This window comes from Syzygium oleosum, unplaced genomic scaffold, assembly GCF_021117445.2.
Source record: "Syzygium oleosum isolate NSW1041296 unplaced genomic scaffold, Sole_v2.1 Sole_v2.02, whole genome shotgun sequence".
NCBI classification, from domain to species: domain Eukaryota; kingdom Viridiplantae; phylum Streptophyta; class Magnoliopsida; order Myrtales; family Myrtaceae; genus Syzygium; species Syzygium oleosum.
Window position 1 is genome coordinate 18,398,824 of NW_026607486.1, and position 63,184 is coordinate 18,462,007.

General features: G+C 43.2%; 5 protein-coding genes and 1 pseudogene across 6 annotated transcripts; 5 read left to right on the forward strand and 1 right to left on the reverse strand.

Moving 5' to 3' along the window:
• The first annotated feature begins 28,795 nt into the window (after positions 1-28,795).
• LOC130135548 (uncharacterized) lies at positions 28,796-31,265 on the forward strand. Its single transcript, XM_056305011.1, has 4 exons — positions 28,796-28,855; positions 28,992-29,192; positions 29,645-29,812; positions 30,533-31,265. The coding sequence occupies exons 1-4, from the start codon at positions 28,811-28,813 to the stop codon at positions 30,878-30,880; spliced, it is 762 nt and encodes a 253-aa protein (XP_056160986.1). The 5' UTR covers positions 28,796-28,810; the 3' UTR covers positions 30,881-31,265.
• Positions 31,266-32,383: 1,118 nt separating this feature from the next.
• LOC130137330 (protein RBL-like) lies at positions 32,384-34,603 on the forward strand (annotated as a pseudogene).
• Positions 34,604-35,630: 1,027 nt separating this feature from the next.
• Positions 35,631-36,320, forward strand: LOC130137331 (stellacyanin-like). Its single transcript, XM_056308118.1, has 2 exons — positions 35,631-35,811; positions 36,115-36,320. The coding sequence occupies exons 1-2, from the start codon at positions 35,631-35,633 to the stop codon at positions 36,318-36,320; spliced, it is 387 nt and encodes a 128-aa protein (XP_056164093.1).
• Positions 36,321-39,083: 2,763 nt separating this feature from the next.
• Positions 39,084-45,028, forward strand: LOC115668149 (endoglucanase 6-like). 2 transcript variants are annotated; one of them, XM_056305036.1, is made up of 8 exons: positions 39,084-39,787; positions 39,924-40,136; positions 40,461-40,661; positions 42,782-42,871; positions 43,169-43,333; positions 43,859-44,143; positions 44,306-44,654; positions 44,754-44,806. In XM_056305036.1, the coding sequence occupies exons 1-8, from the start codon at positions 39,602-39,604 to the stop codon at positions 44,768-44,770; spliced, it is 1,506 nt and encodes a 501-aa protein (XP_056161011.1). In that variant the 5' UTR covers positions 39,084-39,601; the 3' UTR covers positions 44,771-44,806. The 2 variants fall into 2 exon arrangements, with proteins under 2 accessions (XP_056161011.1, XP_056161004.1); XM_056305029.1 differs by having other exon boundaries at positions 39,086-39,787; positions 44,767-45,028.
• A 1,644-nt stretch (positions 45,029-46,672) lies between these two features.
• On the forward strand, positions 46,673-47,329 carry LOC130137332 (blue copper protein-like). The gene is made up of 2 exons (XM_056308119.1): positions 46,673-46,853; positions 47,124-47,329. Exons 1-2 carry the CDS (start codon positions 46,673-46,675, stop codon positions 47,327-47,329), a joined length of 387 nt encoding a protein of 128 aa, XP_056164094.1.
• An 827-nt stretch (positions 47,330-48,156) lies between these two features.
• On the reverse strand, positions 48,157-49,674 carry LOC130137440 (inactive protein RESTRICTED TEV MOVEMENT 2-like). Its single transcript, XM_056308740.1, has 2 exons — positions 49,462-49,674; positions 48,157-49,176 (listed from the first exon to the last, which is right to left on the reverse strand). Exons 1-2 carry the CDS (start codon positions 49,601-49,603, stop codon positions 48,230-48,232), a joined length of 1,089 nt encoding a protein of 362 aa, XP_056164715.1. The 5' UTR covers positions 49,604-49,674; the 3' UTR covers positions 48,157-48,229.
• Between the last annotated feature and the right edge of the window lie 13,510 nt (positions 49,675-63,184).

Sequence of the window (63,184 nt, forward strand, 5' to 3'; positions counted from 1 at the left end):
GTTGTCGAATTGACCGTAAAGTGCAGGTGCGGCAGGACCCGAGGTAAATACGCGAATCTCTTTGGTTGAGATGTTGTGCTATTGTGTAAGATTGCATGCTGGTTGCTTGACTGCTGTTATGTATACCTGCCTAGGACCTTAGACCGGTTTAGCTTGGTTTAGGTCTTTAATTCCTGAATGGGATTATAGCAGGTAAGTGAGTGGTGTGACCTTGTGAATTTGAGTAGTCGACGTTGAGGTCGAGGTCGAGGTCGAGGTCGTATAGGTCCGCAAGCTGGAGTTGCAGAGGATCCCAAAGTGGATGGAATTCTGAAGGCACATGAGGAAGTTGGAATTTTAATGGGAATAATGGAACTCATGGTCAATGGCAAGTTAATGCAGTCAAACAGATGCAATAACTGGTTGAGCAATTTTTGAAATTGAAACCTCGGAAGTTTGATGACAAAAGTGACTCCGAGGCTACCTCACTTTGGATATAAGGGTTGGAAAAAGGCTTTGAAGTATTTGGGATGCTTTGATCGAGGCTTTCAATGGGAGGTACTTTTCAGAGAGTGCGCGAGAACAGAAAAAAGACAGAGTTTCTTCGGCTTCGCAAAAATCGGATGTCGGTAGATCAGTATGAGGTCAAGTTTGTAAGGTTGTCTAAATGCGCACCAAGGATGGTTAGGCACCATGTGGATAGGACAAGGAGGTTCCGGGATGGATTGAAACCGGAACTCCGCAGTCAGTTAGTACTCTTGAGTCCTAAAAGATTACAATGAGCTGTATGAGAGGGCTCGATAGTTGAAATGGATATGAGTGACAGGGCTGCCGCTTCTGGATCGTGGTACGCGCCGGTTAGGGACAATAAGAACTTGGGAAGAAGTCTATGACAGAGAATCGAAGATTTGTCCCTCTAGTAAGAAAGAACTTTGGGAAACCGAATTACTATTCCAACGCCGTATGTCGGTCTTATGGAAAGAGGCATAGGAATGGCCATTGCCAAGGTAGAAATTGAGCATATTGTGGATGTGGACAGTAAGGTCACCAAGTGAGAAATTGTGGAACCGACAGGTTAGGTCACTGATGCAATCACAGCGATCGCAGGTGGGACCTTAAGCGAGAGCTGCCCTAAAGATTAATCAGAATCGGCTAAGGACGTAAGGAAAAGTATATGTTATGACTAAGAAGGAAGCGGAGGATGCGCCTTGAAAGTCTAGAAGCGTTAAGAGATGACATTCTTGGACGGGTTTGGAAGGATGAGTGTTGCTTCGGAATTTCAGATTTTGTAAAGAACCGATGTGATTTGTTTTGGAAGGCTGTTGGATTGAAATTGGATGGATTGAGCTTTGTCTTTGAAGTATAGAAAGATGATGATGTTGTGGCTGACTAGTTGGTTGAGGAACCAAGGCTGAAGGACGTAGCTGTGGTGTGCAACTTTCCCGATGTCTTTCCTCAGGAATTGCCGGGACTGCCATCAGAGCGAGAAGTGGAGTTTGTTATCGAGTTGGCACCTGGGACTGAGTCAATCTCGAAGCCGCCGTATAGGATATCATTGTCAGAGTTGAAAGAGTTAAAGGTTCAAATGTAGGAACTACTAGATGAAGGCTTCGTTCGCCCGAGTGCGTCTCCATGGGGAGCGCCAATTTTATTCGTGAGGAAGAAGGACAGCTCGTTAAAGTTGTGCATTGACTACAGATAGTTGAATCGGGTGACCATTAAGAATAAGTACCCGTTGCCAAGGATTGATGACCTATTGGATCAGTTATAAGGGGGCCTCGATATTTTCAAAGATCGACTTAAGGACTGACTATCATCAATTGAAGATTAAGGAGGATGTGCCGAAGATGGCATTTAGGATGAGATATGTGTACTATGAGTTTACGGTAATGACATTTGGATTGACTAATGCCCCTACTGCTTTATGGATTTAATGAATCGAGTATTCAAGGAATTTCTGGATCAGTTTGTGATTGTGTTTATAGATGATATCCTGGTATACTCAAAGAGTCCCGCTGAGCATGAGTTACATTTGGAAAAGGGTTTTACGGACTTAAAGGGAACATGCACTCTACGCTAAGTTCAGTAAGTGCGAATTTTGGCTTCATCGAGTGGTGTTCTTAGGACATGTGATATCCAGAGAAAGAATTGCAGAGGACCCGATAAAGATTGAAGTCGTCACGAATTGGCCAAGGCCGACGATAGTAACCGAGGTTCGGAGTTCCTTGGGTTTAGCGAGTTATTACCGACGTTTCTTGGAAAGGCTTTCGGCATTGGCAATACCGCTGACGCGGTTACTAAAGAAGGAAACGAGGTTTGAATGGATGGATAAGTACGAAAGGAGTTTTCAAGAGTTAAAACAGAGGTTGATGACTGCGCCAGTATTGACAATCCCGTCAGGACCGGGAGGTTATGAGATCTACAGTGACGCGTCGCTAAGAGGATTGGGATGCGTGCTAATGCAACATGGTAGGGTGGTTGCTTATGCATCGCGACAGTTAAGACCTCATGAGGTGAACTACCCGACCCACGACTTAGAATTGGCCGCCATTATTTTCGCGCTTAAGATTTGAAGGCACTACTTGTGTGGAGAAAGCTTCCAAATCTACACGGACCATCAGAGTCTCAAGTACTTATTTTCGCAGAAGGAATTGAACATGAGGTAGAGGCGCTGGATGGAATTGCTGAAGGACTATGACTGTGATATATTGTATCACCCCGGAAAGGCCAACCGGGTAGCGGATGCCTTGAGCAGGAAATCGAGCATCGCGCATTTGTTGGTTAAAGAATGGATTCTACTGGAGGGAGCGTGGGACTCAAAATTTAAGTTCGAGGTAGGACACCTCTCTAGTCTGATGGCGACATTAAGGATTGAACCGGAAGTGCAAGCCAAGATCAAGGCGTTGCAGTCTGCGGACTTTGAGATGCAGAAAATTTTGAGTATGGATAACTCTAAGAGAAAACCAGACTTTCAGGTGTCAGAGGATGGAATCCTTAGGTCTTGAGGACGATTGCGTGTGCCCGATAATTTGGAACTCAAGGAAGAGATTTTGTCGGAGGCTCATAGGAGCAGTTATAGTATTCACCCGGGCAGCACTAAGATGTACCAGAATCTTCGCCAGCACTATTGGTGGAATGGAATGAAAGCGGATGTGGCCAGGCAGGTGGCTAAGTGTTTGACGTGCCAACAAGTGAAGGCACAGTATTGTAAACCTAGCGGGATGTTGTAGCCGTTGGAAATCCCAAAATGGAAATGGGAGCACATTACAATGGATTTTGTAACGGGATTGCCAAGAAGCCAGAGGGGGCACGACTCTATTTGGGTAATAGTAGGCAGGTTGACCAAGTCAGCGCACTTCCTGGCGGTGTGAAAGGACTTTAAGCTAGAAAGGTTGGCAAAGTTATATGTGCGACAAGTTTTTTTGTCTTCAGGGAGTACCGGTATCAATCACTTCGGACCGTGAACCCCGGTTTACTGCGAATTTTTGGAGAAGTTTGCAATCGGCCATGGGGACTAAGTTGCAATTCAGTACGGCCTACCATCCGCAGACGGATGGCCAGTCTGAGAGGACTATTCAGATATTAGAGGATATGCTGAGGGTGTGTGTATTAGACTTTCAGGGCAAGTGGGAAGAACAGTTGCATTTGGTGGGATTTGCCTACAATAATAGCTTTCAACAGAGTATCAGGATGGCACCATTTGAGGCACTTTATGGCAGGGCGTGCAGAACACCATTGTGTTGGGATGAAGTGGGGGAAAGAAGTATAACGGGTCCAGAGTTTATTCAGCAATCGGTGGAAACAGTAAAGGTTATCCGGGAAAGGTTGAGAACTACTCAGAGCCATCAAAAGAACTATGTAGACCGGAGACGTAGGCCTTTGGAGTTTCAAGTAGGGGATCACGTTTTTCTCGAGATATTGCCAATGAGAGGACTGTCTCGGTTTGACAAGAAAGGGAAACTAAGTCCAAGATATATAGACCCATATGAGATTTTGGAAAGGATTGGATCGTTAGCATACTGCCTAGCCTTACCACCGAAATTGTCACAAGTTTATAACATATTCCACGTGTCGATGTTAGGGGAGCATGAACCAAACCCGACCCATGAGCTGAATCATGAAGTAATGGACGTGGACGACAGGGTGTCGTACGTGGAAAAGGCAGTTCGGATCGAAGACAGAATAGAGAGAGTGTTGCGAAACAAGAAAATTTCGATAGTCAAGGTAATTTGGAAACACCATGGGACTGAAAGTGCGACGTGGGAAAGTGAGGAGCTGATGCGACACCAGTACCCCCATTTGTTTGGATAACTAGGTTGGATTGTAAATTTCGAGGACGAAATTTTTGTAAGGGGGGAAGAATTGTAACATCCCGAATTTCGGCCCATTTTTGGGATTTATAAAACGCGTAATTTGTCAGTGTGCTTATAGTAAAATCTCGCCCGGGAACTGATCACTCCCGGTTATCATTTTAAATTAGAGATTTCGCTAGAATCGCACTCGATCAAATTTGGCCGTTATTTGGATCCCGAACTTGGCAGTCGATTTCCGGGAGTTTCGGGACAAAATAAATTGGACGGTGTCAATATTGTGGTAGCCAACGTTGAGATTGTCATGAATGATGGAAAAAGTGGAGTTTTTGACCACGTGCGAATTTGGACTAGTAGACCTCCCTCGTTATAGTTTGGTCTAATTAATTTGGCCTTTGTCCCTTTTTATGTGCGAGGCTTATTTTGGACCGGTAGACCATTTTCGGTTTTTAATTTGGGCCATCGGATTGCAAATAATATTTGAATGTTCAAATATTTTCTTTTATTTTCACCTTCTCTCTCCTTTTTTTTTCCTCTGACCGCGCACATTCTCCCCCCCCCTCCGGTCACGTTTTCCCCTCTGCAAGTCAGACCACTCACCCACTCCCTCTCTCTCTCTCCTCCTTTTCTTTTCTCTTTTTTTCTTCTCTCTCTTCTCTCTTCTCTTCCTTCTTCCTCCCCCACGACCCCGACCGGGTTCCGCTCTTACCCCTTCGCCCGACGCCGCTCGCTTCTTCTCCTTGCCGCCCGGCCGCCGCCCGCTCCCGCTCCGTCGCTGCTCGCCACTGCCGCGCTGCTGGTCGCTGTGCTCCGCCTGCCCGAGCCGTCGTGGTCGTCGTCCCGCCAGCGAGCTCGCGACGCGCCCGCAGCCTCACCGGCGGCTCGCGGCTCGCCGGCCGGCTGGCCCGCGTCGCCGTCGCCGCCTCCGGTGCCGCCGGTCGCCGCCTTGTCTCTCCCAAGCAGCCGGCCGTGGATTAGCTTAGGCCGTCGCCGCCGCGCGCGCCGTTCGCCGGCCGCCACCGTCAGCATCGTTCCGGCGAGGGACCGCCGCCCCAGCCCTTTTTCGTCGCGTGTTTGGCCCGTTTCAAGCTTAGGACACCCGGTGAGTTTGACCCTAAACCCTAATTAGGATAATTTGCATTTCTAAACGGGTTTTACGGGTTAATTAGGGCAATTTGGGGATTAAATGGTGGAGGTGATTAGGGGTTGTGATTGTGGTTGATTTGGTGGATTAGTATGATGAACTAATGGAGAATTAGTAGCCCGAAAGGCGCGATATATGGGCTGGACAGATTTGGATTGAATAGGCCCGAGTTCGGATTAATCCGGGTTCAATTGGGGATTATAGAGCGCGCCTAGTTTGGTCCACGTGGTGACGGATTTGGGTGTTATTTTGGAGAGTCAAATGGAGCGTTTTGAGGATAATTAGTGGCCTAGAGCGACCTGTTGGTGGCTGTTCTTATCGGATTTGAATTGGATAAGGCACGATCAATTTGGGGGTTAGTTTGCAAAGGCTGTTAAGAGCGGATGTTGTGGCGTATTTGGTGGCTTAGCGTAATGTTTTAATCGAGGTTTAGCGGCCCGTATAGTGCTGTGATGTGGCGAAGCATGGGTGCCGAGATTTAGACAAAATGGCGAACTTAGTGGATGAAATTGATAGACCGGGTGGTGGCTGTTTTGGTGGCTGTTCTACGGGCTTAGTGCGATAAATAAATGGAGGTTTAGTAGCTTGAGAAGCGCCGAGTATTGGCTGGACAGATTTGGATCGGATTAGCCCAAGTTTGGGAAGTTTCGGGTTTAAAATGTGGATTCTAGTGCGCATCTTATTTGGCATTATGGTGGCTGATTAAAATGGTGTCTTGGGGAGTTTAGTGGAACATTTTGAGGTCATTAAATGGCCCGGCGCAATTGATTTAGTGGCTGTCCACTTTGGAAATTAGTCGGACAAGGCGCGATTGAATTGAGGTTTGGAGTGTAAGTGCCGGAAATGATGGATTGACCGAACTAGTAGTTGAATTGTCCCTAAATGCGAGTGATTTTGTAGTACCATGACATGTGCCTAATGCTATCAGGAAGGGAGTAATGTGATGGGCCTCAATTTCTGTGGATTCATGCTGATCTGATTGTGTGATTTATACGCGTGAATTGTGTACCGTGCATGAGTGCTTGAATTGAATTTCATGGTCGTGCTAATATGTGGGTTGGGCATATTGAAATGTTGATTGGACATGGTGCACTGTGAATTAATTAATTGGCGTTGTGCTATTGAATATCCATCGTGAAATTGTGAATGCCCGAGTGTGAAGTTTATGGCCATGAGTTTGCATCACGAGCATTGGCACGGCATGCGCATTTACAAGTGTGCTCGAGTGACATGTGCATTGTGATCACCTAAAATACCCTGAAGCGTTTTACGCTGGGTTCAGATAATAATGAGTTGTGTGATCACCTAAGGGCCTACGGGTCGTTCTATCAAACTGTTGGCCTTCGGGTCGGGCCTTCGGGTCGAGATAAACCGTGGCCTTCGGGTCGGGCCTTCGGGTCGAGATAAACGGTGGCCTTCGGGTCGGGCCTTCGGGTCGAGATAAACCGTGGCCTTCGGGTCGGGCCTTCGGGTCGGAATAAACGGTGGCCTTCGGGTTGGGCCTTCGGGTCGAGATAAACCGTGGCCTTCGGGTCGGGCCTTCGGGTCGGAATAAACGGTGGCCTTCGGGTCGGGCCTTCGGGTCGGAATAAACGGTGGCCTTCGGGTCGGGCCTTCGGGTCGAGATAAACCGTGGCCTTCGGGTCGGGCCTTCGGGTCGGAATAAACGGTGGCCTTCGGGTCGGGCCTTCGGGTCGAGATAAACCGTGGCCTTCGGGTCGGGCCTTCGGGTCGGAATAAACGGTGGCCTTCGGGTCGGGCCTTCGGGTCGAGATAAATTGTGGCCTTCGGGTCGGGCCTTCGGGTCGGGAGAAACTGTGGCCTTCGGGTCGTGGCCTTCGGGTCGGCTTAACTGTTGTTGGCTTCAGAGTCGTGGCCTTTGGGTCGATTTACTCGCATATGTTTTATAATGATATTAAAAGTCTAACCTGCATGGCGGAGTAGTGAATTGGGCTATGGGCCCGGGTGAACTTATATTGATTGTTATACTGGTTCAGTGATTTATGTGTTTTATTTACCCTCTGGAGGTGCACGTTAGCCTAGTTTAGGTTTAGGGAATTACTCACTGAGATTATTCTCATTGTTGTTTAAACCACATTTTCAGACCCCAGCCTTGAGGATGGCAGGCGTACCGAAGTGTTTTGGGAGGAGCCCCGGCTAGTTGTAGTGGCCTTGAACTGCTTTTGATTTTGAGCATGGGCTGTATATGAAAATTGTATATGGTTTCTCATAGTAATACAAGTGTTTATTTTGTAATCTTGTTCTCGTTTGTGGCTATCCTTGGTTTGGTGTTATAGTTCTGTATGGGTGTTTGATTTGCTTCCGCATGTGCTTTAAACCTCTGTGTTGGGCGTCGGGTCGGCGACGCGTCCTGGGACGTCGCACTCGAATCGACCATGGTAGGGATGCTCGCGCGCCGTAAGGTTCGGGGCGTGACAATTATACCCACCTTTTCTTGCAAAAACTGCCGGCGGACACGATCCCCTATATGACCCTATCTTGTCGTTCCATTTCTACCAGCATTAATAATTTCTCGCGACGTGTTCTTGCTCTCCAATTAGTTCAAAGCACCTGTCAGTTACATTCATTGCTCACGTCGCTTAAGTCCTTCAGACTTCTTATCGTGCCTATCTGCTTTGGCTCTCTATTTAAACCACTGCTTTGTAGTCTTACCAACCTACCACCTTCATCCGATCATTCCATATTCCAGACTAGCTTTACCATGGCCAAATCTTCCTCTTCCTCATCTTCACATGCTTCGCTTTTCACCGAGGAGTTTATCTCCTTGTGGAATGACATCTTATGTCGCTTGTCCTTCACCTACGCCTATTTGTCTATCGAATCCCGGGCTGTGGATGAAATCTTTACTTTCCTCAAAGAAGCTGAACCTAAGTTCCTTCCACCTGACCATCCTTTCAGATTTGACTTTAATGAATTTTGCAGCATTTTTCCTTATGGTCTTCGAGCCTTTTCTGACAACAGAACGATAATCGAACAGCATGCAATCACTGAGGGTGATTATTTCAACAAGGTTAACCTTGTCACCCAAGCTGAGAAAGTATACTTTGACCGGCTCAAAGTTCTGGAACCCGCTCGTGCAGGACTAAGCAGTTTGACCCGAACAAGAGAAGCGAAAACCGACCTACTGGACATCACCACCCGTCGTCTCCCAGGCAAGCTGACATCCGAATAGAGAGCAGCAGAAGAGACAGAGAAGAAGGGGCTGATTGAACTGCTAGCCCAGATAGACGAGGACATCAACTCCTGCAGGTCGTTGGTGGATTACTTGGACGAGCAGGCTAATGCGTGCTTCGCCAGGCTCATAGAACTAGAAACAGAGTGTAACCAGGCCTATTCGGCCAGGAACACCAGCTCTTCTGCCTGCTTCCATGCTGAAGACGAGAATCGTCATCTGGAGAGTCGTCTGTGCAGCTTTGTAAACAAATTTAGGTGTCATATCGGTGTAAACTGATCATGTAATGATGCCTAAACTGTTTCTGTAAATCCGACCTCCCAGTTTAGCTAGCTCGTCCCCTTCAACCATTCTATTTGCCGGCTTGTTTCATGGACTGTTTGGACTCTTATGTTGAATGATTATTAGTTCCTTGATGTTCCTTCATGTCCCACATAGTAGGATAATATTTCTTTAAATATTTTCCATTGATTGATCTAGGCATTTCTCCAAACCCATCAATATCCATCAAATGATAAGCATTTCCACTTAAAACTTGTGTAACTAAATATGGACCCTCCCAATTTGGTAACCACTTTCCAAACTTTTCATTTTTTAAACCCACTGGCAAAACAGTTTTCCAAACTAAATCACCAATATCGAAGCGTTTTTCCTTTACATGTTTGTTATATGCTTTAGCAACTCTATTCTTATGAGCAATTAATTTCTCCAAAGCTATAACCCTACTTTCTCCCAATTCATCGGTGTTTCCATACATCAACTCGTCATACTCTTCCTTGGACATGCCCCCTTGTAATTTTACTCTTGATGATTGTACTGTAATTTCTACAGGTAGCATAGCTTCCTAACCATAAGTTAACATGTATGGGCTTACTCCCGTACTTGACCTCCTCGATGTTCTATAAGCCCATAATACCGTCCATAAGAGTGAATCCCATTCTCTAGGGTTTTCTTCCAAATGTCTTTTAATAAGGTTAATAATGACCTTATTAGATGCCTCTGCTTGCCCATTCGCCCGAGCGTAATAAGGAGTTGAATGAAGCATCTTGATCCCCCTGGATCTAGTAAACCCTAACACTTCCTGACCAGTAAATACAGTACCCTGATCTGCTGTTATTGTCTCTAGTATTCCATATCGATGAATAATTCTTTCCTCTATAAACTCTTTTACTACTTTCTGAGTTATGTTCTTATACAAGGCGGCTTCGACCCACTTGGTGAAATAATCCGTAGCAACCAATATGAAACTATGTTTTCTAGATGATGGAGGATATATTTTCTCAATTATGTCCATTGCCCATCCTCGAAATGGCCACGGTTTGATAATGGGTTGCATAATTGCCGCAGGGACATGTTGTAATGATCCATGTTTTTGGCATGTCTCACACCCTTTAGCATAATCAATACAATCTTGAGTCATTGTTGGCCAAAAGAAGCCATGGCGTCTTAATAACCATTTCATTTTTATACCTGCTTGATGCGCACCACATATTCCTTCATGTACTTCTACCATTGCTATAAATGACTCTTTTTTACTTAAACATCTAAGCAGAACATCATCGATTGTCTTCCGATATAATTCTCCATCCAACAGCAGGTACTTCAACACTTGCTTTTTAAAGGATTTATCATTAGAAACTGGGTTCTCTAGATATTGAATGATAGGTCTCCTCCAATCTTCTTCATCGACATCAATATGCTCCCTATTGGACTGTATCATCATAATTCGATTGTCTATCGATGGCAAATTTTTTGTTTGTGTAACAATAAGTTTTGCTAATTCTTTTGATATTTTATACCCAGATGCCATTTGAGCTAACTCATTGGCTTCCGCATTATCATTTCTGTTTATATGCTCCAGTTCATAATCAAAGAACTTGTTCAATAAAACTTTCGCCATATCGAACTATCGAACAATATTCTCATTGAAGCATTGATAATTTCCCGATAACTGATTGATCACTAATTGGGAATCCCCTTTTATTCTTACAAACTTAACGTTCATGTCAGCCAATATATTGTAACAGCCTGAATTTCGATGTAATTCCGGGATCAATAAATTGACCATATTTCGCATTTCATTTTAGTAAGTCTCGCCCAGAGTTGATCACTCTCGGGATACTAACCAATGGGGTATGGCTAACTAGGAAAATAGTACGTGGACCAGGGACCCGATCGTGAATTGGGCACCGATCTCGAGAAATGACGAGAGAATATTATGAACCAGTATGGACCGATCTTAGGAAAGGTAACGGATCTGGTTTGGCCAAGGCCAACGATGTACCATCGGATCGCAGGTGATTCTGCAAGACCGAAAGTACACGTGGCCAACCAGTCTTGAACTTGAACCGAGCGATCGTGACCTCCGGAACTAATGATAATTTCTCATTCTCTCAATGATCGAGACCATTATGATATGGATAGCCCTAGGTCGATACGCGTAACTCCTAAACAGCCGCCCGTTAGTGAGAGACCCTGAAATTGAAAGTTTAGGGAATTTTGTTCACGGAATTGAGCCCGGATTTCGAGGTCGATTTTCGAAGGCTTAAGAGACTATTTTTGGGAATTTGACGTCATATTACGCTGGCCACACATGTTCGGGGTTAGTACGAGTGAAAATTGGAATTTCGGTCAGGGGTGAGAAATTACGGTTTTGCCCCTGTGGGCACCGAGGCCGGATTCGGAGGCCGTTTGAGGTTATTTTTTGCGGCCAATGTTATTTTGGGGTGGCCATGCACATTTAGAGTGGTTTTGGCCAAAAAGTGGAATATCGACAAAAATTGAAAAAATAATATTATTTTATTCCCGAAATTTTGCAGTCAGTTTTCGAGGACTTAAAAAGTGAATTTCGCGATTCCGACGCCATATTATGTTGGCCACGCACATATGGAACGCGGGTGTGCGAAAATTGGAATTTTGACCCGGGACCGAAAAATTACCAAAATGCCCTTGGACCCATTTTTGGTAATTCCGAATTTTGGATTTAATTAGGGGACTAACCAAGGTGAGTTAGGGCTAAACCAGGTCTGGTCAGCTTGGGTTAAGGATCAATGACCATTTTACCCCTAAATTATTGGATGAGAAGGAAGGATAGCCCTTGGATCAAGGGCAAAATTGTCCAATAGCCTAAGATAATGACACTTGGAACCCACTAAATCAATTGTTGACCCTTATTTGACCAGATCACTCTCTCTCCAGCGACCATTCGGCCAAATCCCCGAGAATTTCCTTCTTCTTTCCCATTTTCGTTCTGCAGTTCACGTTCGCTCAATCAGTACTGTTCACGCCGGAACAGTACCAAGTGAGCTGTCCCCGCAAGCCAGCACCACCAGCAGCCCTTTCCGCCCAAGATCGCCCACCCTCCCCATTTCCAAGATCGAATGAAGCAAACAGCAGCAAATCGCCGTTTCCGTCGTCGCCACGGACCGCCGGCTTGCATCGGAATGCCGCCGTCGATCCTTACCGCGCGTCGGTGATCGACCGCCCGTTCCCGTCGTCCCGAGTCGCTAATAGGCGAGTATAAACCCCAAACCCTTAATTAGTCTAATTGTGTCCTTAGGGGGTAATTAGGGGTTAATTAAGCTCATTTAGGACCTAATGATGTTTATTTGGGTGTAGGATGATTATGATAGGTCATTAGGGCTTAATGAGGTTATTTAAGTGTGGATTAGTGTTCAAAACAGCCCCTGTTCTGGTACTGTTCACAAAGTACCGAAATTGTGCATATTTGTCTAAGTTTTGCACTAATTGAATTCAATGATTCAAGGCTTGAAATTAGACAATTCAAGTGTTAATTAAGCTCATTTGAGGCTTTATTATATGTATTTGGTGGTTGGATGTTTGGAGTAGGTGATTAGGCCTTAATGAGATGGTTTAAAGGTGGTTTAGTGCCTAAATGTTAATTTTTCCTGGTACTGTTCATTCAGTACCGAAAATGCCTAATTTGTGCCCAAGTTGAATATTCTAAGAATAATGGACTAATGACAAGAATTTAGGCATTTTTAGGGGATGATTAGGACGTGTATAAATCCTATTGAATGACCCCGAAGTGGTGAGAACAACTATTGAGATGGATTTGCCCAGGGCGGGCCTTTAACGCATTGAACTACCTTGGAATGAACGTGCGAATGAATGTGGGATTCGTTGAACCAAAGTGGAAATATATTGAATGTGCCAAGGATGCGTTGAATTCGTTGATTTGGTGAATGATTGTGTTCGGCATGTTGGCTTAGGTATTATCGGTGTAGTCTGGACTGGATTAGGTAGTACCAGTGTGTAATTCGGACTGGATTGAGGATCGATCGTTGGAAATTAAGTCTAAGGAATTTAGTGGGATTATTAGAAATAATTATTGGACTAGCACAGATTAATCGGGGATTATGTGATTGGACTGCTGGAAATGCCCGGGTTGATTGACTGGTTGATTTCTGTACCCAATTGTTGGGAAATTGAGTAATGCCATGTCGCGTGACTGCGTGGCCGACTTGTGCGGAGTGTGATTGGCCATATGATGGCTTGATTGGATTATTGAATTGCACATTGTGGAATTGAGCTGCATGGTATTAATTGGCCAGTGAACGATTGTTGCGGCATGAAATTAACTGAATGCTTGAATTGTGCTGATGCTCATGTTGCATTGTTTTGCATTTCATGGCACGCATAGTGAATGCCGGGAACGAGACGTGTAATGAATTGTGCGAGAATGCGTGCCTGCCATGAGCATGTGATCACCTAAAATACCCTGAAGCGTTATACGCTGGGTTCAGATAATAATGAGTTGTGTGATCACCTACGGACCTTCGGGTCGATACCGTCCTCATGCACTTTGAAGCAAGACGATGCCCGGTAGGTCCGGAAGGCGACCATCCTCATGCACTTTGAAGCAGGCTCTGGTTCGCAAGGAGATCGGTGTTGCGCCTCATGCACTTTGAAGCGAGCTAGAGACACCGGGCCAGATCGGTTCTTGCGCCTCATGCACTTTGAAGCAGGCTAGACGCACCGGGCCGTGAAAAAATTGATGACTCGAGTCGTAATAATAATTAATTTGGGCAAGTGTGCCAGTGTGGGCCAGTGGGCCAAAGAAATGTGCATGACATGTCAATGACATTTGCATGCATAAACATGCATTGATTGGCATACGAGTGTGTAAGACTCGGTGTGTGACCATGGGATTGGCGTACGTGTGATAATGTGTACCACGTATGTCCCGTGATTATTACATATTGAACTGTCTAACCTGCAGGGTCAGCCAGGTAAGAGATCTGGGTCAGAGGGCCTAGGTCGGAGTTTATTTATAAATTGGTTGGTTATGTTGTTTTGTGCTGTCGGTCAGGAGATTGCATGTTAGCCTAGCCTAGGTTTAGGGGGTCATACTCGCTGAAATTCGTCTCACGGTTGTGTAAACCGAAACATTTTCAGACCCCCAGCCGTAGGATGCCGAGGACACCACCACTTTTTGGGATGCTGTATTTCATCCAGCGGTCGTTGAGCATGCACCCCTGTGGAGATGGAGCAGATCGGAGAAGTGGCTATTTGGTTATTCCTAGGAGTTGGTGTTTTATTTGAGTTGTTGGGAGCACCGTAAAAAGAGTTTTAAAATAGTGATATAAGTATGTACATATTTTCTGCGTTGATCGTTGTTTATTGCTTGGCTATCCTTAGTCTCATGCAATTTATTGTATGGGTGTATATATTTATTTATATACGTTGCTTCCGTATGTGTTTGATCTCTGATTGGGCGTTGGGTCGGCAATGCTTCCTGGGAGCGTTGCACCATAATCGACCGTTGACGGGATGTTGCGTTCCGGTAGAGTACGGGGCATGACACCATAATCGACCGTCGATGGGATGTTGCGTTCCGGTAGAGTACGGGGCGTGACATATATTAAGGCCAACAATTAACGCTTCATATTCTGCTTGGTTATTGGAGCAATCAAAATCAAGTCGACACATAAGTTTTGTTCGATGTCCCTGAGGGGATACGATCATGATCCCAATACCAAATGTTGTTGTCGTACTTGACCCATCAAAATACAATGTCCATGGTACCACCTGTATCGATCCCTCGACATTTTCCTCTTCCAAATGTACACATGGAAATTCTGTAATAAAATCAGCAACTGCCTGACCTTTAACTGCTTTAAGCGGCACGTATATCAAATGTATTTCAGACAAAGCGAAAGCCCACTTAGCAATTCTTCCTCTGATAATTGGGCGAGTTAACATATATTTGATAATATCCGTCTTACAAATTACCTGAACTGTTGTCGGCAACATGTAATGACGTAATTTTGTACAAGCAAAGTACAATGACAAGCATAACTTCTCCACCGGAGTATATCTTTTTTCTGCATCATTTAACATCCGGCTGAGATAATATATTGCTTGCTCTTTTCCATTGTCATTCTCCTGTGCCAACATGCTTCCAATGGTATTGTTAGCTGCCGACAAGTAAAGCTTCAACGGCCTACCTGGCTTGGGTGGCATCAAAACTGGTGGACTGATCAAATAGTTTTTAATCTGCTCAAAAGTATGTTGATGCTCTTTCCTCCAAACGAATTGATCTTGATTCTTAAGCTTAAACAGTGGAGAGAATACCTCTATCTTACCCGACAGATTTGCAATAAATCGACGCAAGAAATTTATCTTACCTATGATCATCTGCAATTGTTTCTTGCTTACAGGTGGTGGCAATTCCAGAATAGCTTTAGTTTTATTCTTATCTATTTCTATTCCCCTTCGATTAACCATAAACCCTAGAAAGTTGCCAGCTCTTATCCCGAAAACACATTTAAAAGGATTCATTTTCAATTTAAATTTCTGTATCCTTATAAAAGCACGCTCAAGATAGGTTAGATGACTTATCTGGTCTGATTTGATGATGATGTCATCGATGTAAACCTCCATGAAATCCCCAATCATATCATAGAAGATAAAATTCATAGCCCTCTAATAAGTTGCTCCAGCGTTTTTTAATCCGAATGGCATTACCAACCATTCGAATGTCCCAATAGCTCCTGGACATCGAAATGCTGTTTTATGAACATCTTCTTTCGATATAAATATCTGATTATAACCCGAATGACCGTCCATTAATGACATAATCTCATTGCCAGATGCTGAGTCGATTAACATATCTGCCATTGGCATTTGATACTCATAATTTGGGGTTGCCGCATTTAGATCATGAAAATCTATACACACCCTTATCTTTCCATTCTTCTTTTTAACTAGCACGACATTTGATAGCCACTCGACATATCTTGCAGTTCTAATGAAGCCTGCTGCGAACAAGCGTTCAACTTCCTCTTTAACCTTATGTACAATTTCTGGTGCAAACCTTCTTGGTGGTTGTTTGTGTGATCGGAATCCTTTCTTAATTGGCAATCTATGCTCAATCACATCTCGTTCTAGTCCCGGCATTTCATGATAATCCCATGCGAAGCAATCCCTATGCTTCCGTTATAACTCAATCAACTGGGACTTTGCATCCTCATCTAACAGTGCACTAATGAAGATTGGTCGATGATGTTGGGCATCTCCAATATCAACTTCTATTAGCGGATCTTGAGCTTCAATAAGTTTATTGTCCTCTTTGAGGGGTGATTCTTCAAATTCCATAATGCAGTCATTAAGATCTTGACTACTTACTTCGGCCTTATAGGCCGTATACCTCCTATTGAGGTCGCCTAATAATATAAGGTTCTCCATGAACAACCTTGTCCAAACACCCCGCCAGGTCAGTTTTGGGAATCCAATGAACATTTTCCTTGTCAAACCGGCAGAATGCAACATCCCTTGAATCAATTCTTGGTGGTTCGATAACACATGAATTATCATCTGACATCTTCTTTAACTCTCGATCAGTTCTTAAAACATGTGCCCATGATACATGAACCTTACTATTAGCTTTAACATATTCAACTTTGCTTCCGTTCCAGAATGCTAACATCTGGTGAAGGGTCGATGGTACACACTGATTTCCATGGATCCAATCTCTTCCTAACAACACGTTATATAAACCATCTGCATCGACAACACAGAAAGCTGTTCTAGAAGTTTTAGATCCTACAGTTAGGTCAGCCACAAATACTCCTTTGACCTCTGTTACTTCTCCTTTAAAATCTGACAATTGTATATTCGATGGGATAATTTCTTCATCTCTTTTTCCTATCTTTTTGAAGAACCTATATGGAATCAGATTTAAAGTGGATCCTCCGTCGACCAGAACCTTGGAAACCGGACGGCCATCTATCCTAGCATTTATATTAAGTGCCCTCAGATGTTTGGATCCTTCGTAAGAAGGTTTTTCAAACTCCATTAATTCTTCTTCATTCTCAAATTGAAATTCTGCCTTGTCTTCCTCATCAATAATTGGACCTCCATTGGTTGTTGATTCTACAGATGTCACTCTATATTGCATTGGAAGTCTAGCTTGAACCATACATGAACTTAAAGGTGAAACAGATCTCGATAATATGGCAGGTCTAAGTGCGACTTTATCATTAGTCTTAGCCTTTTTCTGATCCTAATTGATTTCTTTTTTACACCGAGCACATAGGTGTGGCTGCATCATTCTTCCTTTAGGTTTTAATGATACCATTCCGGTCATCACGGGGAATGGATCAACATCCGCCTCCATAGGAGCCTTTTCTTTGTCATCTGCGAATTTGATTTTGCCTTGTCGAATTGCTTCTTGAATGTTCTTTCTTAACACAATACAATCAACTGTATTGTGGCTCCATGAGTGATGCCACTTACAGTATTTCTTTCCTCTCATATCTTCTGGGCTTGGTATAACTTGGCCTTCAGTAAGCTTGATTTGCCCATCAGCCAAAAGAAAATCAAATATTTCATCGACCTTATTTATGTCAAAGGAATAATACTGGACGTCCTTTGATTTGACCATGACAGTCCCCTTTTCTTTCATTTTAGCTGGCTTCAAAGCAGGGCAAGTGTATGGCTTTTCTATTATCATCTTGGCAACTGCCACTTCAGCATACTCTGATTCATTTTCATCGACCAAGTGTTTCATCGACAAAGTTTACTTCATGTCTAGCATGCTTTCGATCTTTTCTTTCAAAAGTTTTCATGCTTCACAAGAATGGTAGTCAATAAAAATAAATCATAATAAGCTTGTCCTACCATTCTTTCCCTAATGGCAAACTTTAGACCGTTAAAGGCAAATTCAGCAAACGTTCTCTCAGGCAATGGTACGAGACATCTATTCCTTGCCTTTCTAAATCGAAACATGAACTGATCAACTGACTCATTATTATATTGTCTCATTTCTGATAAATCTGCCACAGACATGTCTGGCACTGCCCTTTGAAATTGATTATGAAACATCATTTCTATTTGATCCCAAAAGGTTACAGAACGAGGCGGTAGAGATGTGTACCAGGTAAAAGCGGTTTTGGACAATGATAACGGAAGCAAGCGCAACTTCCAATGATCTCCATATGTAGCATCTCCACATAAAGTAGTGAACGATTGATATGTTCCTGTGTTGACTGCTCATCTTCGCCAGTAAACAGGCTAAATTTCGGCATCTAAAACCCCCTTGGGTACATAACGGTATCCATCCATTCTGGGTAGGGCTTCCTGTACACTTGTCTAAAAACTCCTGGTTCACCACCGTATTGCCGTAACATTGGATCCACTATGTGATGGTTTTGTCCTATTGGGATTACAACTGGTGGTGCATTTTGTTGCAGAAGTTGATGCATCTGATATTGGGGTATTGGCGCTTGTGGTATTGGTTGTAGTAATGGATATTGTGCTACTGACTGTGGATGCTGTGGAGTTGGATTTTGTAGTGGTGGCTGTGGATATTGTGGAATTGTGTTTTGCAACGGTGGTTGTGGATATTGTGGAATTGTGTTTTGTGGTAAGGGCTGTAACGGTTGTGGCACTTGATAATGTGGCATTGGCTGTGGCATTGTTACATTCCTCCCTGGACTATCCGTATTAACATTTGACCTGAATAACCCTTGAGGAACGCTTGGTTGAGCAACAAAACCACTGGTCAACACATTGTCGTGTAACTGATACGGAGCAATATGCTGAGGAACCATATTTGCAGTAGTCACATTTGTCTGAACTGAACTAGACGAATTTGCTCCATTGGCTACTAGTTGAACCGTATTGATATTCTCGTTTCGATGTGTTGAATTAACCGCATTACCTTCAATTGTTGATAACTGGGCGTGTGTTTGATTTGCCAACGCATTTTCTCCTCTCTGAAGAATTCTTACTGGTGCAAGAGGCATAATTTGCCCTGCTGTTGCACTGCTAGAGTTTGTGATTATCGTTTGTCCAAGACTTCCAACTGCACCTGGAGGTACGACTGGGACAGTCTGTGGTTGAGAAGAATTCATCGATGAACTCGGCCTTCCAGTGATTTCTTGAACCGTATTGATAAACAATGGCCTAACAGTATCAGCCACGCATCTAGTGACTAAATTAGCCAGATCATTATGTTGTTCTTCCATGATTCTTCTCATAGTAGCAAGTGTAACTGGATTTGGTTCTAATTGCCTTCTTTGCTCTTCAATAAGGTGTCTGGGAAAGTCTATCTCCCCTACCTGACCTTGCTCTGTAATTGTTCTCCCGTTTGATGATTCTGTACGTGTCGCTCGTTCTACAGCAGGATTCGGGGGTGCACTGCTCCCTGGAACATTGTTATTCTGGTCCAATTGGCTCTGACTTCTCGTTCGTGCCATTGTTACTCCTCCAATTGATCTAAGAGGTCCCACCGATCGTGCCAAAATTATTTTTCATCGTAAATGTCCTCACGACAAAATATAATTCACCGAAAGTAGTTCTTCGGCTCTTAATAAAAGGAGACTGAGTTCTAGATCTAATTCCGGACAAGAGCAATCCAGGCGTGAATAAGGAACTTGATTTATATAGAAAATCTAGACGAATCCATCCAGTTGCTGGTGGCGTCCGAAGTTACAAAGACCTGAGCAACTATAGCTAAGGAAACTGAAAGTACGAAACTGGAGAGTAAAGACTATAACTATAGAAGCTGAAAGTGCGAAACTTGTAAATAAAGACAAAAGACAACATTTGTTTTGTTCATGTGTGCCGGGGGGTTTTCTGTTGGTAATCAGATGCTATTTATAGCGCAGACTTGGTAACCGTTCTTAGTGTTGTATTCAATCTCTACCGTTGATTTCATCTTTACCGTTCATGTGATGACACCTGTTTATCAACTGTTATCGATCTTATCTTTTGTACGAAGTGAGAACCGCTTTTAAGCCCATTTAGTCTCTGAAACGATAACCGTCATCGAGCCCATTGGTTCTCTGTCTGACACCTATCCCTTGGGATGATAACCATCATCGAACCTTTTCTCCATTCGACACCTGTTTCTCGAGATGATAACCGTCATCGACCCTTTTCTCTACTTGACACCTGTCTCTCGAGATGATAATCGTCATCGAGCCTTTCCTCCGTTTGACACCTGTCTCTTGGGATGATAACTGTCATCGATTCTTTCCTCCGTTTGACACATGTCTCTTGGGATAATAACCGTCATCGAACTTTTCCTCCGTTTGACACCTGTCTCCTGAGATGATAACCGTCATCGAACTTTTCCTCCGTTTGACACATGTCTCTTGGGATGATAACTGTCATCGAACTTTTCCTCCGTTTGACACCTGTCTCTTGGGATGATAGCTGTCATCGAACTTTTCCTCCGTTTGACACATGTCCACCGGAAATAAGGACCTTCGTTGAGCTTTTCTGACTTGACGTCCAATATCCTTTTCATCGATTAAATCGATGAAAAGCACCTTTAGCACTTGGACATTTGTCTTTTCCGGAGCAAAGACTTTCATCGAATCTTTCATAGCTTTTCTCCGTCTGACACCTGTTCAACAGAAATAAGGACCTTCATCGAGCTTTTCTGCCTTGACATCCATCACCCTTTTCATCGATTTCATCGATGAGAAGCATTTGAGCACTTAGACATCTGTCTTTTTCTGGAACAAAGGCCTTTATCGAATCTTTCATGGCTTGACATTCGTTCTTCTCCTTGTCGATATCTTCGATGAAAATTCTCTCAACATTCTTAATCCCCCTCCATCTGAATTTCAAATTTCCCGCTTACGACTGTCCGTACCTGCCTGCTGCCATTTTAGTACAGGTGATGTCATTTCTTGTCGTTTTATTCATATATCCTCACAATGAAATCTCTAATTAATTTCATGTGTCAACAGAGTCAAATTCAACAAGGCAATATATTGCTTCTCCGAGAAACAAAGACCGAAGTTCTTTGTTTAGCCTCTACGCCTCGCCTACGTGAGAGACAATGTCACATGTGCTTTAAACCAATCCGTCCCCCTATTTCAAATCCCCTTCTTGAGGATGACTCCTTGTGCTTTGCATGAATCTTGAGAATTAGAGAATCCACAGTCGAAAGCTGAACTCAACTTAAAAAATGCATTGTCAGTTATGGTTTCGAATACAACCGAAATGTGATGAACTCTGCTCCGAACCGTCAAGAAGTTATTGGGTACTTCCGGAGTATAGCATGGGCGGCACTCGACTAGACAATAAAAGAGTTGCAAGACAGAGACTATACAAGGCTTGACGTACCTTTTTTTTAGAGAGCACCGAAGCGTCACATCTTATGAGCAACAAATTATTTCGCCGCACGGTTCTTGAACATGAAGGGCTCGCACTTTCCCATGCGACATCACTTGCATGTTACAGCAATTGTGACTTCCTCATACAAATCGGAAAGATCTTTTGGTAATAGGATTCCCAAATGTTAAGGGGTTGAAATTGAAAATTCAAAAGGAAAGAAGGACTAGAATTGAAAAGTGAAAGGACTCCCCGGCGACGTTCCCACGTATTCCCCAACGGAGCAGTACCTTACAAGGAAGAGACAACACCGTCAATACTCCCTCCCTAACTTCACTTCATTACCGTTTTCTCTCCACGACCACCTCTTCTTTTCCGCCGTTTCTTGGCGGACCTAACGCGTTCACTTTATCTTGAAATTGTTCCGGTTTCTTTGTTTGTTTGCTAGCTTGGTTACATAACGGTGCGGCTTTTCTTGTTGCAGGTCTGATCGATTTGAGCTCATTCTGAAAGAGAGGGAGAAATGTCGAAGACGCTGGTGCAGCCCATCGGGCAGAAAAGGCTGACCAACGTGGCCGTTGTCCGGCTCAAGAAGCATGGGATGCGCTTCGAGATCGCCTGCTACAAGAACAAAGTCCTATCTTGGCGCTCTGGCGTGTGAGTCTCTCTCTCTCTCTCTCTCTCTCTCTCTCTCTCTCTCTCTCTCTCTAACTCCTCGGACGATGCGTGCTTGTTTTGTGACATCCTCAAATTCGACTCTATTCGGAATGTAATGAAATGATGATTTTAATCGATGCACTATTAGTAATTCTCGCTCTGAATTGATCACTCATGAGAGACTAACCGATTGGGAAAGGCTGTTAAGGAATTAAGTACGCACGACCTGAAAACTCGATCAGGGATTGATAATTCGACCATAAGGATTGACGAGGGACAATTTTGAGCCATTATAGACCGATCAAGGGATGGTTATAAAACGATTCGCCAATAGTATATAATCGGATCGCGGGTGATTCCGCTTGACCGTTGTATGTATTGCGAACGATTCTAAACCCATTGACTGATGATCGCGTACTTCGGAACTAGTGATTGACCCCTCGCAATTACATGACAATCGAGATCATCCATGGTTCGAGAAAACTTAAACGTGGTTTGATACCGAATCAACCACGGGTCGAATTCGCATAACTCCTAAAAGCCGCCCGTTAGTTTGAGATATACTAAAGTCGCAATTGATTGATTTTTACCAAGAATTAGAATCTGAATTTGGATGTCGAATCTCCGGGGATTTCAAAACTAAATTATTGGACACCGCCTCATTGATTTGCTCGTTTATCGGTTTACTCGAAATTCTCGGAAAAGGATTTAGCGGGCCAAGAATTTGAGCCCACGAGGAAGTGGGCCGGATGAAGGCACATTGGGCCTCAAGCCCAATGTGATTCGGCCACATGGGCCCAAGGCAAACCCAAGTGGCCCAATTTAGCCCATTGAACCCAATTTCAAGCCCAATTGCAATTCAAGCCCAAGTTTGAGCCCATTAGCATTTTCAAGCCCATTCATAATCCGTTTGAGCCCAAATTTGGTTATACGAGCCCGTACGAAATTCTAGCTCGTATACGCGTATAAATATTTTTATACCTTGTGAAATTACCAAAATACCATTCTAGTTTTATGACAAAGAAACAAAGGCATTTAAGAGAGAGAAGACTTTTGTGCATTTTTTTGAATGATGAAAGAGGACTTTGAAGGCTTGCCTTAAATGAGAGAAATATCTCTCTTTTGTCTCTCTTTCCTCACTCTCTCTCATTTCACGTCCACCCCCTCCTCTCTCTTTTCTATCTCTCCATTTTCCTCTCAATTTTCACTCTTCTTCCCCCTTTTTTTCTCCCTTTCTCGGCCAAACCAGCAGAACAGCCTTTGGGCTGCTGTTCTTGCTGCTTTACACCACCACTGAACCACCAGCAGCTCACCGTGTTCGCCTGGAGCCGCACGCCGCCCGTTGAAGCCTTTTTCCGCCGCCGGTTCAAGGCCGCCGAGCCAAAAACAGCCGTCCCAAAGCTGCTGTCCAGCCGAGACCCAGTCGTCGTCGTCTTTCCGTGTCAATTCCGGACCGTGCAAAGCGTAGCCCTCGCCGCCGCCGACGCACCGGTGTCTCCGGAATTTTAAACGGGTGAGTTATCGCCCTAATCCTTCACTTAGTAGGTTAAACTTGATTAGAGCGGATTAGTTTAAGTTAATTGTGCTTAGTACTAATTGATTAGGGATTAGTGATAATCTATTGGATTAATTATATTATTAATTTATTAATTTTCGGAAATTAAATAATAATATTTTATTAATTTTCGGAATTAAAAATATTATTATTTTATTAATATTTTTGTGGAAATTCCGAAATTAAATTGTGTTTATTTTAGGCTTAAATTGTGATGTCTAAGCTAGAATTTGCCTTATATATTGATTTGTATGCCAAATTGAATTGTTTGGTTATGGTGAAATATAGAATTACGGGTATTTAATTAATAAACCCTGAGGTGTCGGGTTTATTTGTTAAGTTTTATGTGAGAAATATGTTGTGGGTACTTGAATATAGAAGCATGCCAAGTTTGGGAATTTATTGATATGTGCACAATCACGTGTGAATATTTTAGTACATTTTTACGTGTGGAAGTTGCGATATTTTAACGTGTTAGCACGGATCATGTTTGCATCGGCTATTGAAAATTATAATGATGGAACATGAGTGTTGCTATGTGTGCATGATCATCTAAAGGTTCCTTTCGTGCCCGGTTATATCGGAAAATCATATACCGGATGACCGCCAACCTAGGGTTTGGCCGTGGCCCTAACGGGTGTCCCCAATTTGGTAATTGGAAGCCGTCGCTGGTAGCAGGGGAGACGTAGTCATTCGCGAATTGGATTCGGAATGAACCCATTTATGGGATATGCCGTCATTGTGGTTGGGTGAGACGATGCCGTGCCCGACGGGGCGGGACGATGCCCGGTTATGCCGGAAGACTGCCAACCTGATGCGAATAACGCAGGTTGTGCTGTAGCCCCTGGTGTGGCTGTAGTAATTGGAATACGCGTGAAAAATTGTGGTAGCATTGCGCTTGATTATGGAATGAAATTGTTAGACACGTTATGGGACGGGCCGAAGCGGTTTCACTTTATAATCAGGACACGTGTGAATGCATTGTACTTGAGAAAATTGATGCGTATTCTGATTGTATTATATGCTTATTGCATTATTATGGCATACGGTGAATTATAACGTACAGGGCGTGTGCATGTGCCCAGGGCAAGGTAAGGTTGCCTGTGATTGTGTTGTGAAGTACCTGTATGTTCTATATTGAGTTGTCTGCCACCGATGTATCGTTGCATGTGTTAGGTACATCCGAGATGAGTTGACCTCCTAGTTGAGGCTTAGGTCGTGAACTCGCTGAGATTTATCTCATTCGTTGTTGTTAACCACTTTTCAAGTCATCCGAAATGAGTACACGTACCGTTCCTTGGGAACCGGCTTTTTGAGGGAGAACACTTTTTGAGGTTATCCTCGTAGATAGAGGAGCTAGGTTAACCCGTACCTGTTCTGGTTGTAATCGGGAAGGTCCGCGTGGTGTTCTTGTAATATATTAGCCCGATGTATTGCTGATGATGTTGTTTAAATTGAGGTGTGTTTTCCTGACTATTCATGTTGTTGTGATTGGGAGTTTTTAATTCGCTTCCACATGCGTTTAATCGTTAGTAATTCGATTGGGTCGGCGATGCATCCTGGGACGTCGCATTTATAACGACCTTGGTGGGATGTTAGTGCGCTCGAGCGTCGGGGCGTGACATGTTTGCCATCTTCTTTGGAACTGTATTGAGTTTAAAATGACCTGTACGCCGCTTGCCGTGTTAAATTTTGAATGGCCACTTCGCTGCGTAGGAGAATTACTTCTCCATGATTCTTTGTCTAGTATTTGAAATTTGAGTTATATGTATGTGAGCATCAAGAATGTTGAAGATGGTGAAAAATATAATTTCTGTGTTTTCGATTGATACTTCTTCATATTCACTTAAACTGTGGAAGACTCCCTGTTGATACTTGCTTCTATGTTTCAAACATTATATAGAAGGGAAGTATTTTGCGATGCAGATATAATTGTTACTTTTCGTGGAACAGCGAGCAGGATGTGGATGAAGTACTTGTCACGCCCCGAACCCCAATGAGCTCGCAACATCCTCTGCTCCGGTCAAAATGATGCGACGTCCCAGGAACGTCGCCGACCCAACCCAAACATCAGAGCCACATGCGGAAGCGAATAACAAAACCCCGGACAAATAATGACGACAACGGGGTAGAACAACAGAACAATCCAGCAACCACATATTCATACAACACCAAATATACAAACATCATATTACAGACATAAATACAGACTAACATCCTCAGTCACCGTTTAAACAAAAGTTCAGGGGTTTGGTTATCTTAACTTCACTATCGGATAACCCAAGTTATACAACACCTAAAACACCCTAGGGAAAAACCTAAGGGTCGCCCTCCTCCAGTCTGCTTCTGAATCTCTGGTTTGAATCTCTGGAACTCACCTGCAGCTCCACTGGGCACCAACAGTAGCTCCCCGGACTTCCAAAAAGAAAAGGCGCACTTCCCGGGTTTAGGGCCGGGGGTCTGAAAGTGGCGGTTATACAACCGTGAGACGAATCTCAATAAGTGTACAACCCCAAACCCCACGTAGGCACTCACGTACCGCCAGACGAAAACACACATAACACACAACGATCGGCCAAACTAACAATCACATGCGACCCTACCTGGAATCCATCACGCACGTTCCTGCACGTTAGACAATAACATAGCCAACACATCACAGCAAGGAATCACATACGCGCGCATGCCTCAATTATAAGACAAAAACCACTTGGGCACGTCCCATACCGTGCCTACCAGTTTCTACCCCATAATTACGCATCACATCGCGCGATACAAACACACTCGCACACTTCTCACACCATGTGTCACTTTCCACAATCCTCTCACTTGTCTTGCCAAATCCCACTCATTTTCAACCTTTCCACCACTACCGCGCCCGCGTAAAACGCATCAGGCCAACGGTCTTCTGACCTTGTCAGGCATCGTCACCCCGTCGGGCCGGGCATCGTCACCTCGTCAGGGACGGCATCGTCCCGCGTAAACGTACACGCCTCAGGACGGAATCCTACACACACTTTCCTTCTACCGCGCCCGCGTAAAACGCATCAGGCCAACGGTCTTTTGACCACGTCAGGCATCGACACCCCGTCGGGCCGGGCATCGTCACCTCGTCAGGGACGGCATCGTCCCGCGTAAACGTACACGCCTCAGGACGGATCCTTTCCAACCAATCTCACATTTCCATATCCTCGTTCCACTCAAACCACACTTACACACAACCAGCACACGCACGACCAAACATACACGCCTCACACATACATAGCCACGCACCAAATTCACATCTCACGTACACTTCACAAACACGCATTCTCATCACACGAACACCACATGATCACCCACACTCGGCACACGAACTCAATGCACATTCACATGTCCACGCCACCACACCTCACGGCCACACACACGGCATAGCACCACATCACATTCGGCCCACGCACAAACTAGAACAAGCCAATGACAGCAAACTACATAATTAATCCGATAAACCCAATCAAGCCAATACATTTCCAATTAATCACCCATTTAATTCCCGATCGATCCTCGACATCACAGCCCTAACTCAGCATTCCTAAACCTCGAATTTCGTCGCCCAATCAGCCCACAACCTCCAAACATTCAACCCCTAACTTAGTCCCGAAGACAGTCACAAAACAGCCACAAACAGTCCCTAAAATCACTTAAACCGAACTTCAAACTAGTCTAGAAATACCCGAGGTCCTAAATGACATTTGGGGAAAACACTTACCCAAAAAGGCGAGACAGAACGGGGCTGGAACGGGCCGGGACAGCGGCAGCAGCGTCGCCGGCGATGTACAGACGGCGTGAACAGTGTACCGTACGGACGCGGTGAACAGTACCGTACGGACACTGTACGGGGACGGTACTGGGCGGCGACGTATGGACGTGCTGGACGGCTGGGTGTCGACGGAACAGCGATCGGAGCTCCGGCGGTACTGTTTGCGGAACGGGAAGAGAGAAAGAGAGAGAGAAGGCTGATTCTGGACTATACCCGGGGCTGTGGTGGCTGCACAGAGGTGGAAATGGTTGCTGGTGATGTTGGCTCGGCGGGGGCAGCACCGGCTGGTACTGTTCCGGCGTGAACAGTACCAGAACTTGCAGAACCGTACACGCTAGAACCAGAAACGGAAGAAAAGGGAGAAGAATTTGGGGAAGCTCTCGGCAGAACAGAAAAATGAGAGAGAGAGAGAGAGAGAGAAGACTATCTGGTCAAATGGGTCAAAGTTGGGTCTAAGTGGAGTCCAAGTGTCATTATCTAAGCCCATTGGACACTTTTGCCCTTGATCCAATGGACAAGATTTGATCAAATCCAATAATTTAGGGGTGAAATGGTCTTTTGTCCCTAACCATGGTTGACCAGACCTGGTTTAATCCCAATTAACCTTGGTTAACCCCAAAATTTTGACCAATTTTCGGAATTAAATAAAATGGTCTTAGGGGCATTTTCGTAATTTTCCGATCCCGAACCGAAATTCCAATTTTTGCACATACGTGTTCCATATGTGCGTGGCCAACATAATATGGCGTCGGAATCGCGAAATTCATCGCGCAAGCCCTCGAAAATCCACGTCAAAGTCTCGGGAATAAAATAATATTATTTTTTCAATTTTTGTCGAAATTCCAATTTTTGGCCAAAACCACTCTGAATGTGCGTGGTCACCCCAAAATGACCTTGGCCGCGAAAAATAACCTCAAACGGCCTCCGAATCCAGCCTCGGTGCCCACAGGGGCAAAACCGTAATTTTTCCGGCCTCGGACCGAAATCCATTTTTTTGCAGAAATGGGTGGCCCCAAGGTTGGCCAAGCCAAAAACGTCATCGGCCGTCCAAAATTGTCACTTTCAAAATTCTCGATTCCCGGGCCCGAATTCCAAGAAATGACTAAAATCGAACAATCGCGACTTTAGCTTATCTCTTTCTAACGGGTGGCTCATTGGGATTACGTGCTCTCGACCCGTGACCGACACTAAGTCAAATCACGTTTAAGTTTACTCCACCCGGGACGACCTCGGTTGTCATATAATTGCGAGGGTCTGTCGCTAGTTCCCTTCGGACACGATCAATCAAGTAGACCGGTCTCGGTTGGCTCAAAACATTCCCTCGTCAATCCATATGGTCGAAGATCGAACCCAGGTCGAGTTCTTTGGTCGTGCGAACTCAATCCCGTAACGGCCCTACCCCTAAGGTTAGTATCCGGTGAATGCGCATTTCCGGGTGAGACCTCACTATAGTGCATTGGTCAAATTCATTTCTTAAATCCCGGGAAAAGGATCGAAAATTCAGACTGTTACAGTACTCCAGTCGCATACTGTGTATTCAAACGTTTCAAAAGGAGTTCTTGCCAAGTAAAAAGACCTAATGAAATCCCTTGGGACAGATGATCAGACAAAAATATGTTTGGAGGTCAGTGATATTATATTGTGGATCGTTACAAGGAGAAAATCATGTGTGTACAATTTTCTCTGGGGGTGAATTAGAATAGATGTCTGCAGTTCGCAAGTCTTGCAACTTCTGTTATTTGCATTTATTGCTCATGTAGATTTTGGATAGAGGAGAGCTTCAAGTTGCTGGCAAGGAGAGGGACATCCAATTCGCAAGTCAGTTTCGAGATATTGCCACAATTGTTATGCAGAGGACGATCAATCCTGAAACTCAACGCCCTTATACTATTAGCATGATTGAACGACTAATGCATGAAATTCACTTCGCTGTTGAGCCAAATAGCAACTCAAAGAAGCAGGTATCAAGATATTCAATTTTGATGGACTTATAATAGAAATGTTGTTAAAAAGATGGACTTGCAGAATAATGTTTTGCTTCGGTTAAACTTTAACTTTTAGAATATCATGAACTTGATGTTATAAATGTCTGTTTTCATACTGTATAAGGCCTTGTCATCTTTAGAGTATCATGATATTTTACTGTTGGATTTTCTTATCTTTTCTTTTCTTTTTCCTTGCTTTCTAGTTAAATTTCTATGGTAACTAGCTTTTCCCCGTTGCACATATTTACAGAGGAATTTTTGGACATTTATTGCTTTGAACTGTGTATGCAGAAAATAGCAAGATCGGACATCTATATGCTCATATTAACACAAACGTTTAATAGTACAAAACCTAATGAAGGAATCAATCTTTTGCAGCGCTTCACATCGCTATGTTTAATAAGCTTATATCCTAAATTCTCATGCAGGCACTGGAAGTTATACGTGAACTTCAAAAGCATTTTCCAATAAAAAGAGCTCCTATGAGGCTCAGATTCATCATCACTGAACAGAATGTTTCTTCGCTCGTGGAAAAGCTCAATGCATGGATTGCTAGTATCGTTTCAAGGGATGCATCTGCAAGTGAAATATCTGTTGTAAGTCTTAGACCATTTTCTTGGAAGAGTTGCACTTACACTACATAAGTCGCACATGAAAACATTTCTGAATTCGTGAACTCTGAAATTATGTTCTTCACTTTTGCATGCATTTATTGGATTGACCCCATCACAGAATAAAGTGCATATCTAAGAGTATCTCTAATAGGGTGATTCTTACACACCGACTTTCAACGTTGGATGAGTGTTAAGACGACTTCTTTCTTGTTTGATTATCATTTTTCATTTCCTTTATCCCCCTTTTAGGAGCTTTTTTTTCTCTCATATTAGCTAAGCTCCTGCTTCTGTTAGGGTAGGCTCTTCAATTTACCAGTTTCTCTAATTTTTCTTTGGTGCTGTTCGTAGTTTTCTGCGATGAGAATTAATGACATCTTCTATGTGCATAGATGTTTGGCCGGGGACAATATGCCTCTACGTATATGTACTCCATGAGTCTGGAATTTTCTTGTCAAGTGATGAAGTTTGGACTAATATCCGAAACCCCTCTTTAATGGAAATAAATTGGATCTCTTCTATATTGTTTTCTTGCACCTAGGATGACAAGAAATACATTCTTTTTTATGCATTACAGATCTGCTCTAGATAAGTTGAGATGATGCTGTAAAAATCCTAAGCTAGTGATGCTCTGTGCAATGAGGATTAGTCTTGTGTGTTTAGGTATGATGTGCCTCTGTTTACGAGCACACGCATTTTATGCAGGTATGTGAAATTGAACCAGGATTCTACCGGGACTGTGAAGCCTCGGCAAGAAACTTGCAGGGGAGAGTGGAAGTTCTTGCATATTCAGTGCATGCTGAAGGGGATACCCAAGTGGACCATTATGATGATCACGAGGACATCCCATCCCGGTCTGAACCCGATTCGGTAGTCCAGCTAAGTGAGAGGATGCAGAAACAGACACTCACGTCTAAAAAGGAGAGCACGGAGGAGGAAGTAAAGCAGAACAAGTGCAGCACATGCAATGCGTTGGTAGGGGCCGCAAAGCAGTACAGGGAGCACTTCAAGAGCGACTGGCACAAGCACAATTTGAAGCGGAAGACCGGGTAACTCCCCCCTCTCTCAGCGGAAGAGTGCATGACCGACATGGACTTGGACGACTCGCGAGCAGATTTGAAGGATTACTCATTTTGAGGCTGGTTTTGAAGCTACTGAGGCTTGGTTTTTGTGGAGTCGATGCATGTACCCAAAATATATTTTAGTACAGAGTAAAACTAAGTCTAGTAAGTATTGTGCCCTCCGCTTACTTCTTGGCATATAGTCCTGGGGGCAAGTCAGATGGGTCGAATTTATCAAACATTTGTGTTCACTTTATTCCTTGTTCATCGTGTTCGGTCATCAGTCGATACTCAAGAAGTTGGCCTCGTATTTCTGTAAAAGAGTTGAGCAGAAATTTTCCGAGGAATGTCAAGCGACCTCACCAAGTTCCCGAGGACTTGACGAGTCTCACTGTGCTTTTCCTGTGGCCTTATTCTTTGGTATTCGAAGCCAAATGGATTAGCTTGATGAACAGCATAGTTTGCATACTTAATATTATTATGAAGCCAATCGATCCAATGACACTAGCATACTGAATCAGCCACCAGTGGAATTGATTTTTGATAATTCCTAACTTCTTCTTATCATGAATGCAAGGTTTTATTGAAGAAACAGAAAAGGAAGAAACCAATTTAGTGAAAACGCAAAACTTCATCAGAAGTGCTCCAAGTTTTCCATGACCAGGTTACCTATTGGAAAGACCGTGGAAGAAGTGAATGTTGCGATTCACTTGCTTTGATTGTCGAATTTTCGCGGTTCAATTCAGTTGATGTGTTGATGACATTTGGAGTTGCATTGAATTTTTTAGGGACAATCATAATGCAAGTCCTTGAGACCTAAAAATTTATGTTTCAAGCTTTTAAATCCTAAAACTCGCAACTTTGATGTACTTGAGGCCTCTTTTTAATTCCTTTAAAACGCCTCCATTTAATTATGCTAAAACGAAGTGGACGGAAAATGCCATGCGGGTTATTTTTCATTCTTACGTGGTTCTTGATGAAAAAAATGTCGCTTAAGCTTTCATCTATTAAAAACTAACGGAGCTAATGAAAAGATTAAAGTAGATGATTATGGTAAGTCCTAGGACATTTAAAGTGCGTCAATTGATGATCGGTAAGCTTGCCAACTCAGAAAAGATTAAAGTAATATTCCATCACCAATTTTTAAAATGCGATAGTAAATTGATGATCGGTAAGCTTGCCAAATAGTAATTATAGTGACTGTGCTGGTCCCTAATTTTAATCTGGAGAAGTAATTATAGTTCCTTGATTGAATGCAATTTGCAAGTCCTATTCATAAATTTTAGCATTCGTTTTACTCTATGCTGGCTCTGGAAGTCCTGTGATCAAAACAGGGAGTGTGATCTGTAAATATCTGCATCTTTGTTTGATTTTTTTTTTTGGCGCTTCTTTTGAAAATTAAGGATTTTTCTGTCTGTTGTTCGATGAAGGAATCACTGTGGTTCTTGATTGTGCTATTTCTTCGATCAGTGAATCATACTCAGTTTGATTTCCTTTTCCAGCTGGATGCACCGATGGAAGTTGCATTATATGGGACTTTGAGACCCGGGGCGTCGCAAAAGAGCTCCGTGACAAAGAATGCACTGCTGCAATTACGAGTGTCTGCTGGTCCACATATGGCCACCGCATACTTGTGTCTGCTTCTGATAAATCTCTTATTCTTTGGGATGTTCTAAGTGGAGAGAAGATAGCACATACAACTCTGCAGCATACAGTTCTACAAGCTCGTCTTCATCCTGGTTCCTCGACTCCATCTATTTGCCTGGCCTGCCCTTTCTCATCATCTCCCATGATCGTGGACTTGAACACTGGAAGCACAACAGCTCTTCCAGTTTTGACTGCCGATGTGAGCAACGGAATTGCTCCTCTGCCCCGTAACAAGACATCAGATACATCAGTAACTTACTCTCCGTGCAATGCATGCTTTAACAAGCACGGGGATCTGGTTTATGCAGGAACTTCAAAGGGAGAAATTCTTATAATCGATCACAAGAATGTCAGAGTGTGTGCCATCGTCCTTGTTTCTGGGGGCTCTGTTATAAAAAATGTTGTGTTTAGTAGAAATGGACAGTACATGTTGACAAATTCCAATGACCGGATGATTAGAATCTATAAGAATCTTCTACCTCCTAAATATGGATTAAAGATGCTTGATGAATTGAATGAGAGCTTCAGTGAACCAGGTGATGTGGAGAAATTGAAGGCTGTTGGATCGAAGTGCTTGGAACTTCTCCATAAGTTTCAAGATTCCATCACTAGGGTCCAGTGGAAAGCACCTTGTTTTAGTGGTGATGGAGAGTGGGCGATTGGTGGTGCTGCAAGTAGAGGAGAGCACAAAATTTATATATAGGATAGGGCCGGGCATCTTGTTAAAATTCTTGAAGGCCCAAAAGAAGCATTGATGGATTTGGCATGGCATCCTGTTCATCCGATTATCATTTCTGTTTCTTTGACTGGCTTGGTTTATATATGGGCTAAAGACTATACTGAAAACTGGAGTGCGTTTGCTCCAGATTTCAAAGAGCTTGAGAAGAATGAGGAGTACGTCGAACGAGAAGATGAATTTGATTTGGTGCCTGAAACTGAAAAGGTAAATGAGCAGATTATGAGCTTGGCTTATTTTGCTTGAAAGGTTAACAATTATTGAATGTGTATGCATACAGGTGAAAGAACCAGGTGTTCATGAAGATGATGAAGTTGATGTTCTGACTGTGGAGAGGGATTCAGCTTTTAGTGACTCAGATATGTCCCAGGAGGAACTGTGCTTTTTGCCTGCAGTTCCTTGTCTCGATGGTCCCGAGCAGCAAGACAAGTGTGTTGGCAGTTATTCCAAGTTGCCAGATGGTAACCATTCTGGATCGCCACTTTCAGTAGAGGCTGGTCAGAATGGAAATGGGAGCAACCATAATTCAAGCCCCCTCGAACGTAAGTTTTCTTTTCCCCGCTTGCTGTATTTTCCAAGTGTTCAGATGCTTCCCTTGTACAGCAGACTGGATTTTCCTGTCAATTCCTGCAATATAGCAATTAGGTTGTACCTGTGACTGTTGTTCTTACCTAAAGCAGATGCCTGACTTAATGTCTGCATGATATATTGCTCACCTCTAGATTTGCTTAGCAACTGCTAGGAATCTTGGTAATGCATTTTTTTCTCTGACATGGCATAGAGGCAGAAAAGACTACATTGAGTATGTGTGATGAAAATTTAGCTGACAATATAGGCACACTATTAATGGATGTTACGGAGGAGGGCAAAGGAGAGTCTCGGGAGGAGGGGTAGTAATCAAGTTGCAGGAATCTGTAGATGAAAATTTGATTTCAAAATAAGTGATCAATGGTTTTTAAGCATGTAAAAGGTAAGTGATGCTTAGGCTGTTTTGTGTTCTGTCTCTTGTGGGGAAGTTAATAGATTGTCATTCTCTGAGTTCATGTGTGGCTGAAAGATTTTTCACCTGACTTGTCTGACTTATGCAGCCATGGAGAATTCAACTGCCGAGGACACAGACGGAGCGCGATTAAAAAGAAAACGCAGGCCTTCGGAGAAGGGGCTGGAATTGCAGGCAGAGAAGGTCAAGAAACCTATGAAACCGTCTGGTCGATTGCCGAAAACTAAACAAGCTGTGATTGATCTGGATTCTAGTAATGGTGTATATGGAGACGATGGTTCTGATTGATTCAATCAAATTGCAAATTCTCATTTCATTTTCACCCGCTTGACGCAATGTTTACTGATCTCTACACTAGGCTTTGCTTTGAATGCCGCCTTTACCAGGTTCACTGAAATATTCGAAATCCTTACCGTTTGGTTTGAACGAGGGATGATCTTTTAATTCGTTTTCACCAATAGAACCATGATTACACTTGGTGATTCTCTGGTGATTGGCCAATTTCCTTCTCTTCATCTTGTTTAGTTAAAATTTGCGGGAAGACTTGAAAATATTAAGAAGAAGGGAAATGAAGTTGGAATTGCCTCACTCATCAGTATCAAGAAGAGAGCTTGGATCAATCCTTGAATCCGTTGGATTCCAATTTGCCATCGGTTTACCATTTTTTTGTCAGTTAACGTATGGATTTTGAAGCTCAACGAGGACCAAATTGATCCGTTTTTCTTGTCACATTTCATAAACTCTTTTTTATCACATTCCCCATTTTTGTTCAATATTTTTGTGATGCATGATCATTCGGAGTCACAGAATTACCTTCTCAAAGGTTGAATTACAATTTGTTACATATTATCGATACTTTGGTCGATCGGATAGACTCAATTGACAAAATGTGAAAAAGGTTTAGGAATCGATTGGCAAAATTGGAAGGTTTATGATTGAATGGGTAAAAATATAATAGGTTTTATAATATTTTTGGACAATTTTCGTCGTGATCCTTCTTAATGGGTCAACAAAATCGGCAATCCCTATGGACCCGGCCGGTAGCTGAAAGAGTTTGATTTTTGATTGTTTGAGCTTTAGGATTTATGACTCGACCGCCTTCTACAGAAAAGGATGACCCACTTTGAGCCAATTTCTGCATTGTTTATCTCATCGCCATGGTGAGTATACCAAAGCATTTTCCAATGGGTAATCACTTAATGCATGAAATCACCGAGCGTAATGAACTGCCCTCTCGTGTAGTATAAGTATGAGCAAGCCTGACAGTACATAAATGCAATCACACACAGACACAGACGCACAAGAAACACCTTCTTATCTCCATAGAAAACACACTTCACTCTCCACAATAGCTCGGAAATGGCACGTCCAGGAAAGTGCTTTCTCAATGTCGCGGCGGTGGTGATGATGTTGGTGTTGATTCTTCCATCCTTGAGCTATGCCGCTTCATATAATGTAGGGGACGATTTCGGCTGGTCTTATGATATTGATCTCGATACTTGGGTCGCCGACAAGACTTTCTATGTCAATGATGTTTTAGGTAATCGATTTTGCCGTTGTCATTATAAGAGTAGGAAATGCATGTTCTCACGAATTGGCTGAAGCGGCATGTCTACATATACAATCTGCATGGACATCACTTACCGATGCCGAATGACTACGTGCATGTCGTTTATCATGTATAGTTTGTCCAGATTGTACTTCGATTGTGATTTGGATAAATCGAACAGTCAGTTTCTAAATTGAATAACGGCAATAGGATGAATGGGAGCATGTCGTCATTTCTTTTTTTGTGTTTATGGCTTCGACTGAACCGGTTATAAGCGTTCATGTAAATGGACAGTATTCATCTATGACAACACCGCTCATGACGTGGTCTCTGTTGATGCAAATGGGTACAACACATGCTCGACGAGTACATACTACGGGACCTTTACCAGTGGCCATGACGAGATAACACTGACGAGCGCCGGCACATGGTACTTCATCTGCTCGTATCACTGCGACTTCGCCAACCAGAAGATGGCGGTCCCCGTCTATTCGTCGTGAAGCGATGCCGATGCGGCGGCTGACCAGGGCAAGGATTTCGTCGGTCTTAGCACATGCTGCAGAGTAGATCTCAAGGTGTTTTGACCTGTTTAGTCCTGGCAGTCACTCTCAATGTCTTTTCATTTTGGTGTGTTTACTTTCTTGTTTTCTCATAGTACGAAGTAGGGAAATGAAGTTGGAATTTGTCTCAATAACGAAGGCATGCGATGGCCTCAATAGAATGCTTCGAGTGCTTTGCCTTGTTAATTAAGGATCAGCAAAAGAGGTCTACTTATCCTTGAATCCATTCATTTACAACTTTTTTCCTTTTTATCTCTGGATTTTTGGAGCTCATGTAGCCCATATGTAATAGTCACCTTGTTAAAGATGCCCCTTCACCACCTTGTTCATGAATTTGGCTATGCAAAAGCCATTCACGGTTGCAGAATTGCCTCTCCAATTTAAATCGTAAATTGTCACAAATTTTTGGGGGAAATTATCGAAAAGGTCTTAAATCGCACATGTGTCAATTCAATCCTAAACTTTTCAATTTGCCCAATTTAGTCCTAAACATTTTGACGATTTGCCAATTTAGTCCCGAACCTTTAAATTGTGTCAATTTAGTCCTAAACCTTTTGATAATTTGCCCGCTTGTAATATGGGCCTGCATATTAACTTAGAGTAGTATGCACGCATTTAATTTGTGAAGATCCTGTTTAGTCGCTTATAATCACCATCGTCACCGCATCTGCGCTCGATACTGTGGGCGACCGGAGCGAAGAGCAAGACTAACAATTTCTTCGGGTACTGGGTTGTGAGAAGAACGGGGCAGGGAAGTTTTCCTCCTGAACTTTTCCTCCCTCGCGAACAAAGCATGAATAAGTATTTTTCCTTTTGTCACACCGGTCCGTTTGATAAAACCTCTTTAGGGTGTCCAACTTTTCTGAAAATATACATGTTACAATATTTAACTACCAAATCATGCTTTCATCGAACAAAATCGTTGAATACGTTTGAGAGAAAGATTCTCATCAGGAAATTTCTGCAACTTTGAAAACCATTCTACCCATTTGAAGAGTTGAGGATAAGAAATTTGCTTTTATTTGAATTTCAGCATTTGGGAGAAAGAAGACATATCTGGTTCAACTACAAAATGATATCCAAGAAGATGAAATTCAAACTTCTTGATGTCATATCTTATTACTGTAGCAATGTATTATTCATCAGTACTGTAGCAAGAAGAAAAACGTGCAAGAAGTCTTTTCAAGCCTCTTATTTGCATCCCCATAATATATTTCCACGCCTAGTATTAGGCCAATTTATTGAGCGGAACCTTCAGCTAATTTATTAAGCGGGCCTAGCTCGCTTGTAATATGGGCCCGCATCATTGTGTTGGGCCAGGTCGGGTCGAATATCGTGCTCAGAAAGAATTGATCAATGCAACTCAATCCTTTAAATTCAAATATAAATTGAAAAAAGAAATTATTGCCATTTGGAAGGAGGAAGAGAATCTATTAAGAAAACGATTAGGCTGCGTTTGGTCGACCGGATAAAAGCCAGGATAGGATATATTTTATCCTATCCTGTGTTTGGTGGTGGTCCAGGATATGATAAGGTCGGATATAGACCGGATAAAAAAATCCGGTGGGGGGTGGGATAGACCCGGATAGAATTTCTAATGCCTATTTTTCCAGAAACCCTATACTCCACTCGCCGTCATCTTCATCTCCACACCTTGTGCGCTTTCACCCAAAAAATTTCTCGGCTTTTTTTCCTTCACTGACTCCTCCGGACCCGTGAATAGCCAAAAAAAAAAAATTATCCTATTTGACTTTAAATCCGTAGTCCACCAAACAGTGGACAGGATATGAAGAAATCCCAGGATTTCTTCATATCCTATCCAGTCATATCCTGTTTAGAAATCCGGACGACCAAACGCAGCCTTAGTGGTTACGGAATGGAAATACTTGTGGACATGAAGTAAGATACAGCTTCGACTCTCACTAGATTTAGTGCAAAATAATATCATATTATATTTGGACTTTGCTAGCATAGCATTGTTCGAGCTACCGTCGGGATATCAGTATGTTGCGATGCATAAATTCTTGAAGGAGTGAACCCCACAATAATTTATAATTATTTATTATTTATTTTTTTATGTCCCAAAATATATTGTTATTCTCACAGTAAATTAATGACAGTCACGTAAGCATTTCTATATTCTAATCACCCCTATAGATCTGTCTTCATATCTTATTTCACTTATTGCGGTGATGAAATGAAAGAAGTGATTTGGCAAAAAAACTGACATGTGAACAGATTCTGATTTGAAAATTAAAAAGAAAAAAAAAACAAGAAAAGAAGAGGCCCAACCTCATTCCATTGTGCAGTAAATAAGGGTAAAGGCAAGGACTTGGGCTCTCACTCTCATGCATCGCATTCGAAATTTCAAAAAGTGGCCAATTTCCTCAGATCCCAAAGCCCCAAGCGAGCTTCCCCGAAAGAGGGATGGAGAGTCGACATCGACATTTTCGAAGTGGGGTCACAGCATAAAAATCAAATTTTTTAAGGAAAAAGAAAGCCATAAACTAGTTATTTTCGGGAATAGAATAAAGATTTTTGGATAGAAATTATTTTCGAGAATAAAATAGTTGCGAAACGCACCCTAAAAGCCCGTGACATCGACATGATTCTGTTCTGTTTTGCACCCTAAAAGCCCGGGACATCCACACGATTCTGTTCTGTTTTTCAACCGTTTCCCAATGCAGTCACCCAAAAGAGCAATAAATTCGTTGAGAGAAATAAATTAAAAGGAAGGAAAGAGGGAGAGAGAGAGAGAGATTGCTTTTATTGGCCCCATTTAGCAAATTTCTGGGCATTAAAGGACCTTCCTTTCCTCAGCTGCATAAAGGGTCACTTCATGCTCTTCGCTCCCTCACTCCCAAACTCTCCGTCTCTCTCTCTGTTCCTCTCACTCTTTTTCTTTTTCACTTCGTGTGAGTACCGAGAAGTAGTCTCTCTGCTTCCTGAGGGGGTCTATCAGAACATTTATCCGATAAATCAGACCGACATTGCCATTCCTTCACTTCAATCACTTTACCTTTTTTCTTTTTGCTGGGGCTCTTTTTTGTGTTCAAACGTTCGAAGCAAAGAATAATCCCCATTAGCACTATTTCATCCCACATTTCTGATTCCCCATTACAAACTCAAAGACTGTCCAAACGCTCTCTGTTTCCTAATACTTGGCATTCCTGGGAAGTTTCGGTCACATTACGGAGAGGCTCGCGAGGCTCACCATTTCGATGGCTCCTCTGCTTCTGGTGCTGGTTCTGTGCATACCCACCATGGTTCTTGGTGGTCATGACTATGGGCAAGCTCTGAGCAAGAGCATCCTCTTCTTTGAAGCTCAGAGGTCTGGCCATCTCCCCAGGAACCAGAGGGTCTCCTGGAGGGCCAACTCTGGCCTTAACGATGGCAAAGCCAGCGGAGTAAGTCGCACTTTCTCCTCCTTTTTTGGCTACCCTTATCACCAAATGGCAAAAGAAAAAAGAATTCGACACAATCTGCTAAACGGAACTTGACTGTTTCTTTTTGGACGTTTATTCTCTTTGGGGGGATCTACAGGTGGATCTGGTGGGAGGGTATTATGATGCAGGGGACAACGTGAAGTTTGGGCTGCCAATGGCGTTCACAGTGACGATGATGTCGTGGAGCATACTGGAGTATGGGAAGCAGATGGCCAAGAGCGGCGAGCTTGGCCACGCCATGGAGGCCGTCAAATGGGGCACCGACTACTTCATCAAGGCCCATCCTCATCCCTATGTCCTCTATGGAGAGGTTAGCAAAACTCATTCAGAAACTTCTTCTTTCTTTTCTCAAATGAATCTTCAGTCACAAACTAATCACAAAATCGATGCATGAACAAGTAGGGGCCTCCATCTAGTTTGATAATTACATACATTGATATTGATTATGGGGGTATCTTTCTGCTTTCTCTTTCTCTCTCTCTCTCTCTCCGTCGCTTTCAATGGATTTATCTTGTGCTCTTTCTGTAGGTAAAACAGAGAGCAATTTGGTTTGAACATTATTTTATGAATTAAATGTTGATAACGGTTTCTTTTGATGCGGTTTGGGGAATGCGATATTGGAATTGTCGCTTAGGTGGGGGATGGAAACAGCGACCACTACTGCTGGCAGAGGCCCGAGGACATGACCACCGACAGGAGGGCGTACCGGATCGACCCGAGCAACCCCGGGTCGGACCTCGCCGGGGAGACCGCCGCCGCCATGGCCGCCGCCTCCCTCGTCTTCCGCCGCCACGACCCCGCCTACTCTGCCGAGCTCCTCCGCCATGCCCAACAGGTTTCGCACTAGTTCGATTTACAGAAAGGCATTTTTGAATTGGATGTGGAGCTTGGTCGGTGCGAGCAGACACCTGTTTACTTGCATTCATAGAGATGGACCACCTAGTGACCTAGCTAACTCCTCTACATCACATTGTCCTTGGCCAAGAAAATCTTACTAAAAAAAAAGCTGATTTAAAAGGAACTAATTATTAAATTTAAGGGAAAAAACCACCAAAAACCCTAAACTTTGTCATTTGTGACACATTTACCCCGAACTTTTTTTTGTGACACCAAAAACCCCAAACTTTGCTTTTTGTGATACATTTATCCCAATGTATTTAGTCCATGGGCATTTTCGTCTTTTTTGCTTTTTCTTTTTTTTTTTTTTCTTTTTTTTTCCTTTCCGGCGAGGGGGGCCCTCGCCGGCGTAGAGCGAGGGCGGCCCTCGCCAGATCCGGCGAGGGCGGCCCTCGCCGGCGTCGGGCGAGGTTCGCCCTCGCCCGACTCAGCGAGGTCGACCCTCGCCGGCGCCGGCGAGGGTCGCCCTCGCTCTGGGCGAGCGAGGGCGGCCCTCGCCCGACGCCGGCAAGGGCGGCCCTCGCTCGACGTCGGCGAGGGCGACCCTCGCCAGATCGGGCGAGGGCGACCCTCGCCAGATCCGGCGATGGGCAGTGTTGTAGCAAACGCGGAAAAGCAAACACAGAACACGAGGATTTACGTGGTTCGATCACAACGTGATCTACGTCCACGGGCGAGGTAAGGCAAGATTCCACTATAATCAAAGAGAGTACAGTTTTCAGAAGTCGAAACAACGACAAAAGCTCACGGCTCACAAAACTCTCCGAAAACAAAATTCTCTCTGTATTTCAATGAGAAAACCTAGCCGCGGTATAAATAGTGCTCCCCAAAAAAATTTCCTCGGGGGCGTAGCCCCCGAACCCCTCGAAACATTGGTTCGTTGCTCCAGCTCGGGCGGACCGCCATAGAGATTTGTTCACTTGCTACGAGTTGGGCCTATCGGCCCAACTCTCCGCGTCACGAACTAAATCTCAATTTTTGGGTCGCACAAAAATATGTCGGGTCGGGTGTTGAACCGGATCGAGAACATAAAATTCAAGACATATTTAACAGGCAGCCCTCGCCGGAAAGGGAAAAAAAAAAAAAGCAAAAAAGACGAAAATGCCCATGGACTAAATACATTGGGGTAAATGTGTCACAAAAAGCAAAGTTCGGGGTTTTTGGTGTCACAAAAAAAAGTTTGGGATAAATATGTCACAAATGGCAAAATTTGGGGTTTTTGGTGGTTTTTTCCCTAAATTTAAAAAGCCGCTGGTGAAAATTTAAATCTCCTTATGGTATTCTACCTCAATTAATGCAACATGAGTATCCTTTTTTCCTTTATAGCATGATGTTTCCTTATCCCATCCAAAACATTTCGTACCGGTCGGTTTAAAAATCAAATTCGCAATTATTGATACTATCTTGGCATGTGTATATAGGGTCTAATAAGGGTCTATGCAAATAATCTTAAAAAAAAAAAGGGGGAGACTTTACTTAAAATCGAATTTTAAAAGGAAGTCATTTATTCTAAACTTCAACTTGGATGACAAATTCATAATCGAATTTAAAAAAATTAATTTGGATTTGGGCGTAAAAAGAAATAATTAAAGAACGATGATAAATGGCGGCAATGAAGCTCGGCGTTAGGATTTGGATCTTCTTGGTAAGGCACACAGTATTGCGCCTAGATTTAAATCGTACCGCTGAATCTGGACCGTCCACGTGTACCGATCGAGCGCGACTCCTCGTCCTTCTGCCGTATCTCGTCACGTGAGAGGACACTGTCGGCGTCGGCCAACCTTCTTCCTTTACTAGTTTTTTTATTTTTTATTTTGCATTATTTTGTCCTCTATCTTCTATTAAATTGCAGTAAAAATAAAGAACCCAATCAAAACAACACAAAAAAGAAGAGAACAAGTATCTTAAGAATTCCTATTATGCTAAAAAAAATGTATATAATTTACGTAAATTTTCCTTTTTCCTTTTTCTTTCTTTTTGTTGGGCGAAAAAGGAAAATGACAACGAGACTTTGCTTGGGTGTCTTTTTTTTTTTTGTTTCTTCTTTTTTTTTTCCAGCTATTTGAGTTTGCGGACAAATACAGAGGGAAATACGACGACAGCATCACCCTGGCCCAGAAGTACTATCGATCAGTCAGTGGTTACAACGTGAGTGTCTCGGCATGACTGTCCGTATCAACTGTTCATTTTCCATGTCTAGATACTCGTAGATGCGTATAAAGATGGTGATTAGTTTGAGTCATGTCATAAGTTTCAGGGTTGGTTCATGTTGCATCTGTTTGAGATTTGCTAGCTACAAATGCGCTTGAGATTAACAGTACCTCGCAACGACTCTGTTTATCGAGATCATGTGTTGCGATCGAATCAAAGCCGAGGGTTCGTATGTGCGCGTCGTAAAGAAAGGATTAAGATGGACTTGTTGGTTTTTTTCTTGGGGTGGTGCAGGATGAGCTGTTGTGGGCAGCTGCGTGGCTGTTCCGGGCAACAAACAATCAATATTACTTGGAGTACCTGGGCAAGAATGGCGACTCCCTTGGTGGGACAGGATGGGCCATGACTGAATTCAGCTGGGATGTCAAGTATGCCGGTGTTCAGACGCTTGTGTCGAAGGTCGCTTCTTTTCTTCAATCACAGCACACATCAACCAAATCTCTTATCACTCGCTCGATCACCCATTTTATTCATTCGGCTAGAGACGAAATTGCATATTAACATGTCGGGCTCACCTCGTCTCGTTTAGTTGATCATTGGCATTATAGTTGTCGCATAATGCCAGTGTGGCTCGTCGCCACTCGGCTCTGTGAAGTTCAGTTGCTTATTAATGGGATGTATCCCGATATACGGGAGTTACAGACACAATGGATTAGTTTCTTATCATTCAATCTGCATATTGACGTGCGTAAACTCGCCATAGATCATGTGCGGTTTCTTGGTCGAATTTGATGAAGTCTTGGACTCTTAGTTCAACAAAGGATAAGCTCCGTGAGTTAGTAAAATCGATCTTTGATTTATGATAGGTGATTTTGTAATCATGCGGATTAGATGGTTCCTCTATACTAGGCAACAACATCACTCTGTTGTAGCGGTTTGGATGAGGAAGCTTGACTGGGTTCTTGTGTGTTGCTTCCACTGCAGATTCTGATGCAAGGGAGAGCAGGTCACTATGCACCGGTATTCGAGAGGTACCAGCAGAAGGCGGAGTACTTTATGTGCTCGTGCCTCGGCAGAGGGACTAGGAATGTCCAGAGGACACCCGGCGGTCTCATGTTCCGCCAGCGGGGGAACAACTTACAGTTCGTCACCAGTGCCTCATTCCTGATGACTGTCTATTCCGATTACCTCGCGTCTTCTAGAAGGAACTTGCACTGCTCCTCGGGTGCCATCGCTCCTTCTGCGCTCTTCTCGTTCGCAAAATCACAGGCACGTTAATGATTCCTGACTCTCTCGCGTCTTTTCCTGGTTCAATTTATAGTCTAGTGAATTCATAAGAAATACAATAAGGAACCAGCTAACAAGTGCATCGACGAGATGAAAGGGCAAAGATTCAATCAATTGCTGGAGCATAAATCATTACACTTGCAGGTGGACTATATTCTTGGGGACAACCCAAGAGCAACAAGTTACATGGTGGGGTATGGAACCAACCACCCGAGGCAAGTCCACCACCGGGCTTCTTCGATCGTCTCTTTTAAGGTCAACCCCACATTCGTGAGCTGCCGAGGAGGCTATGCAACCTGGTTCAGCAGAAAGGCCGGCAATCCGAATCTCCTGACTGGTGCAATAGTCGGCGGACCTGATGCCTATGACAATTTTGTAGACCAGAGGAACAACTACGAGCAAACCGAGCCAGCCACATACAACAATGCACCTCTCCTCGGCGTGCTTGCAAGGCTAAGTGGAGGCCACGGCGGATATAACCAGCTTCTTCCAGGTGAATAGATCATGATAATGAATGTTATATCCAAATTTTGTTTTGATTAGAAGCAGCATTTTGGACTAACTCCCTGGTTGTTCATCATTGACTAATAAGCATCTTCGTGCAGTTGAGCTTCCTGCCCTAAAACCGATTGTTTCGCGACCAAATCCAGTCCCAGGTAATTGAATTGTCTATAAATCCAATAACACATTTCTTCTTTTCTGGTGGGAATGTCTACATCTTAGATCCGACTTATATCATTGATACTAATAGGAACAGAACCATTATATCATTTGATTCGTCCATCCTAGAAAAAAAGAGATAAGCAAAAGCTTTACATTAGTGTGCAAAAATGGTGATGACTGGATGAGACATCAATACTCTAAGTTAAAGAGATTCATCGCTGATTCATCGCAAATTTGCGACGGACAAATACCATCCGTTGCAAATTTGCGACGGACAAAGACCGTCCGTCGCAAATTGGTGGCCGGTCGCCGGAACAACAAAAACAGAAAAAAATGTCAATAAAAAAAAATTCGCACCCAACGATGAATCAAAAGGACATGACCATATTAGTTGCATGTTTAGTCACGAAATTAGCTACGATACTTACCGGTGGAAAAGCTTCACCGAGATTGATTTCTGGACGCACGGATTATTGAGAGAAATGATAGAAGGAGAAGGTGAGAGAAAAGCGGGCAACCTGACGAATCACTACTGAGAGAGAGAGAGAATTGACGGGTGGGGTGGGGTGCATATCAAAAAATTAATTTTTCGTCACAAATTAACGACGAACCCTTTTTCGTCGCAAAATCCGTCGCAATTTGCGACGGATAAAATATTCGTCGCGACGGAAAATAAATCCGTCGCAAATTTGCGACGAAAAATTAATCGTCGCAAATTTGCGACGGAACTAGCGACAAGCAACTTTCCGTCGCAAATTTGCGACGGAATTATTTTCCGTCGGAAATTCCGTCGCAAATTCCGTCGCAAATTTGCGACGGATTTATAGTTTGTCGCAAATTAGCGACGAAAATAATCCGTCGCAATAATCATGTTTTTTTGTAGTGAATAGGCACAATGTCAGAACAATATGCACATGGGTACAATGTACCTTAACTGTATACTGTGAGGATCTTGCACGTACGATCTAAACAAGGGTAACTTGAATCTCAAACAGTAAAAGTTCATTGACCGAAATAATTGATATTTCATACTTGATTGGAAATTTTCAAGGGATAAATGTAATTTCTATCAAACTTCCAATAATTTCTTGTTAGTAATTTCATTTGATCATATGATTAATAACTTTCTAAACGCGTTAATAAATCATGAATTTAGAGTCGAGATATAGGACAACGTATCACTCAAACTCGACCTTTACAAGAGCTAAAGCTTGGCCCTCTATTTAACATCAACTCGAGCTACTTGAGGTCGACCCAGCTACGTGCTTAACGGCTTGATTTGATCATAATTGAAGCTCAAGTTAAGCTATAACTTCAGACTCGGCTCGAACTTGAGTGTACAGCATTTGAATGACACGGTTTTCACGTTTCCCGTACTTCTCCAATAGGATCCAGCGAGGCAAAGCTCGAGTTCACGCCTTACAATGCTTGAGGTCGGCCCATTCTCAGCTCGACTTGACAAAAACTGACGGAGACAAGGCTAAATAAGCTCCCCGCACATAGATTTGCCAATGCATGCCCTTGTGTTTAACGAACTTGGACTTATGTCACTAAGTTGCATTATCTCTCCAAGATCATTGGGTGAGGAAGATCTCATGATCCTTAATGGGTCGGCAAAATCCACAATCCCTATCTCATCGCCATGGTGAGTTTACCAAAGCATTTTCCAATGGGTAATCACTTCATGCATGGAATCACCAAGCATAACGAACCACCCTCTCATATAGTATATATATGTGAGCAAGCCTAACAATCCACAAATGCAAGCACATGCGAACACACGTACACACACAAACGATCTCCTTATCTCCATAGAAAACACGCTTCACTCTGCACAATAGCTCGGAAATGGCACGTCTCGGAAAGTGCTTTGTCAATGTCGCAACAGTGGTGATGACGTTGGTGCTGATTCTTCCGTCCTCGAGCTATGCCGCTACGTATTATGTAGGGGACCAGGATGGCTGGACTTATGATGTTGACTTCAACTCCTGGGTTGCCGGCAAGACTTTCTATGTCGGTGATGTTTTAGGTAATCAAGTTTACCGAAGTAGTGATAAGAGTAGGAAATGCATTTGAGCATGCATGCGCTAAAGCAGCATATCTACATGAACATCACTTACTAATGCCTAACGATCATCATGTATGATCTGTTGAGATTCGACTTCTATTCAGATTTGGGTAGATGGGAAAGCCTTTTTCTCATCTCAAAAATAGCGATAGTACTCGTAGGAGTGTTGTTATTTCCCGTTGTGCTTACTACTTGGACCGAATTGATTCTGAGGATTAATGTAATTGGCAGTTTTCATCTATGACAACACCCAGCATAACGTGTTCTCAGTCGATGCAAATGGGTACAACACATGCTCAACGAACAAGTATTACGGGAGCTATGCTAGTGGCAACGACCAGATAACACTGACTGCGGCGGGCGACTGGTACTTCATTTGTTCGTATCACTGCAATTACGCTAGCCAGAAGGTTGCAATCACTGCCTATTCATCGTGAAGTGACGTCAATGTGGTCTACCGAGGCAGGATTTCACGGGTCTTAGCACCCGCTACACAGTAGATCTCAAGGTGTTTTGGTCTGTTTAGTATTGGCAGTTACTCTCAAGGCCTTTCATTTTGGTGTGTTTACTTTCTGGTTTTCTCATAGTATGAAGAAGGGAAATGAGGTTGGAAATTGTCTCAATAACTAAGGCATGTAATGGCCTCAATAAAATGGTTTGAGTGCTTTGCCTTATTAATTAAGGATCAATAAGAGAGGTCCACTTATTCTTTGAACCCCCTGGTTACCTGCTTCTTCCTTTCTATATATCTGGATTTCGAAGCTCATGGAGAACTGAGACAAATCCTTCTTTCTAATTTTTTACATTCCAGGAACATTTTAGTCGAAAATATCAGATATTCACCATGTTAAAGATGCCCTTCACATCCTTCTTCATGGTTTCGGCTATGAAAAGCCATTTGGGGTTACAGAAGTGCCTCTCGCAATTAAATCATATATTCTGACGTAGTTTTGGTTCTTTTTACATTGATCGAGTTAGAAATGCTTGAATGAGGTGAAGCCAGGGGAATTTGAACAAAGTGCCTTATGTCGATCCAGTGCTTATGTTCCATTTGGAGTGACTTTCATTGTTTCAAATTTTGAGATTTTCATAGTTTTGCTTCTACTTATCCACAGTAAAATCAGATTTGACGAAAGAGATGGCGAACTCGTTCAGCCAATTCTTAATATAGGTCGTTCAATGTCACCTTCTTCGTTCAAATTTACTAAAAATCACCCAAAAAATCAAACATGAGATTTATTCCACAAACTGGACGATAGATTTCACTTCATGAGGAAGCTGATGATGACATGTAAGTAAATTTCTTTTATTCGAGGATGATATGTTGTTGATAAATGCTAGTTCTTTTCTCTTGTGGAAGATCCATATTTGTAGGACAAATAGGCCCCGAGAGCTACAATCACCACAATTGCCACCCCCATGTTCACAACCAGTTGCCTGTCTTCGTTCGAACCTCTGGTCAGCCCCTTCACTGCCCTCTTCACAGCACCCACCAAATCCTCGGTTTCAGTCACTTTCTTGCCTGAGATGGCTTTTGGAATGCCAAGCTTTTGTGCATCATCATCTAATCTGGCCTCGATGTTATTCTTCCTCGAAACCTCTATCTCTCCGTTCTTCTGCACATTGTCCTCATTCTGTGATGATGTTTTGTTTCCCTTATCATGTGCAGTCTGTTGATATTTGGGTTTCTCGATCGTCTGCGATTCATTGGCAGGTCTATCGCCCTTGTCCTTTGCTCCAATTCCCGAGCCTTCATCGACTCTATATGCAGCACGGTCCGAAATCGCATTCGTTGCAGCTTCTTTAGGCTTGACCCGGCTTGCATTCTGTGATGTTGGGTCACTGGAGGAGGCTTTTGGAGGGGCATCTTCTAGACCCTTTTGATGTTTTGGCTGATCAACGGCTTCCTTCGCGCCAGCGACCGCCTTGTCTTCGCTCTTCTTCTTTCCGATGTCATCGCTTGAAGTGGTCTTTGGGGGAACATTTTGTTGACCAACCTTAGGAGATTTTGGCTCTTTTTCAGTGCTCAAAGATTGTTTCGGAGTCCTCACTTGGGGTGGTGCTTCTTTAGGAGGGACTTGCGTGACGGTTTTCTTTGGCAGAGTTAAGACGAGAGTTCCGTGCTCGAACTTGCCCCTGATCTCGCCCGGCTTGCAATTCTCCGGGACACGGAATTCCGTGCCGAAACGGCTGAATTTGTCGGGCCCCAGAGGACGCTCTCCACAGACTTTCACAGTTGGCGGTCGCTCATTATATGTGACCCTGATTTGCTCCTTCGCAAAACCTGTGCATCAACATATTCGCATACGATGTGAAAAGGCCGAATTTCGAGTTATCATGTTGGTGACGAGGATTACATCATGGTCGGCTGAACCAATTGCGCTAGATGGAAACTCAGGACATGTCTTGATATCAAGAAATTATGACGCACGTACTAAACTGAATCGAACCGCAAAACATAATGCAACTTTGATTCTGGGATCGGGCGAAGCAAGAAAAGGGAGGAGACGAAATGTTGATGGAGAAACAAGGATGATACCAAGAAGAAAAAGGAAGAGATACGCCAAACCTGGAAGAGAAACGCTCAAGAAATTCGCAGTCGGTTCTTCCCGCCACTCGAACTTGGGCTCAAAATCCTCGTACACGGGACAGCCCAACGCTTGCGCCATCCGGCCAGCAACAGTCCTGGATGTTCTCGGCCCTGTCGCCATTAACGTGCCTTGTATTTTCTTCCTCCTCCTTAACTATTGATCGGATATAGTTATTCGTAGTGCGTCTTTTGCTTGATCGCAAGATAGACATTTTGCCCGGCGCTGTTGGTCCGTATATATAGTCTTCGACGATGGTATTGGTAATGCCCGCGGCGTACGAAGGCTTCTTGCGTTTTGTGTCTGATACGTGAGATTATTCCTTGTTGATTGCTGTGGTCCATCTCTTTGTTGATGTTTTTGGAGTCTGTTTCGTCGTAAATGTCCTCACGACGAAATATAATTCCCCGAAAGTAGTTCTTTGGCTCTTAATGAAAGGAGACTGAGTTCTAGATCTAATTCCGGACAGGAGCAATCCAGGCGTGAATAAGGAACTTGATTTATATAGAAAATCTAGACGAATCCATCCAATTGCTAGTGGCGTCTGAAGTTACAAAGACCCGAGCAACTATAGCTAAGGAAATTTAAAGTACGAAACTGGAGAGTAAAGACTATAACTATGGAAGCTGAAAGTGCGAAACTTGGAAATAAAGATAAAAGACAACATTTGTTTTGTTCATGTGTGCCGGGGGGTTTTCTGTTGGTAATCAGATGCTATTTATAGCGTAGACTTGGTAACCGTTCTTGGTGTTGTATCCAATCTCTACCGTTGATTTAATCTTTACCGTTCATGTGATGACACCTGTTTATCAACCGTTATCGATCTTATCTTTTGTATGAAGTGAGAACCGCTTTTAAGCCCATTTAGTCTCTGAAATGATAACCGTCATTGAGCCCATTGGTTCTCTGTCTGACACCTATCCCTTGGGATGATAACCGTCATCGAGCCTTTTCTCCATTCGACACCTGTTTCTCGAAATGATAACCGTCATCGAACCTTTTCTCCATTCGACACCTGTTTCTCGAAATGATAACCGTCATCGAACCTTTTCTCCACTTGACACCTGTCTCTCGAGATGATAACCGTCATCGAACCTTTCCTCCGTTTGACACCTGTCTCTTGGGATGATAACCATCATTGATCCTTTCCTCCGTTTGACACCTGTCTCTTGGGATGATAACCGTCATCGAACTTTTCCTCCGTTTGACACCTGTCTCTTGGGATGATAACCGTCATCGAACTTTTCCTCCGTTTGACACCTGTCTCTTGGGATGATAGCTGTCATCGAACTTTTCCTCCGTTTGACACCTGTCCACCGGAAATAAGGACCTTCGTTGAGATTTTCTGACTTGACGTCCAATATCCTTTTCATCGATGAAATCGATGAAAAGCACCTTTAGCACTTGGACATTTGTCTTTTCCGGAGCAAAGTCTTTCATCGAATCTTTCATAGCTTTTCTCCGTCTGACACCTGTTCAACAGAAATAAGGACCTTCATCGAGCTTTTCTGCCTTGACATCCATCACCCTTTTCATCGATTTCATCGATGAGAAGCATTTGAGCACTTGGACATCTGTCTTTTTCTGGAACAAAGGCCTTTATCGAATCTTTCATGGCTTGACATTCGTTCTTCTCCTTGTCGACATCTTCGATGAAAATTCTCTCAACATTCTTAACCCCCTCCATCTAAATTTCAAATTTCCCGCTTACGACTGTCCGTACCTACCTGCTGCCATTTCAGTACAGGTGATGTCATTTCTTGTCGTTTTATTCATATATCCTCACAATGAAATCTCTAATTAATTTCAGGTGTCAACATATGCCCCCTTTTAAAAGAATTAATTCTTCTATTTAATTCTTTTAAAATAAAATTTTGTCCCATAATGCCTTGTAACTTGTATTCGCTCATCCTTCCTGAAACACTTCGCTTTTTCTGACACGTCATCCCGATCATTTATGACCTAGCAGATCTTCATGATAGCGTATCACTTGAACCGTCGTATCCTGGCGAAAAAATGCATCTTTTGACCTTCCATCTTCTTGTTCGATTCTAGGTTTTCCTCTCAGTCTTTCACTCCTTCGTTTCCATTCAGATTTTTTACGCAATCTGCACTCATGGCCCGCAAATTTTCTCCCAAATCATACATTGAGAAATTTGATCAACTACGTCATGATCAAGAATCCTCGAACTGTGACTTTCGACTATTACACTTGGTCGATGAATCTTCCAACCAACTCATTCTGGGTCCTTGCTTTCATGATCATCAATAGATTCCCGCTTCTCTTCGTCCCTATTTTCCAAAGAGGACGGGGGAACTGCTTCCTATTCAGAAGTCGTCAGTTGCAGACATCTGATTTCCAGAAAACTCACGATTTCGGGGGTTTCCTTCTTTTGAGATGGATTTTCACCGCTGGTATGTAAAACTAAAGGGAGATATACCTACTCGCCTTGCCTAGATAAGAGCTGGTATTGATACTGCTCTAGAAGTTAGCATGTTGTCGTATGATTTAGATCTAGGGCTTCTGGGTGCTGCCATTAGTTTTTGGTCCCCTTCGACCAATTGTTTCTTTTTTTCCTGGGGCCCTATGTCTGTTGCTCTGTTGGACATATATGCCACTACTAATTTTCCTCCAATTGGGACCCCCATAAGTGACATGGCTTCGATACCAGTACCATTTATTCCTGATGAACATCTTGCTTATGGTAGATTTTTGGAAACATACTTTCTTAGTACTGAGCCAATAACTCCCGATGAGCGTACTGTTTCCTTCTCTTTTGACTGTCTAAATATGTTTTCTTTGCCCCCACACTGAAAATTTCTAAAGATTTCTTACCACTCGCAACCAATCTTGCTGCCAGTAAAACACTTGCTTTGGCACCATTAATGCTAGCCACTTTGTATCGAGGAATAACTCATGCATCTTCATCGATGACATTTAAAGATGAAGGTACATTGTTTGGGCCATTCTGGATTCTTCAATGCTGGTTGGTGCATTATTTTCCTTTTCTTTCCACTCACACTCCTCGCACCTTTCGTCATCATTTCTCTCTAGAATTCCAGCCACCAACACCTCCTCCTTTTGGGTGTCGTTTACTCAGTTATTCCTCATTAAGTATCTCGGAGAATCTTTCTCCTTTTGCTTTTTACCTCCATAAACTCCTGACAGTTCACTCAAATGAGATTGAATTTTTTGCTTATGATGCAAATGAATTCAATTACTTATTTGATTTGATAGCTCGCCTCAATTCAACTGATTTTTGGCTACGCATCCTTACTCCTGTGGACCTTCCTTTGAGGTTATCCCAGAAAGGCAAATTTTACCATGGCTTTGAGATTTACTCTCCTCAATACTGCGCTAGGCAGTTTGATTTAGTGCAAGCCATTCCCATGCCAATTCCTTATTCTCTTGAATTCCCAAGCATGGCGAAACAAAAATATCCTTTCAAGAATGATGCCCCTTTCACATGCTGTGCCGAAATCACTCGGCTTATATATGCCAAATTTGCCCCTGATGTTAATGACTTTGAACCCAAACCTGGATGCACTCCTGCATGGACTTCTTGGTGGCTTTCTTTTTGTCTTGAAAGCCCTTATGAGGAGGCCATTCAAGTCATGTTATCTCGAATAGCAGCAGGTGCATTTAAGCCAAGAAGCAAGGGTAAGAAGGGTAAAAAAGGGATTTCCATAGGATGGGATGCTTCAAACTCTGGATCAAAACCATTGCGGATAACTCAGGGGGCACAATTCAGAACTCCTAAGGCCAAGTCGACAGTTCCTTCTAAGAAAGTGGTTCCCCCAAGAAGTGCTCCTATTCGGACCAGACTGTATTGCGCCACCGCAATGGATCAACCCCGAGTTGATGATAACACACCTCTTCTCAAGAGGAAATCTGATTTGATTCAAGGTATTCTTTTATTGCAGTCTTTTCTGTTTCATATGATTCTCATATCATCTTTTAACCCTAATATTTATTCTTCTAGGGTCCCCATCATCTAGTCAATCTATTGAGAATGCTGACGAAGAACCGATTGCTGCATTGCTCAAAAGAAAACGTCTTAACTCCTCATCTACATCGGCTTCCTCTTCCATGGCCACTGTCAATCCTGTAGAGGCTCCGGATTCTCAGGTCGATCTCACCCATTCTGGAGACAATTCAAATGGTATATCTTTGTTGTGCCATTCTTTACTTGTTCTTCCTATTTAATGCAAAGTAAGGTAATGAATCTTTTGGCAATTCATTACTGACAATCTATATATATATAGCAGGAGTCTCTGTTGACCCGGCTCTTGAAGTCGCTACTGTTGATCCGCCCATATTACTCCTTACAGCGCCGGAACAAGGTATTTGTATACTAATATGTCACAACTCATATCGTGTCTCAACGACTGATTTCTTTCTATTTTCAGGATCTCTGAATGATTCAGTGCCACCAATTGAGGCAACTTCAGAACTTGAAACAACTGCTAGCACTGCACCCATCGATAGTCACATCACTTCTGATTCCCCTGTCCATTCTACCGAAGCCAACCCCTCTAGTTCAACTTTTGCCTTAGCCACTGCTCTTGTCCCAGTACAGAGTGCTGCTGCTCCTTCAACACAGCCTTCTTCAAGCCAATCAATTCCTTCTGCCGAAGAGCTAAATTCATCGGAATCTCTCTTGAAGACTAAGCGCATGCTAGATGAAGCTTCTCACATACTGGGTTTTACTATGCTCCTGTGTAATCAGACAGCTTTTGATCGACTGAAATTTCTGCTCGATGAGCTGTATGGTGCTGCACCTAGTGAAATACTGCCCCCTGAGCTGAAGGTTAAACTTGAAGATTTTTCAAAGGCTTTTGTCAGCAGGATAGAGTCTTATCGACGCAATTATGACCTAATTATGTCTTTAACTCTTTCTGATCAACCTCTTGCCGAGAATAATCAAGCCATAAACGAGCTCTGTCATACTGTAAAGGAGAAGCAGACTAACCTTCATACCCTGGTTGAAGAAATATCTGGGCTTAATGAGGAAGAACGTCATCTTGAGAAGCAGAAAGCAGAAATTGAACGGAAACTGGCCTTTCTTCGAGATACGCAGAAACTCAAGCACACACAAAGGCTTCAACTGGAGATGGACTTTGACAAAGACATTACTACTCTCAAAGACCTCAAGCAGACTGAGCATCGACGTCGACTGGCAATTGAAACTGAAAATCGACGTACCAAAAACAAGTGTATAACCGAGAATGGTCAATTTGACCGTAGTATGTTGTCCCTCCAGAGTGATGTGAAGAAATTATTGTTCCCCAAAAGAACTTCTAATCAATAAAGTGACCACCATTTCTTTTTGAATTTTATCTTATATTCCTTTTTAATAACTTATTTTCAGCGGGAACATTTTAATTCAAATTCCTCCACGTTCTTCATCGTGGGTGAAGTTGGTTACCATGCTAGGTCTATTTATACCCTTCGACCTTCATCTTTTGCTTCATACACCTCAAACATGGCATCCAACTTTCCTTTCTTTTCTCATGCCTCACCTTCTATATTCTTAAATCATCTTGATGATCTTCAAGTGTACGAGACAAAAGGTCGTATCTCTTTGTCCTTTATGGACCATAACACTAACGACGATCACATCATACTGGGTCCCTATCTCAAATCCATTTCAGCCCCTCCTATGTTCACCGAGTGTTTTCCTCGCCATTATCAAGAAATTCTTCCCATTAACAATAGTCGCATTCATGCTCATGCTTGGTTGACCTCCAATTATAGGTTCAATTCTTATCCCGGTTTTGACAGGAGGTTTTTTCAATGGTATAAACGCTTGCGTGGTGTGATGAAGTCCAAATGGCAATCAGCTCGAATTGACACAACTCTGATGTTTGTTGCATGTCTATCAATCCAATGGAGTATGGTCTTATTGGTAGTCTCTGTACCTTCTGGTCACCTTCTTCGCATTGTTTTTTCCTTCCTTGTGGTCTAGTAACCATCACTCTTTTGGATATTTGGGCCTTAACGGGCCTTTCACCTTTTGTTGAATTCCGAGGTCAAGAGGTCCTTGAATGTTTGCCTTTTCAAAACTCGACGTCTCTTAATCTTTCTTATGATAAATTTATGGACCAATTTGCTAAGTCTGAGGGGGAAATTCATTCTGACGAACATGTTGCATTCCTTCTATGTTGGCTGTCACGGTACATTTTTTGTACACCAACTTTATCAGTTTCTTCTGAGTTCCTTGACATTGCTCACATGCTTTCCCATGGTATTGATGTTGGTCTTGGTCGAATTGCTCTCGCTGTTCTTTATCGATCTCTTACAGATGCTCAGACCTCTTTCTCTAATGCACATCCTGATCCTTTCTTTGGTCCTCTATGGATGGTACACGGATGGTGCCGTATGTATTTTCCTGATATCTTCTTTGATGTAGGAATGCCTCCTGTTTATTGGTCTGAGGCTGATCTTCCTCCTATCGAAAAGGAATTTGGTCTCTAGAGACTTTGTCGTCCTCTTTATTACCCCTTAATAGGAACTTCCCTCTTCGAGGGTTTCCTTCAATACTTGCTTTCATCGAGAAACTTTATCTTCTATAGAATTTGCGTCGATGTTCTTGAGGCTAACCCTTCTTATGATCAGTCTGATGCCTGTATCTTCTGGAAAAGCATTCTCACCCCTTGCGATCTAATTGTGGACTTCTCGATCAAAGGCCAATTTTTTCCAGGGTTCGAAATATACAATCCGCACTACTATTCTCGTCAATTCGGACTTACCCAAGGTATTCCAGCTCCTATTGTTTACTCCATGGAATATCCTTTCCCTCGTACTAGTAGTCATTATTTCATCAATGAAGGAAGTATTTCTTGCTGCAATGAAATTACTCATACCATTCTTGGAAAATTTGACTACATACATTTTGTTGGAGATCCGCATAGTACCGATGCCTTCGATGAATGGTGGGTGGAATATCGATCATATGTTTTTTCCTCGCACGTCGATATAGTGATGTCTAAAGTCACTCACTGTCTTCCTGGACTGTCACACCCCGAACCCCTTCGAGCACGCGACACACTTCTCTGGTCGAATGATGCGACATCCCAGGGTATCGCCGACCCAAATGAAACTTATCAGAGATTTATATCAACATCAGAAACCACCAATACCCGGACGATAATAACTGGGGTAATCAGGGAGAATACACAAATTCATTTCTCATTCAAACTTATATAATATCCACAATTTACAAAATCACATATATACAAGCACACCGCATCGCCACACTACATACCACCGATATAAAAAAGGATCGATAACCTGGGTACCCTATCACCAAAAATAGTACGCTTCAAAAGCCTATTCCACAACCCCTACACTTACCCCTACGCCCTCTACTTGGCGTCCACTCCGAGTCTGATTCTTCGTTCTCTGAATTTGAATCCTCCTGAGTCTCCTGCTCGTCTGTCGGGTACTCTACCACGTTAATGTTGGTGTGCAACGGTATTGCAAAACGCTGCGGCGGCGGCGGAAGGTTCATTGATCAGACCAGAGTTCTGAAATGTTTGGTTGAAACAACCATGAGATTACATCTCAATAAGTACACCCCTAAACCCCACCTAGACTATTACGTACCTCCAGACAACACATACCTGACACAAACAACCACTCATACTAACAATCACACGCGAACCTACCTGGGATTCTTCATACACCTCCCTGCACGCCAAATAATAATACAGCCAACATGCCACAATGATCCCGCATTCATGTCGCAAAACCAAAGCATGTAATATGAATTCACATGCATCAATGCATCACAATCGCGCGTGCCTCGATTATAAGGCAAAACCCACTTGGGCACGTCCCATACCATACCTAGCAGTTTTTACTCCATAATCGAGCACTACATCACACGATACAACCACACTCGCATACGAACTCACGCTATGCGTCAACTTTCGAAATCCTCACACGTCAAGCCAAGTCCAGCTCATTCTCAACCTTTCCACCACTACCGCGCCCGCGTAAAACGCATCAGGCCAACGGTCTTCTGACCTCGTCAGGCATCGTCACCCTGTCGGGCCGGGCATCATCACCTCGTCAGGGACGGCATCGTCCCGCATAAAAGAACACGCCTCAGGACGGACTCCTACACTCGACTTTCCTTCTATCGCGCCCGCGTAAAACGCATCAGGACAACGGTCTTCTGACCTCATCAGGCATCGTCACCCCGTCGGGCCGGGCATCGTCACCTCGTCAGGGACGGCATCATCCCGCATAAACAAACATGCCTCAGGACGGAACCTTTCCAACCAATCCTACATTCCCGTACCTTCGTTCCACTCATACCACACATACCACACGGCCACACACAATCGCACACTTCACATACACTTCACAAATACACATTCTCACCACAAGAACACCACACGATCACCCATGCTTGGTACGCGAACTCAATGCGCAATCACACCATCACGCCTCATGGCCACACACTCTCGGCACACAATCACGCCACATTCAGCCCAAGACACAATCCAGAATCAACCAACAATCACAAACCATACAATCGCATATACGAACTCCAAAAATTCTAAATTTTGGATATATCATAAAAAACATCTTGATAAACATTTCTTATGAAGAACACGAAATCCGGTTCAATCTGCAACCATGCCTTTTTGTCCCTCGAAATCAGACCAAAATCAGTTCGCTCTAACAGATTACTTTGTCCTCAAAATACATTTCTTTCAACACCCAAATCACCTTGGAAAGCTTTGAAATTTTTATATACCATAGAAAAGAAAGTCGTCAACAACTTTTGTGAAGGAAGTTTATTGAAAATAGCTCTGGAAAATTTTATAAAAATTCGGCAAGACAAGAAGGTCGGGATGAACAGTGTTCCGGGCAGTTTAATACGGTCTGAAAATGGGCTTTCGTGCGACCCAAATGGCCTCCAAAAATTCCAAATTTAAAATATGTTATACTTCAAAATTTTGGGAGCAACTTTCATGAAGGAAACTTCCTCACATTCGGCCCACAAAATTCTCCACAAAAGATAGTAAACCGGACGGGTACAGTAGTCACGAATTCGAGAATCACACCAAACCGCACAGATTCAAATCCTAGTTGATTTCTACCGAATTTCAACCGCCAAAACTCATTCCACCATGTCCAAACTATCATCCACCAGCCACATGAACATCCATAAACACAACAAGGGATCAAGCTCTCCTCTAATCCATTTACATCACTTCCATCAACCCCTAAACTACCCTAAACCGCGCCTAAACGAGTCCGTTAGTACCCGATATCCTAAATAGAGTTTAGGGCGTGACTTACCCGAACTCTAGGCTAACTCGGCTAGAGTGGATAGGGGGATCGGCTGATCGGTAGCTCACGGCGGCGACGATCGGCGAAACGGCGGCGGCGCTCCTCCGGCGAGGGCCTCTCACAGCCAAGCCAAGAGGAAAATGAAAGAGAAGAAGTGGCGTGGGAGGGGAGATGATCGGCTGATGGGGGAAGAAATGGGAGGAGAGAGAGAGAGTCAAAGGGGTCTTATGGGTCAAAAAGTGGCGCCACGTGTCGCAATCCGGTGCGTTGGACCATTTTGCCCTTTGATCCAATGGCCATTAATCACTCTCATCCAATAATTGAGAGGCCTTTTGGTCAATCAATAATTCTGAATTTTGACTCATAATTATCCACAATAATTTCCCAAAAATTGCCAAAATCTGGAACCCAAAAATAGGCCATAAGGGCAAAACGGTAATTTTCCGGTCCCGGGTCGAAATTCCATTTTTCGACCGTACCAACCCCAAATGTGTGTGGCCAACATAATATGACGTCGGATTCGCAAAAATAACCTTTTAAGCCCTCGAAAATCGGCTTCAAAGTCTGGGGGGCAAAATAGTAAATTTTTCACTTCCAAGTTAAAATTCCATTTTTCGACCGTACACACTCCAAATATGCGTGGCCACCCTAAAACAGCATCGGCCTCGAAAAATAATGTCCCTCGAAAATCGACGTAGGAGTCCAAAGTTGTAAAATCGTAATTTTTTTTCCAATTTCGGCCGAAATTCCAATTTTCAGCTGGACTAGCCCCAAATGTATGTGGCCACACCAAAATGACGTTGGTCTTGCAAAATAGTCGCAAACACCCATAGAATTTCGACATCGAAGTTCGGGTCCAATTTGGCGATCAAAATTGCTCAATTCAGAATTTTAGAGCCTCTTACTGACGAGTGGCTATTTAGGGGTTACGCGTATCGACCTAGGGTCACTCGAGTCGTGACGGTCTCGATTACCGAGATAGCGCAAGGAATTATTGATTATTTCAGGGGTCACGATCGTTCGGTTTAGGTTCGGGATTTATTTGCCATGCGCACTCTCGGTTGAGCGGAATCACCCGCGATCCAATCGTACGTCGTTGGCCAAACCAGATCCGTCACCTTCCTAGAATCGGTCCACACTGGCCCAAAATACTTCCCTGCCGTTTCTCGGAATCGGTGCCCGATTCGCGATTGGGTCCCCGGTCCACGTACCGTTTTCCTAGTTAGCCTTTCCTATTGGTCAGTATCCCGCGAGGGGCCAGCTCCAGGCGAGACGTACTAAAATCAAATGAGAAATAATATCCACTTCGTCGGATCCCGGAAATGGGTCGAAATTCAGGATGTTACATGGACTGAACCATCCATTTGAAAGACCTTGTGATTTATCATCTAACTACGATGATCTTTCCTCAGAATCAGAATATTCGTCCGATAAAGGTATCACCTTTAGTTTCCAACCCACATGAAGTTCATCTCTTATTTACTTTAAACTTCATCTTCTATTGTTTCCTGTCTTGCAGACATGAGTGTTACGTCTTACAAACAGGAAGTTGAGACTTACATTGGCACACCTGTCGAAGTTCGTTCTCCAACTTATATCCCAGTTCCTGATGACACTCCATGTTCATCGAAGCGACCTTTTGGTAAACCGTCCTTGTCTTGGGGAAATGACGAATTCCGACCCAAATGGATTCGACTTCTAGATTTACTGTCACCTGGTTTATCTCATATTTCTAATAATGTTCCCATGGAGACAGAAATTAAATCTTTTCTGTCCGAGTTATCCAATTTACCTTGTCCTTTGGATTGTCTAGCTATGGAATACGCTGTCGAAGAGTTGGCTCAATCTTTTAACTCAGCTTTGGCATCTTATAAGTTTCGACAGGATCGTATCGATACCTTCGACCAGATGGAAAAATCATATCTGAACAGGCAAGAGGATCTGGAACAAGCACGTGTTGTCCTTGCATATTATCAAGCAGTTGATGATATTCCACTGTAGCGCCTAGCTGATCAACTTAAACAGGTTGAACAACTGGAGATTGAATGCAGGACTATGGAAGACGAACTTCAAGAGATCACCCCTGAAAAAGATCAATTCTTCGAGACCAATTGTGATCTAGAAATACGTTTACGCAACTTCTGTCTAGGAATTGAACAGTATTTCATGTGACCCATAGGTCCAATTTGCCTTGTAAATACTTAATATATATATTAGGATCTCCGTTTCATTCATGTCCAAGTGTTCTCTTAATCCTTGAATATATGCACTTTCCTTAATATCTTTGATCGATGGACTTTCTTTCTATTCTGATATTTATCCAAATGGCATTGTACCAATTTCAAATGTTCAACTCCTTACGTCAAACTTGCTCCAATTTATAGCTGGTCATAATGACTCATCTTCTTGGCGGATGAAACATATAATTGCAACCCTTCGTATTCCTGTACCTGGCTGGTATGGATCTTGAATATCCATTAATTCTGATAAGCTGCTCCTACCCTTTCCTCGTAAAAGCTACGGATGGGTTCGCTGCACACGTTTTCCCGTACTCCCACTATGCCATTTTATTCTCTTCGATAGCAATAATGTCCTGACATATCTTTACTTTCGTTCGAAGAATCTGTCAGTTACATCTATTTCCACTTTGCTTGATTTCCGCACAATCCTTTAATGTTACTAGGTCTTGATTCATTATACCCACCTTTTCTTGCAAAAACTGCCGGCGGACACGATCCCCTATATGACCCTATCTTGTCGTTCCATTTCTACCAGCATTAATAATTTCTCGCGACGTGTTCTTGCTCTCCAATTAGTTCAAAGCACCTGTCAGTTACATTCATTGCTCACGTCGCTCAAGTCCTTCAGACTTCTTATCGTGCCTATTTGCTTTGGCTCTCTATTTAAACCACTACTTTGGCTCTCTATTTAAACCACTGCTTTGTAGTCTTACCAACCTACCACCTTCATCCGATCATTCCATATTCCAGACTAGCTTTACCATGGCCAAATCTTCCTCTTCCTCATCTTCACATGCTTCGCTTTTCACCGAGGAGTTTATCTCCTTGTGGAACGACATCTTATGTCGCTTGTCCTTCACCTACGCCTATTTGTCTATCGAATCCCGGGCTGTGGATGAAATCTTTACTTTCCTCAAAGAAGCTGAACCTAAGTTCCTTCCACCTGACCATCCTTTCAGATTTGACTTTAATGAATTTTGCAGCATTTTTCCTTATGGTCTTCGAGCCTTTTCTGACAACAGAACGATAATCGAACAGCATGCAATCGCTGAGGGTGATTATTTCAACAAGGTTAACCTTGTCACCCAAGCTGAGAAAGTATACTTTGACCAGCTCAAAGTTCTGGAACCCGCTCGTGCAGGACTAAGCAGTTTGACCCGAACAAGAGAAGCGAAAACCGACCTACTGGACATCACCACCCGTCGTCTCCGAGGCAAGCTGACATCCGAAGAGAGAGCAGCAGAAGAGACAGAGAAGAAGGGGCTGATTGAACTGCTAGCCCAGATAGACGAGGACATCAACTCCTGCAGGTCGTTGGTGGATTACTTGGACGAGCAGGCTAATGCATGCTTCGCCAGGCTCACAGAACTAGAAACAGAGTGTAACCAGGCCTATTCGGCCAGGAACACCAGCTCTTCTGCCTGCTTCCATGTTGAAGACGAGAATCGTCATCTAGAGAGTCGTCTGTGCAGCTTTATAAACAAATTTAGGTGTCATATCGGTGTAAACTGATCATGTAATGATGCCTAAACTGTTTCTGTAAATCCGACCTCCCAGTTTAGCTAGCTCGTCCCCTTCAACCATTCTGTTTGCTGGCTTGTTTCATGGACTCTTTGGACTCTTATGTTGAATGATTATTAGTTCCTTGATGTTCCTTCATGTCCCACATAGTAGGATAATATTTCTTTAAATATTTTCCATTGATTGATCTAGGCATTTCTCCAAACCCATCAATATCCATCAAATGATAAGCATTTCCACTTAAAACTTGTGTAACTAAATATGGACCCTCCCAATTTGGTGACCACTTTCCAAACTTTTCATTTTTTAAACCCATTGGCAAAACAGTTTTCCAAACTAAATCACCAATATCGAAGCGTTTTTCCTTTACATGTTTGTTATATGCTTTAGCAACTCTATTCTTCTGAGCAATTAATTTCTCCAAAGCTATAACCCTACTTTCTCCCAATTCATCGGTGTTTCCATACATCAACTCGTCATACTCTTCCTTGGACATGCCCCCTTGTAATTTTACTCTTAATGATTGTACTGTAATTTCTACAGGTAGCATAGCTTCCTAACCATAAGTTAACATGTATGGGCTTACTCCCGTACTTGACCTCCTCGACGTTCTATAAACCCATAATACCGTCG

Bases quoted from the DNA above. Each gene is read 5' to 3' on its own strand.
- LOC130137331 (XM_056308118.1), top strand. From the start codon at position 35,631: ATGGCACGTCCAGGAAAGTGCTTTCTCAATGTCGCGGCGGTGGTGATG. The intron at 35,812-36,114 runs GTAATCGATTTT...GTAAATGGACAG, and splicing joins CTATGTCAATGATGTTTTAG to TATTCATCTATGACAACACC.
- LOC130135548 (XM_056305011.1), top strand. From the start codon at position 28,811: ATGAAATCCCTTGGGACAGATGATCAGACAAAAATATGTTTGGAG. The intron at 29,193-29,644 runs GTATCAAGATAT...ATTCTCATGCAG, and splicing joins ATAGCAACTCAAAGAAGCAG to GCACTGGAAGTTATACGTGA. The intron at 29,813-30,532 runs GTAAGTCTTAGA...CATTTTATGCAG, and splicing joins CTGCAAGTGAAATATCTGTT to GTATGTGAAATTGAACCAGG.
- LOC115668149 (XM_056305029.1), top strand. From the start codon at position 39,602: ATGGCTCCTCTGCTTCTGGTGCTGGTTCTGTGCATACCCACCATGGTT. The intron at 40,662-42,781 runs GTTTCGCACTAG...TTTTTTTTCCAG, and splicing joins TCCTCCGCCATGCCCAACAG to CTATTTGAGTTTGCGGACAA. The intron at 42,872-43,168 runs GTGAGTGTCTCG...GGGGTGGTGCAG, and splicing joins GATCAGTCAGTGGTTACAAC to GATGAGCTGTTGTGGGCAGC.
- LOC130137332 (XM_056308119.1), top strand. From the start codon at position 46,673: ATGGCACGTCTCGGAAAGTGCTTTGTCAATGTCGCAACAGTGGTGATG. The intron at 46,854-47,123 runs GTAATCAAGTTT...TGTAATTGGCAG, and splicing joins CTATGTCGGTGATGTTTTAG to TTTTCATCTATGACAACACC.
- LOC130137440 (XM_056308740.1), bottom strand. From the start codon at position 49,603: ATGGCGACAGGGCCGAGAACATCCAGGACTGTTGCTGGCCGGATGGCG. The intron at 49,177-49,461 runs GTTTGGCGTATC...GTTGATGCACAG, and splicing joins CTTGAGCGTTTCTCTTCCAG to GTTTTGCGAAGGAGCAAATC.